Raw genomic sequence first — 71,240 nt, 5'->3', positions numbered from 1 at the left:
TTAATCTGACTTGTCTGAAATCTGAGTCTTCCGAGTCAGACTTCTTTTAGTGAGGAGCACCATAGTTACTTTAGATTGTTTCAGACAATAGATTTTTTTTGTTGTTGAAACATTCGAACAATAGATTCTTGATTTAGACCTATACTATGTTTGAACCAATCAACTGCACGAGTCAGTAAAACAACTCCAGCCAAACAATTCAGACAAGTCAGATCTGATCTAATAAAATCACTACCTTGGTAAACCTACCTTCGAAGTCCGGAATGCACCAAAAAATCCATAACAAGTTATATTTTCGAAAGGAAAAACTGTTAGAAGAAGAGTAGAAGACAGCAATATTCATACAACAAAGAAAATGACATTGACTTATAATTGATCAAACAAATTCATACAACAAGTTCCGAAGATGGGAAATTATATAAAGGAGATGAAGTAGCCCTTACTTGAAGATGATCAACAACCATGGATGACCTAATCTCTCTTAACTCCAACCCAACCTCGTCGGACCGACTTATATCATAATCGACGTTTTCGGTGGAAACCATGTCTTTCTTCTTAGAACTAGCACTAGTTCTACATATTGGACAAATAGGTGTCTTCAAAAGCCATGAATCAACACAATGAGCATGAAAACTATGTTTACAAATAGGTAATAATCTACACTTTTCACCAACCATAAAATTCTCTAAACAAACAACACAATCAATAGGACTAGTTCCTTTCTCTACTGCCTTAAACTCAAAACTAGGAAGCTTTTCTAAATCTTCTTTAGACATGATATAATTCCTATTATTTCCAATTCCACCCCTTTCAGTTCTGTTTTCTGAATTCAATCCTCTTCTAAAAGCTCTTCCAACAATACAAACATGAATTAGAACTAAAATTCCAATACCCACAAACAATAAAATCACAGAGATTACAATTGCAATTGCCATAATCTTAATAACTCCCAAAAACACACTTCTAATGAGAATTTTTCACTTCATTGATTGATTAGTTCTTGTTCAAGAATCAGAAGTACCCATTCTTCAATCTAATCAGATTTGAAGAACCCATGTTTTGAATCAAACCCAAGATTTATTTTGCACAATTTACTAAACAGAATCTCAAGAAACCACCAAAAAAAATGAAGAAATGAAAACTGAAACTTACAGAGAAACTGAAGGTTTGTGAGGTTCACAAGTGGAGTGGTTCTTCTGAATTTTAAGTTCTTGAGAATTGCTGACAATATCAGTTAGAAGTAATTTTAATCTTTTTTTTTTTTTCTTGTGATGGAGTGGGTGGGGAAGAAACCAAAAGTTATAGGTCAGGACTCAGTCAGGACAAGATAGTACAACCCCCCCTAAAGAAACTGATTAATTAAGAGTATCCTCCCTTTACTTTGTCAGATTAGGAATAACACCATTTTTTTTTTTCATTATTGTTTGGGTTTAAAAGAAATATTGTGATCGAAAATGGCTATTTTCATCCCATTCACGAAAACAATTCTTGAAATACAATAGAGAAAGTTATTCTATGGAAGTATAGTAATATCGAAAATTTTGTCCCACTTATTAAAGTAAATAGAGTTTTTCAATACATTTTTATGTTTGAAAATCATATACTAGGGTATAGAGTGTCAAAGGTGCTAAAGAAGACGTTTCACCTTAAAAGATCAATTTCATATCAGTAAAGAGTCTACTTCGACAATCATATATCTTACTCAAGATTTAGATTCAACAACTTTTTTGTAAGATAGACTTTCATTTTAAGAAGCTTTTTATGTATATCCATTGATCGTGATATATCTTCATTTAGGGATTTCTACGTGCTTATTACTCATAACATTTATATATATATGTGTGTGTGTGTGTGGAGAGGGAGAGGGAGGGAGAGGAGGATGAGCTTTCAACAAAGAAAAAAAGAATGGAGGATGAGAATTCAAAATCATCTTGATGGGTTCATTAATTTGTTTTAAACTTGTCTTTTAAACTACATTCCTAATGAAAATGATTAAAGCATGCAAGCTTTTGTAAAACAAAGTCAATTTGTTATAGTGGAGATGGGGAGTACAAATAGTAGATCTAATCCATCCAATTTTTGCTCTCCTTAGATTGGAATCATTGGATTCATCCATGGCTGTTGTTTAATCTAATATTTTAAGATGTTGATAGATGGGACAAAATAATGGCTTCTAAGCTCTTCAAGGAGGAGATAGTACTTTTTAGGCAAATTCTATTGGTTCTCATAATTAAAGTGGGCAATTGAAGTGTCCCACCAATAGGTACATTTCAAGATTCCTTGGATTAACTTAAATAATGTTTTTTGTCCTAGAGTAGAGATTGCCACACTACTTTCCCCTTCATCTAGATTTAGAAGAGGGTTATTTTTTCAAATGACCTCCTAATTTATGTCAGTCGGGCATCAGACGTTAAGGATAAAAAAGAATTATCTAAATATTTTCGATAAATTAGAAGACTAGACGGAAACTAGTCAAAAACTAAGGGCTCATATGAAAAATAACCCGTTTTAAAACATGAATAAAATTCAAGAACAAAGAAACAACAAATTAATATTCTGACTCTAATAGAAAATTATTGTTATTTTTACCAAGTTACTTCTTAAACCCCATTTTTTTCTTCTTTCAGACAATTAGAAGAGTCTATTCTTTTCTATTTTAATTACAACAAAAAGTCATAGCATTATAGGATTCTTTGCACAATTACGTCAAGATTGGAGAATGGAATTTTCGTAGTAATAGAATAAAATAATACTAAAGCAGCGTTAGTGTCACCGATGAGCTCCCACGCTAGGAGACAATAAAAAATTGAAAAGAGATTAACACAAACGAGTTTAAAAACAAGAAAATGGTGGTTAACAAGTCATATTTGGCTCTTATACGACGTAACCATTTCCTTATGAATAGCCAAGTGGAGTACCAAGAAGACTAATCATAAAAACAAATATTCATTATATCTATTATCAAATTACACAATAAAATGAGGATAAGGAGTGATGATTTCCATCAAACTTTTGCCCTAATTTAAGGAAGAAAAACGAATCACTAGTTGATTTCAAAGTTCAATCACTCAATGACATGCTTTAATAAGTTTCTCCAAGAAAAACATCTCACTTAGAATTTACAAAGTAAAAGAAACAAATCAAACCAACAAAAGAATTGACTAAAAATTGGAAAAACTTAACCTCACATAGCTATATGCTCAGAAATTTGCACCTTATGAAAATGTTATGAGCTCACAAGAACAGGACTTTGTTTACCAGTATTGGTGACACGAAGAACGGCTTGAGCACTCAAACGAGTGAGTTTCGATAAGCAAAATTGTTCCCATGATTCCACTTCCTGAGGCTCGGACTCTGGTTTTGATTCGTTCTGATTTTGTTCGCGGGTTAGTTGGGAATTCTCGTATACAGTTCGAAGTTCCAAAAGGAGGATTCGAGCTGCTACTCTTGATTCCGGAAGTTGATCAGTGAGTTGTGGTGCAGTTACTTGGATCAATTTATCAATTCCAAAAGCCTTAATTCCTTCTATGCCCTGCGAAAATCACACACCAAATTAGAAACTTGTGGTGTTTGTTTTCTTTTACGATCTACTCGACTGAATCTGACTTATCTGATCTGAGTACTCTAAGTCTGACTTGTTTTTTGTCAGGGGCTTATTAGTCATTTCAGGTTATTTCGACAATGGGGCAGGATACGCTCAATATGAATCCAAACACATCGGCCATTCAGACAAATTATACACATTAGTTGAAAAAAAATTGAATTCCAACTCGATATGAATCCAGATCTTTCCTCACATTCCGGTTCTGAATCCGGATGGTCTAAGTCTGACTTGTTTTTGTCAGGAGCACATTAGACATTTCGTGTTATTTCGACAGTGGGCTCAGATAGACTAAAAATTGATCCAAAATTAGCCCAAGTTAGTTATTCAAATGAGTTATACATAGTTACATACGAGTCAAAACATTACAAGCAGTTCAAGGATATAGCTAAAAAAGAAGTAGCACAAAGAAATGATGATCTTACCAGCTGAGGTACACTCCGACAAAAACACATTGAGGCCTTTGCTCGTATACGAGGATTTCTGTGCTTAAGCTGGGGTACCAACTTTGGTAACAATAAAGTAGGGGAGATCCAAGTAGTCATTGCCACTAAAGCTTTTTCAGCAGCTTCACAAACAAACCGTTTATCTTGTGAAGATTTCAGAAGAAGCTGTACAAGCTATATAAAACAAAGAGACCATTGGAGGCGTTAAAGTTGATTGGAATATAACAGAGCAGATAAAGCGGGTACATAAAAGAGTAAGACAAGAGCTTACCAGAGGGTCCAATGAATCAATTATCTCATCACCATATGCTTTGAAGATGTCTTCAGATGTCATTATTGCAGTTTTACAGACGGCACTTCGCGGATTTTTCAAGGATTTACCGACCAGATTAATCACATTCCCCCTGGTCATATAGATATATCAGTAGGATTACAAAAGAGAAATTGCAAAAGCAATTAAGAGATGTAAATGACATATGAAAACTGTCAGGAAAAGCACAAAAAGGAATCCGACTCCTACAATTTATCAAGTATTGCTTCTTTGTGAAATATTGATAATCTTCGCACATTATTAAGTGCCTCACACAACATTACCCAATCCTTATTGTCCAATCCTGCTAGCAATGTCTGAAAACAGCAAAGCAAACACATCAAATAGTGATAGCTATTAACATTTCAAACTCTACTCGTCAGAGAGGAAGATTTTATTAGGAAAAAAGCATAATTCTTACACTGACGATAGTATCGACATTTTCTAGATCAGTCAGGTGCCCAGACTCAATATATTCTACTTCCACAACACCAACTTCTACTTCACTACTCCCAGCGTTTTCTTCTTTGACAGGAGACACCACAGAGGCAAGTTGTTTACTTTGTTTCTTTTCAAGATTTTCATTACTATTATCGGTGTAAGACTTTGGTAAACTATCTTTATTTGAACTTCCATTTATCCTTTCAGATCCCGGTAGTGTGTTGTGATCTCTGAGAGCCTCAGTTGCCATCTCTCTGAAGCTAACTAGAATAGAGAAACAATTCATTCATAAATAAGGAGGAATTAGTATGACCATGCAAAATCAGAAGCAATCAGTAGTAACTACAGGAAACAACATTTTACATTCTCCCAGCCTTGTACGGGGAATTGAATGTTAAACCCACTTCGCTGACAGTTTCTCGTACTTTTTCCAGCTCAATACTTGTTCAAGATACATTATCTAGACCTCTAAATGTCAAATAGGACTTATTATTACCGAGTCATGTCTATCATCAAACAGTTTTCCATAGTCCAAACACCAATCGGCTGAACTGAACTAGATGTGAACTAACCACTAATTAAAATTGCTAGTTTCTGCATCCGGAGAGCATAATTCTCCGTAAAAATGATTCTAGAAAAGGATTGCACTAATCCTTTAACTTCAAATTTACTGTACAATAACGTTTCTAAATCTATATGATAACTATTTATGGGACTAAAATTGATTTGTGCACTTAGAGTGAAAAAAACCCCAGTTGACTTTAGGAGTGAGGATCATAAACAGAGAATGGATCTATACTGTAGTAAGTTTCCGAAAAAAAAAATCTCTTGCTCTTAATATAGATAGGTACAATCATATCATAGTTTCCCATTAATTGGAATTTCACTACTAAACTAAAAAGTTCATATAACAGCACCATTTAGATCTTTATGTATTTCTTCTCCACCAACAGCTCATTTCATTACACAAACCCTAGTTCTTTCATTAGTTTTGGACTCTTGTATAAGGCTATTCTTCTATGATCTAAAACTAAACCCACCATTTAATCTCAATCTTTTACCACAATTCTAGGTCTTATTAATCAATACACTCTTCCAAAATTTAACAACTAATTAAACCCATTTTAATCAGATCCAATCAAAATCCAACAATTTCTACAAGTAACATATGAACCTACCCAACAGATAAAAAGGTAAAATCATAAGAAGATAGAATAATTCCAACTCTAACTATTGTTATCCAATTAAAATGACTGAAAGTTAGATCAATCTGAAACAGTAGAAAGAGAAAAACCTCAAGGGCCAGGGCAATACTACTAACTAGTAACTAACCAACAAAAACATAATCAAGTAATCAATACAAACTAAAGATCTACAGATTAATAAAAGTGAATTTTCATCAAATGATTGATTCAGATTATCAAGTTTTAGTTATGAATGAATGGATTTGAAGATGTAAACCTCAAACAGTGTGAGTTCGATTAGGGTAAAATGAAGTAGATTGAGAGAGATCGAAGAAGTTACCAGAGAATAGAGAGAGAGAGAGAGAGAGTTGTGTTTGATTCTGTGTTTGTGAGATTGAAGAGAGAGATCGGCAATGATTTAGGAAGTGATGAAGATGACGGAAATCTCGAAGATAACAAAAATGGAGCGGTTTAGACGGTCTTATGATCTGATTCTCTCTCTCTCTTCTCTTTCTAAATATAAGCTCTATAGAGAGAGAAAGAGAGAGAGTAACCGGCGAGGAAATGGCGCGGTAACGGTAAAAGTGTGATACGACACATTTAAGTATCCCCGATCTAGACAACCGCGCCGTGGAGATTTTGGACATGGTGGCCGGTGGGGAGTTTTTAATGCGCCTCCCAATAGTTTTTTTTTTTTTTGGACATGGTGGCCGGTGGGGAGTTCTACGTTAGTCGTTACAAGACATTGATACATCATGAGATGTGATAAACACAATGATCGTTTAAGTTAAACGAAGAAATGAAACATGAAAGAAGTCTAAAACCTGACAAATTTATTACATAATTTATACTTTAGTAACACAAGTTCAATATTCTAAGATTTGCACTTCCAGTGGATCGAACTTGGGACATTTGCATTGAAGGTAGAATTAGTTTGATAGTATTTGATTAGTGACGTCTAAAAATAGCTGAACTTGGACTGAATTTTGTGATAATTTTAGTTTGAAATCGGAAGTCCACTGAGTTCACTTTTAATGTTCGAAGTTGAAATTGGTGGACTTAGACCTAATGTTATTAAGATATCCCACTCCAGATCTAATGAATTTGATTTCAATATTACAAAGCTGAAATCGGTGGACTTAAGCTAAAATTCGTAATGAAATTTGACTCGAGTCCATCGATTTGAGTTGTATACAGTAGCAGCGGTAGAGTTCAACTACAAAATCAATTTAAACCCACCAAATTTAGAATATGTGGAGTTCAACCAATTTTGTAATCAAATTGGCACGAATGACCGATTTTCTAATCAAATTAAAACTTCCTTAAAAGGATGATGTCGTACAAACCCTAGTGGTCTGTCTTGAAAATGGTCGAACCGAGAAGATGAATATGTCTTCTCGATTGGAAGAAAACGTTGGATTTTTTTTAAATGAATAAAGAAAGAAAAGTTAATAATAATGAATACAAAAGTAGAAGTAAAACTGATCTTTGTGGGTGGAGATGTGTGAGAATGATAATAAGAAGAGAAAGAATCTTGAAGCTCTTGATGGAAATAATCGTGCGAAGGAGATTAAAAAACATAATGCTATAATACCGTGTCAAATAGTGAAGAAACTAATGCAGACCCAAAATTATGAAATTTAAGAAAGGTATTTCATTGATGACTGACGAGACATGAAAATATGTCATCTGATTCTTTTAACTTAACCAAGTTAGTCTTTTTCGAGATATTATTTTACTAAATTGATTGTCTCTCTAACCCAGGTGTCTTCTACGGACTTGAATGCGAAAACAGATAAAGTTAATAGAAGACCAATATTGATACTCATATGAAAAATAGAGTCCGAGACGAACTCATAGGCGAAAACAAAAATTAAATCAGAATCCGGATTAGCAAAATGGACCAAGTCCCTACGTTGTATGTTGCTCCCTAATCTTCATAGAGGTGGGTTTAATGAAATTCTTCGCGGAGAAGTAGGTTCCTTTCTCCGGAGAAGCTATGCTCATCGAATCTCTCTTCTGATGTTTGTCTTTTGATTTCTCAACTTTCTTTCACTTTATCAATTTATTTGAATTCCGAATACTCTTGCCCTGAACCCATATCTATTAATGTAATTTAATTTAGGGTTTTTAACTAAACTATACAGTTCATAGTTTAATCTGAAATTCCGAATACTCTTGCTCTAAACCCAATCCGTTTTTTTAATTGTTTGGTATATTTGAATTCAGAAAGGTTTACTTTGCATTTGCTTGTGAGGAGAGAAGTTATGTCTGATTGATTCTTTATTAATGGAGTTCTTGGAAAATTATAGAGAAAAGAGATTGACCGATTTTAGAATTTGTCAAATAGTTTTGTTGGCTGTGTTCATCTTTATTTGTCAATTTAGGGTTTGAAGGAATTAAACATATGTTAACCCACAAAAAGAGATCATTTTCTTTGTGTGAAGATTCAATCCCCAAAAGACCAGTATATTTCTTAATCCACATTGTTCATCAAAATTGTTTTTCTCAATCAATCATCTTAAAGTGGGTTTAATCAGTAGGAGCCCCTTCGTCTTCTTAGAGGTCTTCAACTCTGAAAGAAGAATTTTTAGAGAGAGAAAGAGAGGAACAGAGAAGAAGATGAAAGAAAAGAGAGTTGGAGAAAGACGAAGATAAAAGTGGTGATGGTGACAGTGGCCGGAAGTTTGGGATGGTCCGAACTCTGAAGTTGTGGTGGTCGGATCTATGAATTGTAGGGTTGAATGAAGATGAACAGTAAGGAGCAAGATACAACAAAGTAAATTATTGAGCTAAAACATAAATATGTCCCTCAAGTCACTGTTTATCGACCAAGTCTTTATTCCCCGGAGATTTTACTTTATTCCCCAAAGCCGCGGCCTTTTAAAATTAGGGAGTGCCTATAGCCTGTTGGTGAGATCTATAAAATAGCCCACGAGAAGTTCAATGGGCGACCCCACAATGTATTTAGAGGCGCCCCTTTTCATCCCACTCCCTAAAATTCACTTTAAGAGGGCACCCTTAACACTTCATAGGCCGTCAATAAAACTACACTTACATAAAAGTTAGAGTTAATTCCTATATGGCCCCCTACTTTGTGACCAGCTTCCTTTATGGCCCCCAAATTTCTGTAAATTCAAATATGGCCCCCTATTTTCATGGAAATGTCATACCTACCCTTCACATTAATATATTTTCAAAATAAAATTAAAAACAAAAACCTAAATTCCACCTCACTTCCCTCTCCACCACTCATCTCTCTCCACGTCACCTCTCTCCAACTCACCTCTCTCTCTCTCCAAGTCAGCACTCAAAATTAAAAAAAAAAAAAAAAAAAATTTCACTCACCTCTCTCTCTCTCTCTCCAATCAGCACTCTCATGAAGGTCGCCGGCCGGAAAATTTTCCGGCCGGCGACCTTCAAACTTAAAAAAAAAAAAAAAATTTTTTTTTTTTCACTCACCTCTCTCTCTCTCCAATCAGCACTCTCATGAAGGTCGCCGGCCGGAAAATTTTCCGGCCGGCGACCTTCATACTTAAAAAAAAAAAAAAAAAATTTTTTTTTTTTTTCACTAATCTCTCTCTCTCTCTCAACATTCCGGCGAAGGGGGTTTCCCTTCGCCGACCAGATCTGGTCTGTTCTTCAACAGACCTATTCTGGTCTGTTGAAGAACAGACCAGATCGGCCTGTTCTTCAACAGACCAGTTCGGTCTGTTCTGTTGAAGAACAGACCGTCTGTTCTTCAACAGAACAGACCAGGTCTGTTGAAGAACAGACCAAATCGGTCTGTTCTTCAACAGACCGAACTGGTCTGTTGAAGAACAGGCCGATCTGGTCTGTTCTGTTCTTCAACAGACCAGAATAGGTCTGTTGAAGAACAGACCAGATTCCGGCGAAGGGAAACCCCCTTCGCCGGAATTTTTAGAGAGAGAGAGAGAGATTAGTGAAAAAAAAAAATTTTTTTTTTTTTTTTTTTTAAGTATGAAGGTCGCCGGCCGGAAATAAGAGTGCTGATTGGAGAGAGAGAGAGAGAGAGAGAGGTGAGTGAAAAAATTTTTTTTTTTTTTTTTTTTTTTTAAGTTTGAAGGTCGCCGGCCGGAAAATTTTCCGGCCGGCGACCTTCATGAGAGTGCTGATTGGAGAGAGAGAGAGAGAGGTGAGTGAAAAAAAATTTTTTTTTTTATTTTTTTTTAAGTTTGAGTGCTGACTTGGAGAGAGAGAGAGAGAGGTGACGTGGAGAGAGATGAGTGGTGGAGAGGGAAGTGAGGTGGAATTTAGGTTTTTGTTTTTAATTTTATTTTGAAAATATATTAATGTGAAGGGTAGTTATGACATTTCCATGAAAATAGGGGGCCATATTTGAATTTACAGAAATTTGGGGGCCATAAAGGAAGCTGGTCACAAAGTAGGGGGCCATATAGGAATTAACTCTAAAAGTTAATGGGTATTTACTTAAAAGTCCAGGTATTGGAACTATTTTTTGGTTCAGACGCTAGATAATTCAACAGAGAGCAAATAAGAGAAATGCTAGAGAGGGTTAATTTCTAAACCTAAGCCTATGTATAAAGACTCCGGTGTTATGCAACCAATTTGGTGCTTGTTTTCATCAACTTTAAGATTTTTGTGTTTTAAATTGTTGTCCCTTGATTTGTTTTTTATCTGAATCGTTAAGCGAGATTGACGTTTCAGGTCAAAACGTCATCTTCAGATCTCCCAAACCCTGCTTCAATTAAAAAAATATTTTTTCTCTAAAACTCCCAAAAATGAGAGTGAAGTCCCAAAACTTGACAATAATTTCGATATTTCATTTTGATTGAGCTTAGATGTTTATCCTAGCGAGTTGTTTTGAGTTATTTGATTGAAAACTACTATCAAACAAAAACCGAGGCAACCGTGTGAAGAGATTCATTTTTTCATTTTGATATTTGAAATTTCAAACTCAACAAATAAAAGGCAAAATGACAGACACAACAATTCGTTCTCTCTAATGTATTCTTATGTTGTTTTTCTTCACGTTCTGATTGTGTAGTAATTTCGAATTTGAGATTCAATTTCGTAACCCTGAATTGAGTAAGCTGCACATATTATTGAGTAAGCTGCACATATTATTTGTAAACGTTTCTTTGTATGAGTTTTTTGTGGGACAAAAAATTTGATGATTGTAAGTGTGTTGTACAGTGAAGAAAATCATTGAGATTCTTTGCTACTTGTGATTCTTTAGGAAGTTATTCGAAAACCATCATCAACCTCTACGTCAAAATAGCGGATTCTTTTTTATTCTCATGCCCGCGACCAGACCATCCACATCCGCCAAAGACTGAACGGGCCTCGGCAGAACAAGGTTGCGGGCACTCTGATTCCCAAATTAGTCCGACCCGAAGTGTCCGATAGACCCTAACGGACACTCAAGCTTCAAACCCGACTGTCTGAGTCCGTAATAGAGTTGCCCAAGCCCGACCAGACCCGCCCGATTCCCATCACTAGTTTTGACCGAGTGAAGGTTTGGTAGGGTCTGAGATCACGTTTTCATCTGAAACGTAGATCTCGTTCATTGGTTGAGATTAAAACAAAACAAGGACTGCGATGAAAAGACTGTGGTTTAAAGGACTAAAACAGAAACTCATTAAAGTTGATGAGAACAAGGGCCAACTTGGAGAAGTATCATACCTGTCGACTGTTGTAACACATAGGCCAAATAAATCCTAACACAATTTTAGAAAGAAATCCCAAATTTAGTTATAAGTAGAGTTGTTCTTAGTTTAGGATTAGAAATTCTCTCACTATATTAACATGAACATACTCACATTCACTTCACTTCACATAACAAAGCTCTAGTTTCCTTTTATCCTTGCGATAATCTCCTACTAGCAAGATCAAATTTTTAGGACAGCCATGAGCGACGAAATAGACATCTTCGACTTTGATGAAATCGAAATACAATGGAAGAGGTACGATGAAGAACTAGAAGCAGAAAGAAAGCGATCTCTAGATCAATACTATATTTGGTATAGACTAAAAGTACAATATGACATAGAACGAAACCTACTACGACAACAATATGATCAAGATTCTGATCTACCTTGTGTAGATACTTGGTCAAGTGTTCTTCAAGATGGGCCTGGAGATGATTATTTTACAAATAAGTGTAGAATTAGTGACTGTATTCGAGATGTTGGATTACAACACCATATTTCCATTGATTATCGAGGATCGTCACCCAACGTTACTTCTAATGATTCTACCAACACCATGGACATGAATATTGTGAAAGATGTGTTATCATCCATAGCTAGTAACGAACCGGAATCAGAACCCGCGCCAGAGTCAAAGTCAGAACCAACGCGAGTACATACAATACCAGTATATGCAAATTTTAGGCCGGGGGGTTCTTTTTTCGTTCATGAGGTGTTGGATATGAAACCTGACCCATCAAGAGTGTCTTCATGAATGTTATTACACTTCTTTTATATATGAGAAATTCTATTCATCCCTCCATTTTGGTCCCTCCACCAACCCTCCGCCGATGTGGCAACATATCACTTGCGTGTGGAGCAATTAGAGAGAGAATTGTGAGAAAATATACTCCATTAATATGTTGCCACATCGACGGAGGGCTGGCGGAGGGACCAAAATGGAGGGATGAATAGAATTTTTCATATACTAGGGTATATCCCGTGCCCTAGGACACGGACATTGTATCAATCAAATGTTACGAAATTTATTTTTATATTTTATTGAGAGAGAGAGAGAGAGATTTTTATTAGTTATTATTTTTTGTTTCTTTTTTCTTAAATTAGTTATTATTTTATTGAGAGAGAGATATTTTAATTTCTTTTTTTAACCCTTGAAATTTATTTTGTTTATTTTTTTTTTTTAATTAGAATTTTTATTTCTAAGAATGAAAAGATTATTATTTTTTAAATAGGTAACTTTATGTCTACGAAGGACTATGTCTTAAATTTTGAGAAGGGCTTCTAGACAATATCTTTTATAAAAAAAAAGATTTTTATTTCTAAGACGGAAATGATTATTGTTTAGACAATATCCTTTATTAAAAAAAGATTTTTATTTCTAAGAAGGATACAGTTATTATTTTTTAAATAGGTAACTTTATCTCTACAAAGGACTATATTTTAAATTTTGAGAAGGGCCTCTAGACAATATGCATAATTAAAAAAGGGTGTTTGTCCCAGTCATCGTTTTCCCTTCTGTTTTATATAATAGATATTTTTTTTATCGTTATTGTTTTGTCAAACGGAAAAAAAGCGGAAATAATAATGTGACTATGGACCATAATAAACCAAAGAATAATATAGTTCATTATCTATTATATAAAACAGGAGGGAAAACGATGACTGGGACAAACATCATTTTTTAATAAAGGATATTGTCTAGAAGCCTTTCTCGAAATTTAAAATATAGTCCTTCGTAGAGATAAAGTAACCTATTTAGAAAACAATATTTTTTCCTTCTTAGAAATAAAAATTCTAATTTAAGAAAAAAAGAAACAAAATAAATTCCAAGAGTTAAAAAATAAAATAAAAATCTCTCTCTCAATAAAATAATAACTAATTAAAATCTCTCTCAAGTGTCCGTACCCTAGGACACGGAATATACCCTAGTAAGATAATAAAAGAGTAATATTTCAGTCTTCATTAATGTCTTTTGGATTTAGTATTAATTAGAAATTAGATGATTTTTTTGTGAACAAAAAAAATCCCTTTATGAAATCTATTATACAAATCACATCCTTGTGACTAGGACATAATTAATACAAACACAATATGACTAGGACAAATCTTGACCGCCCAAATAGCTAACTCTAGCGAAATCCAAAAATCACATCCTTGTGACTAGGACATAATTAATACAAACACAATATGACTAGGACAAATCTTGACCGCCCAAATAGCTAACTCTAGCGAAATCCAACAACATTCAATTCTATTATACAGACACAATCTGACTAGGACAAATCTTGACCTCCCGAATAGCCAACTCTACCGAAATCCAACGACATTCAATATATCAAACCCTTCGTGACCCTCTCTCTCTCTCTCTTTGCCTGAAACGGATTCATTCCCCTCATCTTCCTACTCTTCCATTACTGAACATTTACCCATATCGCAAAGGTTAGTTTTACCTCTCTCTCTCTCTCTCTCTCTCTCTCTCTCTCACAGTATCGATTTCTATCTAATCTCTCTCTAAAGTGTTCTATCTCTCAAAGGTTTGTTTTATCTCTCACCATCTCTCTCAATATCGATTTTTATTTTCTGTCTGTATCTCTCTCTAAAGCTCTAAAGTTCTATCTAATCACTCTCCAACTACAGTCGCACCAAATGATGAAAAGAGGTTCACCAAGGTTTGTAACCAATTCTTCATGCCACAAATGAAAAGAGGTTCTTTGGTTTTTATAGGGGTTTTATGGGTTGTTGGGTTCTCTGGTTTTAAGTAGGGGATTTTATAAATATGTTTCATATAGTTTCCCCCAATTAGAGTGAGAAGGCTAGAGGTACCCTTCTGGTTCTCTCTTTTTCATTATTTCGTAATCAATTTAGCTACAATCTTTTGTTTTTGGTTAGATAGATGGTTTATTAACTACTTTTTGCACCGAATATGATTTATGAGGAAGCATTTAGATGTTCATATACGGTTAGACGAAAACAGATTTTTAGTCAATCCTCTACTTCTTTTCGACCAGAACTGATTACATTTTTAACATTGATTAATTTATTGATCTGTTGTTTGGGTAATAGGAATTGAGGGATCCAAGGATCCAGGTTGCTGCTGAATTTGCTTATAATCTCTCATTTAAATTAAGGAATTCTGGGCTCCAGTTGTTCGATTAAAACTCTTCAAAGTTAGTTTCAAAGTTAGTTTCTTTAATGTGTAGTATGTTTACTTTTTTCTCAACAAAGTTGTTTGGTTGTTCTCCGATTTTGATCTTCTTAGTTCAATTTTGTGAATTTGATACAGTTTGATCTTCTGGTTGGTTGATATTCAGTTTTCAATTATTTCAATTTGACTTGTGTTCTATTCTTGATGGAAAAGAGGAAATCATTCTCTTTATTATATATTTATTTGATTGTTATTGAAGTATTCCTCTCAATGAAAAACTCTTGCATTGGCATCAAACAAATTGATACCTCTTCTATATCAATAAGCCTCTAGCAACCACCTTGAGATTCAAAGAATATCCGGCCCAGAACCAGGATCATTTCTAGAAAGCAAACAGCCAGTAACGATTACGCCTTCGATCTTGACCAAGAACTCTGGTATTTATCTGAAGATAGGAACAAATGCGTAAAGATATGGAAGACATGACTGTGAAAGACGTAAGGAAGAAGAAACATTGATGCGTGAAAAGCAGTGAGAGGAGGAGAGGTTCGTATGAGAACAGAGACGTGAACTTAAGAGAAGGGAGAAGTTTTTGCAGAAAGAAAATTTGAGAGTAAGTCAGCTTTTCAGACTCTCATGATGAGAGTTGTGTGTTATGTTAGTAGAAGCTCTTTTAAAACGATTAGGATGATATATCCTATTTGAAACATTATGTGGATATCCTCCTTGATTCAGGCTGAGAAAATGAAGCAGAAAGAAGAACTCCGTAGAGAGAAGGAAGCAGCAAGACTAAAAGCTGCTAATGAGAGTGCCACTGCTCGTCGAATTGCTAAAGAATCTATGGAGCTCATTGGAGATGAACGCTTGGAACTTATGGAGCTGGCTACTTCAAGCAAAGGGTTGCCTTTTACAATTACTCTTGACAGTGAAACTTTTCAAAATCTGGAGCTTTGCAGAGGTAGGCATCGGCAAAATAGTTAATGTTGGCTCACATATTTAATATTTCTAAGCAGTACCTCGTGGTTGCATATGTTAAGTGCTTATAATGGACTTTCATACCCTTGGTTTTTCTTATTCATGGTAGAATTATTCATTTTCGTCCAATTTATTCACATCTCGAACTAACTGAAGTGCTTGTCTGAACAAAAACTCCTCGTTGTTTTTTTTTATTAGTAATATAGTTCTAAATATAAAGGCGTATGCTAGGACTCTAAGACTGCTGAACTCTGTAATTAAGTATCAGTGTTGTCACCAGCATTTAGTAAGATATACAACTTTAGGGCTTTAGGCAATACCTTAAGTGGACTTTAGGAAGATTGAGGCGCTTGTATTCGAGCCTTGATGTGTTGACATTTCAAATTTTGTAGGTCAGAAAATTTGTTTAGCTTTGGCATTGCTCACAGTATATGTTCTCAAGCCTTGTAAAGACATTGTATAGCAACTACAATTGTTATACTTTAAAGTGACATGCCGAGATTTTTTTGCAATCAATATATAACGTGATTGTTTGTGCTTCAGATATGTTGTGTAGATTCCCTCTAGAGGGTGTGCAACTAAGACAATTCAATTATGGGCAGATTCAGAGGAGAATATTGGGAACCTTCTCATGGTATGTTCAACATATCGTTGCTTTGCACTTTCTGTACATTTTTTTTTCCAAAATGTGTTGTTTGTTTGTATTTTTTATACTAAGAGGGCATTTGTATGCCCATTTCTGTACAACATCAATATCTATACAACCATTTCTAGCAGAAGATGATACTTCTAACCTTAGTTATGTTATTGATGTATAAGAGCGCGTAGGAGTATATAAATCTTGACTACTGGTTTATAATTACATCAATGAGTTCACATTTCGTAAATTTGAAATTACGTCGATAAGATTCAGAGCATCTCACTCACTTCAAATTCAAATTATATTTACTTGCCTTGGTAAGAGATAAAGTTTCGTTGAGTTTATGCATGAACATTATATCTTCAAGGTTGTGAGGGTTATGTGCAGGTTTGGAGATATTTAAATACTTTCATTTATGCTCTTCAGCTTTGGCCTTTTACTCTTAATGGGCTTGTTCAAGCTTTTCATGATTATGTAAATTCTCGGTGAGATGCCCATGTTTTACCAATATTTCTACAATTATGCTCACAAACAGAAACCAACCCATATATATCTATGATCAAATCAAATGATATTATTTATTTATATATTCTAGAAAGTACTCGGGAACAAAATTAATTAGAAATTTTTCCTTGCAAGTGTTTCAGGAACAGGCCCTTTCAAATCAGAGGAATATAAGAGCCTCGCTAGAAATGCTACGACATCTGGTAGTGGGGTTGCTTATGAAGAAGAGGATGAGAGGTTAATAGTAAGCGCTACTCAATTAAAATTTTGCTCATATTTGATTGAAATGTTCCCTATCCTTTATTGATTCTATGTTCATTGTTACTTATATTTTGAGATTTAGTATTTTGAGATTTAGTTATGAACAATAATGAATCCATTACTATAAAATCATTTGAAGTTGAATCCGTTTCCAGCATCCTCGATTTCCCAATAAATAAAACTCCCGATGAAAATTCTTATCACATCTTTCTTTCCTTGCCTACCTGAACCAATTATTATTTTTTTATAATTTTAAATTTATAAGTATTAGACGAGATTGACTCGGTACAGGTACTTTTATCCTCTACTAATCTAGGTATATTTCTATTTATCACACATCATGTTCGGGAAAATGACTCAACCAACTCATTTTTTATTTTCACAATTTTTGCTTCTGGATTACCTTTGCTCTTATACTATTATGTGTTCTATTTGGCATGCCCCATCATTTTCACCATTTTAATAATCTCCACAATACCTACTCGGTCAAATTCCTCCATGGAACAACTTTGTTTGAATACATACCTAATACACACATGCACTTACAACAAAGCTTTTGTTCATAAGTGAAGAAAGCTTATGCCTGTTCAGTTTTTCTAGACCGTTTAATTGTGTTTGAACTGTACGATTATTAAAACTGTATTTTCATGACATAAAAACCCTTAAACAAAACTTTGTCGTCCATTTAAAAAGGTAAACGAAGAACTTGGCATCTTGATATAATATATATGATATTACTTATAAGTACTACAATATATTGTTGTCTAACTGTCTTTTGTTCCCGTTATATCAATTGCTGATGAGATTATTTGTTCTTATGTGAAGTCATTGGTGGTGTAACATGACAACTGCCTAAACAAAACGCCAACGTCTTCAATCAAAATTCAATTCATATAATATATTGCAATGGACAACAATCATTTTACGTTCTCATCTGATATAACCTTCTTTTGTTTAACTTTCATCAGTTGTTTATCGTTGATTCTTTTCCTTCATATCAGGCTTCCATTGTAGCAGCAGCAGCAGATGAATTACGTTCTCCATCAAGTGCAGACAACACCAAAACCATCAGGACAAGAAGAAGAATTACTTGTAGGAGGGACCCTTTTAGTTCGGCATCTCCCATAGGCAGTACCTCTCTAAACACTCTCTCGACTCTTTTCTCATTGCGGTGCTTCCTCTGCCTATCCTTGTTTCGGTGGAAGGTACTGCTCTATTCAGTAACAACCTCATAATTCCAATTGGCATATTGATGTTTCAGTAAGTTTTTTTTTCATCAATTAAATTGTTCTTTTAAACCGTTCTTTGAGTAAATCATGTTAAAATGTTATATTTTTTCACATAGGTGTGTTCGGTTTTTCTTCTAACTGATATTGGTGTTGTCATTTTTAATACCCATGTCCTAATTATTGTACAAAACGGCTACCATATAATGCAGGGGGGATACGAAAAATATGAAAAGTTATATCTTACTTTCATTCCTTTAGGATCCATGAACTATAAATTGGCAATCTTTCATACATGCGTGTAATTTATATTTTTGGTGGTTCGTTTTTTTAGGCGGTACTTACTGTGGTTAAGAAAGACGACTAAGGAGAGCAGTGTAGGTAATCTCTAACTTATAACATTTCTTTATATGTGCATGTGAATGTAAAGATATAATAACTACTCTATGCCTTTTCTGACTGCTAATGAGTTTTTTAATACATTCCTCTTTAATTTTGCAAGCTAAAGAACATGAGATATGTCCTTAACAAAAAAAAAAAAAAACATGAGATATGAAATCATACATATCTGTTCAAATACGTGTCACTAAAAGATGTCCTTGTCTAAATACAATTGGAAGTATTTTTTTGATGTGGATTTTTTTAATGATAAAATTCTATTTCATTATTACCATTTCATTTCCCAGTTTCTTAGTCTCGAGTTATAGGAGAAAAAGGTTATTCGGAGAATTTTTCAACCATATGGAAGTTGGATTCCACATAGACATACCGTAATATTCATGTGTTTCTATGTGATTGTTGTTTCTTTTCACTCCAAACCTAAACAAATTTCTTCCGCAACATTTTATCAACGAAACTAAAAAGTAATTGGGTCACTTGAGTAATCGTTCTCAACCCATATATGATATAATCCGTTGCATCCATAGTTAGATGGATGCATTACATACGTATAAATTATAGACAATTGTTCCAGTCTCAATTTTATTATCCCGTTATTCGCATATCGTAAGGGCATTTCCCCCGCCCACCGGGCGGGGGTTATGCCTAGTATAACCACAAAACAGCTAGAATTTTTTGTCTCTCTAAAATCATAATAAGAAAATCTTAACATGATTTACTGTTGGAAGCAAAACACTTAACAAGATTGAGTACAGAAATTTAGGGTTGCGAAATCTTCATTAACCTCGTGCATGTGGGCTTCCAAAATAATCTCTGCCAGTCCAAGATATAAGTGGAATTTTTTTTGGATTCCCCAACCCCCTCTTCTCTTCATGCTCGTCGTCTGTAAAGAGTCGTCAACAGACTGTCGCTGGCCAGCCGTCTCTTCATTATTAAAAAAAGAAACCTTTTTTGACCTTTCATACCACCACCATCTCTCTCTCCTCCCTTCTCTTGGTTCAATCTCCGCAAAACCGAGAATCACCTCCACCGAAACAAATATGTTGGTTTGGCAGTCGACCAACTTCTTTATGGCTCATGCCCAAAGATTATTTTTGGAAGGTCATCTTCTTAATTAGGGGGGGTAGTGGTTCAGGACATTGGAGGACACTCAGAGACAAAATGTTCCAGAGACATTTCAAGACATTTCGGGACATTTGTCCGTAGACAAAATGTCTTTATGGACATTTCAGGACATTTGATTCATAGACAAAATGTCTCAGAGACATTTCAAGACATTTGGTTCATGGACAAAATGTCCTGGGGACATTTCAACATATTGAATCCATGGACAAAATGTGTAGTAGATATTATTATTATTATTATTATTATTATTATTATTATTATTATCATTATTATTATTACTATTATTATTATCTCATCATTGAAGGATAATTGGTAGACATTTATTATTTTAATATTATCAATATTGTCAAACCATATGAAATAATATATTTGTACTCATATTTCAATAATATATTTTTCGACTTTTGTGGACATCTGTGGATATCTGAGGACATTGATGGCAGTTGGTAGACATTTGTTATTTTAATGTAATCATTATTGTCTAATCATACGAAATAAATTTGCCCTACTACTTTTTTTTTTTGATGAAATTTGCCCTACTACTTTGAAAATATATTTTTCGACTTTCGTAGACATCCGTGAATATCTGTGGACATTGATAGATATTTAGTTGATATTTATTATTTTAATATTATTACTGTCTTACCATATGAAATAAAAAAAATTAATTAATATTTCTAAATATATATTTTTCGACTTTCGTAGACATCTGTAGATATCTGTGGACATTGATGGACAATTGGTAAATATTTATTATTTAATATAGTTAAATATTAATATAATAATAATATAATATAATATAATACAATATAATATAATAATAATAATACAATAGTAATATAATATAATATAATATAATATAATATAATATAATATAATATAATATAATAATAAGATAATATTATAATAATATGATTTGATAATAATAAAATTTTATTACCTTCCTCAAATATATAATATAATAATAATAATAATAATAATAATTGTTATTATTATTATAATAATAATTATAATAATATAATAATAATAATAATATAATAATATAATAATGTAGTAATATAATAATAAGATAATATTATTATAATATGATTGGATAATAATAATTATTTTTATTACCTTCTTTACTCAAATATATAATAATAATATAATAATAATAGTAATAATAATAATAAGGGTCCGTGGGTATATAGACCAAAATAATATTCAAAAAAGGTTTATGATCCAATCTTCCCAAAACATGGATATTTAGTCCTTTTATATTATGGACATAATAACCCATTCTTTATGAGAGAATTACCGTCCATGTCCCTCCTACAAAAATCACGGGATTTTTAATTTTCCAGGGTGAATTTGGAATGTTTCTAATGTGGGTGTGATTTAGGGGATTTAAAGCAATTAACGTATAAATCCGAAATTGATTTATCTCTATCTTCTAACCGTTTAGGAAAGCAAATCTGTTTCCAAATCAATTCACAACAAATCGTAACCAAATCAATTTTCTCTCTCTTTACAGATTTGGAAACCAAATCAATTTTCTCTCTCTTACTATGTAAATTTTTTTCGATTCAAATCAATTTTCTCTCACTTAACTTTCAGATTTGGAAATAGTATATTTTCTAGGATCAATTTAGCGTGATTTTGGGGTTAATATACAAAACATATATATCACTTTCTCTCACTTAACTTTCAGTTTTGGAAATAGTATATTTTTCTGGGAACATTAAAGCAACATATGTTTTCGTTTTTACTCATGCATAAATACACATAGAATACAAATTATGAAACAAATACGTAAATTATGTATTATTTATGACGAGAAACCGTCATTTGTCAAGTATACAACATAATTTATCAAATGTATGTGGGTCTTGTTCAATAAATTACACATAATTTCTTTTACATTCATCCTTTACATTCTGTTACAAAAAAAAGTACAAAATCTTCTTTGGTTCAAAAATGGTGCCCATCCATGTACTCTTCATAATTTCGTTTACATTCATCCTTTACATTCTGTTACAAAAAAAAGTACAAAATCTTCTTTGGTTCAAAAATGGTGCCCATCCATTTACTCTCCATTAATTTCGTTGACTCACTTTGATTTGATGATTCTCTTTGAAATTTCATCTGGTATATCAAATCTACACACATAAATACATATACATTAAAGAAAAAAAAAAAATCATATATTGTATTATAAACTACATGTACAGTTTCGTAAATTATATACAATGTTTGTCAAATTTTGACAACATTTGAAGGTTTTGAGTAGTTTGGTAAACTTATCAAGGCTACTGTTGTGGGTGAAAAGTACACGTAATGGTAAATAAATAATACATAATTTATGTGCAATTATACATAAATTATATACATAATGGTAAGAACATGAAGATATACGTAAATTATATATACTTTATTGCAAAATACACGAGATTTGATAGTAAAGCGAAGTATTTCTACTAATGAAATGAGTACTGTTTTGGTGTTAAAGTACGAATAATGTTCTATAAATTACCCATAATTTACTATGAATTGTGGTAATTTACGATACAATACATGTACTGTAAATTCTGTTATGAGTAACCGTACGAAAGACCAAATGTTTCATAAATCCGTACGGATTGAAAACCAGATCTGAAGAAAAAAAATGAGAATATCATTAAGCTTAAACTACAAATCTAAAGATATCTGCTATGATGATTGATTGCAATAATGTCAAACTCGAGTTGAAGGATTAAACATCAAGATAAAAAACATAAATGAAATTTTAAGAGAGAGAAAGAAAATAAACATCAAACATTCGATTGATGATTGATAATCTGATCTCACGAAATATTAGAAACAACAGAAGATTAAACATAGATCTAAAGAAATATGATATTATCACTGGATGCAAACATAACATACTAACTTTGAAAGAAATCATTGAATAAGGAATAAACATAAAGATCTTAAGCAGTTATGAAAATTTTAGAGAGAGAAAATAAACATCATACATTCGAAGTTAATGAATTAGTAAACAGATCTTATAGATATGTATCATAAATCTGATACGTTTTATAATAGAGCGAAATAATTAGGGTTTTAGTTATAAGAAGAAATATTAGATATTAACAATGGTGTTTATAAAGATTTCGAAAGTATTAAACCTGATAAATGATGAATTTGAACAACAATATAATGTAGAAGAAGAAGATTTTCTGAGTTTAATGGAGGTTTGTGAACTAAATCGGTTTTAGAGAGATCAAATAAAGAGTTTCCGTTACTGAAAATAATGAAGATATCCTTACTTTGAATAGAAACATGATTGGAGAGAAATATGGGAGATAATAATGAAGATATCCTTACTTTGAATAGAAACATGATTGGAGAAAAATATGGTAGATAAATATGAAAAAAGATATGCATATATTTCGAAGATAAATCAGTTATAAAATATGGAAAGGTTAGATTAGGGATTATGAAATAATATTTATTCTAGAGATTTGTGTTTTCTCTCTAGATGAGACCAAATGGACTAGATATCCATTTATATTATTTTTTTGGTTTTAAAACCCTTTATAGGATTAGAGAGGATTATATCTACTATTAGGACCCGTTTTTTGGACTATAAACCCAAAAATTCTAATAATAATAATATAATAATAATAATATAATAATAATAATAATATAATAATGTAGTAATATAATAATAAGATAATATTATTATAATATGATTTGATAATAATAATTATTTTTATTATCTTCCTTACTCAAATGTCCCCAAGTGTCTTTCATATTTTGAGAGACATTTCTCTCCAAAAGCTCTCCAAATTTACACTAAAATGTCTCCAAATGTCCCCAAAACCAATTTGTCTTGAAATGTCCCTAATTTCGTGTCCCGAACGAATAACATAGACATTTGGGGACATTTGAAATGTCCCTAACCAATAACACGGACATTTGGGGACATTTGAAATGTCCCCAACCAATAACACGGACATTTGGGGACATTTCAAATGTCCCCAACCAATAACACGGACATTGGGGGACATGAAAATGTCCCCCAAAGTCCCCAACCACCACCCCCCCCCCCCCCCCCCCCCCCCCCCCGCCCCCTTAGTCATTTCTTTTTTCGTTGAAACCTAGAAACTTATATATGTAGTTGACTAATTAACTGTTAAGGTTTTTTAGTTTTTAGGCAATATAGAATATCCTCCAATAGTATACTTATTATATCATAACAAGTATATGATGTCAAAAAAAATAGTACTCCATATAAAACATATCGTAAGGACATCCCTTTTAGTCCCATAAGGTCTGCGGATCGAGTCTCGGTGGAAGCAATTTATCACCAAAATTTATCCCATGTAATTTAGACGTTAGATAAAGTAGATGTTGTCGAACTTTAAACCTCTTTAATTATTGATTTAACTTAAGCGGTTATCGTGCTTATCACATCTTAATGATGTATCAATGTCACGTATCATCGCAAACATAAACTTTTTTTTTTGAGAAATCGACTACGTTCTATGTTAGTCTTTACAAGGCATTGATACACGAACATGTGATAAGCACGATAACCGCCTAAGTTAAACCAAGAAATGAAAGAGGCCTATAGCCTAACAAAATGAAAGAGGCCTAAAGCCCAACAAATTTATTACATAATATATACTTATAATAACCCAAGTTCAATATTCATGGATTTATACTTCCAGTAGATCGAACCTGGGACCTTTGCGTTGCAGAGAAATGCATTAACCAACTGGGATACCAGTGGTTGGCAGTAATAATGAACCTTCTTATAAAAGTGTAAATCTTAAAAAACGATCTATGATACATTCTGAAGAGTTATTAAATGTCTGAATCCTATTTTGCCATATAATGTTTGATTCTTGGTGAGCATAAAGACTTAGTTCAACTGTGTAATATTAACATGACAACAATCCAACAGGCGGATGTAGATCTGAAACTCTAAAGCAGTTTAATTTTGAATCACATTTCTTTTGGTCATTCTTCAAGAGCAAAGACCAACTGACTTGATGAACTCACATTGCATGACCTATATTTATGCTACTACTGATATCTAGGCCAGAATCAGTCTTTAGGACCTACATATCATCATCAAAGTCTGACGACTCAACGTCTTGAGTTACCAAAGGACTCCGACGACGGTTACCTCCTTACCTTTTATTTCAATTTTATCTTTGGTCGAGTATATGACTTGACTGTTGGAGCCCCCTTCGGTCGACACCATCCTCGTGTCCAGAGGTTTTACGATAGTTTGTCTTTTTTTTTTTTTTGCAGGTCCTTTCACCACGTAGCTAGTGCTCGTAGTATTTCACCCAACTCGTCAAGACTTTTGACCCGTTTATTATGAGATTGACCCATAATTTTTTTACCGTTTACAAATAGCCAAGCAGAAGACGATACGTCTTATCTCACGAAGTGAGAGTTAGGTTTTTTTCATATGTGGAGAGATTATTTGGGATGGACTTACTGATAAGTGATTACCCTAGATCCCAAATCAATTCTTCACAACTGCTCTTGTAGATTTTTCTAGATTATATTACTAGTAAATATGAAAAATAAAGATCATTGTAAGTCTTGTTAGCTGAATACAAACACCATACAATGCTAAGAAGATTTAATTTTTAAGATATACAAGTGAATACACAAATAAATTTGATACATTGATACATAATTCAATATGAATGTATTTGAATGAGATTGCAGGACACTAACAAAAGATAGACGATAAGTGATTACCTTAGAGGCCTAGATCCTAAATGAATTCTTCACAACTGCTCTTGTAGATTTTTCTAGATTATATTACTAGTCTTCTGGGATATCAATAAAGGTAATCATATTAATATCTGGCACGACTACTGGCCCCATCATCCTCCCTCCATTATCAATCAGAGCGGTTCGAATCTGGAATGGGTGGTGCAACTCATTACTAATAATAACTGGGATATGAGTGTTATAAATAATTGTTTTGATAAGATATTTGCAGATCAATAGCAAGCATAAACTTACAGGCAGACCAAGAAGACAAACCTATATGGACGTTGACCAAATCAGGTAACTTCTCGATTAAATCTATGTATAACTTTCTCAGGACAGGAAGCGCAGAGCCACTGCACGATCAAAACGATTGGTTATTTATTTGGAACACAAATACGATACCTCGTATAAAATTATTTTTATGGAAGTGTTGTACGAACAGTTTACCAATAAAAGACAAGATTGGAAAATTTATTGGTAACTCTTTCGCCTGCATTAATTGTAATGAATATGAAACTCTTGACCATGCGTTGTTACATTGCACTTTTGCGAAAGCAATCTGGTTTCATTTTCAGGTCAGAACGGATCAATTAACTACAGTCAATCTATGGATAAAACAATGGAAAAGACTCGATGAGGAGACTATCAATTTATATGCAAAAATTCTATGGTTTATTTGGAAAGCCAGGTGCGAAAATTGCTTTTCAACAAATAAACAAAATCCTTTACAAATGATCTCTCGGAGCAACAATGCTTCTACCAACCCACTCAAAATTGAGTTTATTATCACTAACAAATGCAGGGTAAAACCAAAGAATCAAAAATGAAAACCTCCATCGACACCATTTCTAAAGTTAAATGTCGATGCTTCCTTTTCCACAATCACTGAACCAGCATGTATTGGTTGCATCATTCATGATGCAGAAGCGAACTTTATCATAGTAGCAGCTGACGCAGTACGATGTCAGAACGCGAAAGAATGTGAAAGCTTGGCAATTCACTCTAGTATGTTATGGGCAATACAACTGGGTTTAAATCATGTACACATAGAGAGTGACAATCTAGCAGTGATCCAGTTCATCAATGGCAACAGTAATGGACTTCATTGGCAATCTCAGAAGATCTTGAAACAAGTTACAGCTCTCAAAGACAAGTTCTCAGGCATCATCTTTACCTATTCTCCGAGGGAAAACAACATCCAGGCAGATGCGCTAGCAAAATGGGGTAGACGCTGCGGGAAAAGATAAATTTGGAATGTTGTATCTTCTTTTGTTCCTAAACTACTCTAAAGACTTTATATATTTGGTGGTTTAATGCTATTTCTTTCATAAAAAAAAAGATAGACTACAATGAGGGAAACTAAATATGAAAGAGGAACCTTTGTTAAGGGAAATTAAATATGAAAGAGGAACCTTTGTTAAGGGAAATCAAATATCACAGAGGAACCTTTGTTAAGGGAAATTAAATATGAAAGATAGACTATAATGAATAAATGTCACATTACCGGGGAAAGTATGTAAATAGAAAACAGAAAAACTTAAACTAAAGCTCTGTATATACTGGAAAAATGTAAGCATCATTGCAAAAAAGACTTAAGAAAAAAAAAATTGATACAAAAACAAGTAGCCAATGTCGAAGGATAATTTTGAGGGCGCCATTGCCCTCTAAGTGATATTGGCGTCTCATCACAGCAAATGGTAGAAGAGTATGATAAAAATGGGCACCGATAGAAGAGGCGTTTTTAAAATTAGGGAGTGCCTATAGCCCATTGGTGGGTTATAGAATATCGCGCGAGAAGTTCAATGGGCGACCCTATAAAGTGTTTAGATGGGCTCCTTTTCATCCTACAGCCCAAAATTTTCTTTGAGCGGGCACTCTTAGCATTTTATGGGTGGGGCGTCAATAAAAACTACCCTTTTCCTAAAGATTAATGGGTATCTACTTAACTATTTTTTGGTGCAAACGCTGGATAATTCAACAGAACAACAAAAAGAAAGATTCTCCTAATAAGAGAAATGTTAAAGAGAACGAATTTCTTAAACCTACACCAGACCTAAGCCTATATGTCACGACTCGGGTGCTATGCAACCAATTTGGTGCCTGTTTTCATCCACTTTTAGATTTTTATGTTTTACTCTTGTAAAGTATCGTCTTTTCACCATAGTCGTTTGATTTGTTTTTTATCTGAACCGTTGAATGAGATTGATGTGTTGGGTAAAAAGTAATCTTCAAATCTCCCAAACCCTCATTCGATAAAAAAAAATCATTCTCTCTCCTAAAACTCTCAAATTCGAGAGTGAAGCCTCAAAACTTGGCAAAAAATTTGCCTTTTCATTTTGATTGAGCTTCGAAATTTATCCTAGTGAGTTGTTTTAAGTTGTTTGGTTGAAATCTACTTTCAAACAAAAATCAAGGCAACCATGTGAAGAGATTCGTTTTTCGTTGTGATATTTGAAATTTCAAACTCGACAAATAAAAGGCAAAATGACATAGACAACAATTCATTCTCTCTAATGTGTTCTTATGTTGTTTTTGTTCATATTCTAATTATGTTCTTGTGTAGTAATTTCGAATTTAAGATTCAATTTTGTAACCTTGAATTGAGTAAGTTGAACATATTATTTGTACATGTGTTTCTTTACATGAGCTTTTTGTTTGAGATTTTTGTGGGACATGAAATTTGATGGTTGTAAGTGTGTTGTACAGTGAAGAAAGTCATTGAGATTCTCGCTACTTATGATTCTTTAGAAAATTATTCGAAAACCACCATCAACCTCTACGTCAAAATGGCGGAAATGTTTGAAGTCTCAAGGCCTGCGACCCGACCGCCGAAGTCCGGCAAAGCCCGAGTGGGCCTGCGGGTGGAACCGAGCCGCGGGCACTCCGACTCCCAAATTGGTCCAGTCCGAAGTGTCCGCTAGACACTAACGGACACTCAAGCTTCAAGCCCGACCTCCCAGAGTTCGTGAAGGAGTTGCCCAAGCCCGACCGGAGTCGTCTGATTCTCATACTTGGTTTTGACCGAGTGAAGGTTTGGTAGGGTTGGAGTTCACGTTTTCAGATGGGAACCCTTTAGCCAAAGGTCTGGTTTAGACCTTTAACAGACCTTCAAAGGTTTGTTGATGACCTTCGAAGGTCTGGTTAGATCTGCGAACAAGACCTTCGCAAACTAGAGTTGTCGGTTGTTACAAGCAATATCAGAGTCGATGACGCACATGGCTGAAGTGAAGGATTTATAGTCTCACATTATTTAGAAAAACATCTAGAACTAATATTTTAATGAAGCAAGCTCCGTTAAAGTGTGAAGAGAAACAAAAGCTTACTTGTGAAGAACAAAAGTTCTACTTCCCTTTAACTTAAGCATGGTCTCAAAAGTAGGGAGAATATCAGTAACCACCGAGCTTAGATCCTTATAAGCTCTATAACACAAAGTCTATAATACAAAGTTGTAGCAGCAGGTATATCCCAGCAATTTGAAGTTATATCATTTTTGTATCGTCATTATCATGACAACAAGTTTTCAAGAGAAAAAAGCATTTAGTGTTCGTCAATATAACCTTCAAGATCGAATCCAATGTTATCATTCACTAATTGGAGAACACTGAAGTACCCATAGTAAAGTGCTCGGAGCACTACTTGATTTTTTTTTCTTCTTCTGCTTCCATATTCATTTCGTTTTTTCTTTGCAAATTTTTCATCAAAACCCTTAAATTTATTCTCATTTTTTTTGTATGGGTATCATTTTTTTGTATGGGTATCATCTGTAAGTAGTAACCAGTTCCCTCAAATCTGAAAATTTCGAATAGTCTCAGACTCGAACCAGTCCGAGAGCCTAAGTCAGGCCTTGGACTGGAACTACTCCGAGAATATACATACTTTTTTGGACTGTCCAGTTCCGGAGAAGTGCAGATGCTTTATTGATTGACCAACCTGTAAAAGGTCAACATCCCCAAGACAGTTTATACATAGGATGTTACTGTGGCTTATTTTACCTTCTTACAACTGCATACATATTACATAAACACTCCAAATCTAGAGAGAGAGAGTTTGTGACATATCAAGCTACTAGTGGGACCAAGTAGCAGAAAATATAAGATGATTAAACCAGTAGCTCTCCAAATTCAGCTATTTTAAGGCCAAATCCACCAATTCAGTGTCTCAGTTTCCTCCTGATGGTGTTCCACAACCCAATACCTCTCGTTATCATCGCTGCCACCATCATCTTCATAATGCACTATATCATTTATTGGTCCCACGTTATACCCATTGTACACATCATCCTCGGGGAAGTAGGAATCACCACTATCCACAAGTTGTGGACCATCTTCATCTACCACAACACTCCCAATTGTGGCAGAGCTCAGGTGGTTCTCAGCCTTGACATTGAATTCTGCTGCTGCAACAACACTATTAATGGTGGTTTCGTCTGAAGAAAGTTGTGGGTTAAATTTCTGACCCACAACAACCATCCCAGCAAGCTCCTTGACCTGCAGCTTCTCAGTGAGAGACTCGACCTAAATAACATTAAGGAACAACTGAGAAGTTCACACTAATTGCTTATATTCGTTTACAACAAAAAAAAAATCTCAAGTGGTGAGATTTTACCAACAACAAGATGTGAGAATAGTCTCACATGAACGAAGGGGACTCTCGAAGCCAAGAATAAAATATTGACAAATTGCCAATTGGTTTTGAGTTGGATGTCCACAAATTTAACAAGGTACTAGAGCTAGGCACGCACGCAATTGCCCCGACGTCACACGTGCTACACGTCACCCAAAAAAAAGAATATGTATCAGGCTTAAAAGAACGCCACACGTGAGAGGCCGTATAAGAATGGTCCCACATGTATTGTCATAACGAAAAGAATAATGTCCTCTCCACTCATTGCCAATTGGTTTTAACTTGGATATCCACAAGCCTAGCCCTAACACAAGAAAATGTTATAAGAACAAACTGCTGTTTTAAATGGACGGTAAAAAATATGGTTCTAATGGAAGATTCTAAACATCTTTTGAAAGGTATGTGTCTTTGGCCATTCAAAGATGCACTTCTACATAGTGGGTAAGCAGTGTTCACTAGTCATTCGAGTTACTTTTCATGATCTTCTATCCAACAGATGCTACCATGGCCATAGATCGGGGCCGCTTCATAATTAAATGGAGAAAGACGTAGAATATTATATTCCATCACTGCAATTCAACACCACCTCCCACTTCACTTCTTAATTGTCTGGTCTACTAAAACGAATAAACTTTCCCCTCAAAAAATCTAATGGTCACGAGACTCTTCTACTATCCACTTCAACAGTAGCTAAATAGGAAATTCAAGGATTACCACATACTCTAGAGGTCTTTATTTACTTATTTCTCCGACATAAGTCAAAACGGGCATCATAGAGATGATTCGTGGATTTATATCTGTGTGGATGATCTCTTTCCCGTACAAAAATTCGTAAAAGGAATAAGAATGTAAATATCACGTATTTGTCGTATTGATTATTCGAATTGAAGATGAAACAAGTAAATGGATTTTTGTGTAATTATCAAGGACCCTAAGCAAGTTCTTAATTAAAACTAACAAACTTACACGACTAAGTGGAGTATGAAAATTGGCAAATTAAACTTTAGTTCTGTACCTCAGATTTGAGCTTCTCATTCTCCTTAACAGCTAAATCGATATCGGAAAGAAGGGAATTGTAGGATGCTTTAAGGAGATCAAATTCCCTCTCAAGCTGCTTAGTCTTCCAACGAGCTCGCCGATTTTGGAACCAAACAGCGACTTGCCTCGGTTGCAGACCGAGATTTCTAGCCAGCTGGGTCTTTCGGTCAGGCTCCAGCTTGTTTTCTGCCTCAAAGCTCTTCTCCAACAACATAATCTATAGAAACCCATTAATACATATTACATATACACATCAAGAAAAGAAACAAAGTTAAAGGTAACTTAGGGATCTATCTATTTAGGAATTTATCGTCTATTTAGGAATTTATTCAAGATATGGATGAACTAATATCACTTTAGATTAAATAGTATTTATACCTTTTCGATAAGAAAGAAAAACGAAGCATATGATGCCAATACATTCAGGGTTAAAAGTAATCGGATGAATATGTTATGTACATGTATGCTAAGGGATCAAGAAGCATCTGATACGATACTTTGACCATGATATTATTGGAGTATTAACCTGGTCAGAGGTGAGGCGGCGTTTCTTTTCCGGCAACTGTTCGTCGTAAAATTCATCGTCGTAAAGTTCATCTTGAGAGCTAAAGAAAATCCTCCTCTTTGAAGGTTCTTCTACGTTGAATACTGATCTTATTGGCCCTGCACCCAAAGTTCTCTTATCTATTAAAGGAGGACACAATCTTTCCATCATAACATGAAAGAAATAAAGAATTTCAAAGATTTTTGCCGAAAATGCATAATGGGTGTCTTCATATTCGACTTTCGACTAAATTAAATCTCGGAGATATCGTTTTATTTAACCAATCCAAGACTATATACTTGTACTCAAGAAGAATCAGATTTTTTTAAGTATCAAAATATTAGAACAAAAACACAAACAGGTTCTAGGGTTTCATCCTTTTCTATCCAATAACTAACATCATCAAATTTAATAGAACTGTCAAGTTAATACTAGTAAGATTATTATAAACAACTAAAAAAGAGCAATATCAGGAGAAAAATTTAAAGACTTCACCTTGATAAACCTGATCTCCATTCCCAAGAACTAAGATGTTTCCATGGCCGGATGAATCAAATAAAAAATGACCGGAATTCATTCCCAGAACGTCCGTTTGTGCGTCAGATTACCGACTTTATCCCGTTAATAATATTTTTAGATCAAGCTTAGAAACCCAAGTTTGTTCAGAGAAATTAAAACCCTAAACCCCTCAAAACTATCCCTTTAGAAATTCTTCTAGTAATCACAAGATCATGATCTTGTGACGGAAAAAACTGGAACTCCACAGTAATCTAGTCGGAATCTGTAACGGACATATAAAAAATCCCATCACGCGAAACAAATTACCCTCTTCCGGCAATTTTCCCCCCAAATTGCAAAATCAAGTTTCAGTTAAGACACCAATCATAACATTTTGAGATTATATGATAGTAATAACAGAACAAGCGAACAAGACTGAGTGACAATAAAGCTATTTAAATGGCATTTTCACCGGAATCTTACTTCCAACGGCAACTAAAACCTCTGATTCCGGCGATTATTACTGTATTTTTCTCTGTTCCGGTATTGTTTTTTGCGGCTAAAATTTGGGGGAATAGAATTGGGCGCCTTTTATAGTGAAATGAAAGTGGATGGAGAATCCCTCTTAAGAGTTAAGCCCATCTAGGGGTGAGAATCGGGCGGGTTCGGACGGGCTCGGGCAATACATAGCCGGACTCGGGCGAATCGGGCAAGAGCAAGCCTAGCCCGCGTGGAGTTGGCGGGCGGATCGGGCCGGACAGAACTCTCCCTAACAGAGCCCGTAGCCCGTCCGAGCCCGGCTGCCCGAGCGGGTTCCAACGGGCTCGGGTCGGACGGGCTCGGGTAATTTGATGAGTTAAAATATATTTTTTTAAAAAATTCATATAAAGACAAATAATTACTTAAATAACGTTTTATATCTGATTATTTTTTTGAACAAAATTAAGATCTGTTTAGGAAAGAATAAAAAAAAATCGCTATATCATCATCCATCTTACATTCTTACATTCTTACATCATGATCACACCTCATCAGATCAGATAAAATTTTCATCAATATTTCTGAAACAGATCATAAATCTGTTTGATCAGACAGATCGATGGTTGATTTCGATCTGTCTGATCAAACAGATCTGACTCATAAATGAGTTCAGATCTGTTTCAGAAACTAACAATCTACGACAAAAATGAAAAAGAAAAACATAATACATGACTTTTTTAATTGTTTCTGAAACAGATCTGAAAGTTCTTTATCTGTTTCAGAAACTAAAAATCATATACAAAATAAAAAAAATAAAAAACAGTAACAATTAAAGTGTACAAACAAAATATAATAAAACTCATGGTTGATTTGGAACTTCGAAGGCTTAACCTGGACAGTTATACGAACATGATCGATTTTTTGTTGCTTCATGGTTGATTTTTGGTTGCTTCATGATTGATTTTAGGTTGTTGTTTGAGTTAGAGAGAAAGAGGCGGAGAGAGAGAGAGAGAGAGTCGGAGAGAGATGAGAGGGAGGCGGAGAGAGAGGAGGGAGAGAGAGTCGGAGAGAGATGAGAGGGAGGCGGAGAGAGAGGAGGGAGAAGAGTTAGGTTTAGTCTAAAGTATTAGGGTTTCTGTTTTGTGGAATGTGGACACTTTTATAAGAGGTAAAAGGCCCATGGTTTAGATCCAACGGGCTCGGGCAATATCGGGCTCGGGCAATATCGGGCTCGGGTATCGGGCGGGTTTATCGGGCTGGGACTCGGATTTGAGTCCCTGTTCCCGACCCTATATGTCCGAGCCATCGGGTCGGATAAGCCCGGCTCGGGTAGCACGCGGGCAGCGGGTCCAAACCGTCCGGGGGGATCGGGCCGGATCCCGGGTTCCCGGACCGTTTTCCCACCCCTAAGCCCATCAGGTGTGGGATAGAGGGTGGAAGTAGTTTATGCATATATAATGGTGGTGATGAGGTTTCTGACCCTCTAGTCATAAAAATCTTTATATGGTCTGTAAGACCTAAAATGTCTTAATTGGCGGTTATAGTGTTGAGGGTTATTTTCCCAATACCCCCAATTTTGTGACCAGCTTCCTGCCTAGCCTCCTACTTTGTCAAAATTATCCATATGCCTCCTTTTTGAGTTATCGTTATAACGCCGCTAACCAGTCATCATCTCTCTCCTCCATCTCATCACCTCTCTCTGTCACCTCATCTTCTCGCCACCTCATCGTCTTCACCAGCAAGGTCGCCGGTGAGACGAATCAAACGAGACATCTTGCTCGAGATTTTAATGAATATAGGTACATCAAATTAACCAAAAACCGGTCCAGTTGCTTTTGAGCTAGGTACCGGTTCCAACATGAACTGCAATGATCGGTGTTTTTGTGATTTCGTTTTATGAATGAAATGAGTAGCAGTTTTAAAAAGGACGTTCAAAATCATTGATGAAGATGAATTATATCTATCTAGTTTGTGAGGACGAAAGATGTTTTTGTAAAATTTGCAAACCCTGGTTGCATAAACAAAAAAGAAGAATAAAAGGACTTTATTTCTGTGTTTTTTTAAGAAAAAAAATATTGAAAGTGGAATTTGTTGGATAAATCATCAAAAATTGTTTCTAAATATATACAAGTTTTACCGAAATCAGTGATGAAGATGAATTATTGTAGTGGTCAAAAATCGTGTTGGGCCCACTTCGTCTAAAGGTCGCCTAGACCGAGCCTACTTCGAACAAATATCACTTGGGCCCGACCCACTTGCCTACTAGTTGGACACTCTCCAACATGGAATTCGGCCAACTAAAGGTCCAAACGGCTCTCAGCCCTTGTGAACGTCCATCTAGACGAACAATAACCTATTAAAAGTTACAATGCTCCAAGCACCCCTTGGTCGCCCTCAACCGAGCCTGCCGGATACCGAGTAACCCTCTAGCTCGATTTTTTGCAGGTTAGAGCATCTTACCCAGACAAACAGACGTCTCGCCAGAGGTGTATCTCTAACCTTCTAAAATTCCACCTCAAAAGTTTACACTGTCTTAGAAACTCTACTGAGTAACTTTTGTACTGGAGGATCAATGGTTCCACCATCAACCTCCCCTCTTACCCAATCGCAGAGCGACTACAAATGACAGGGGGACAAGCATGGCTGGAAAACAAAACCTCCATCATTCACCAGCTCCAGTCGACTCGAAAGATAACAGTCTGGAAAAGTTGATTCAACTTCTAGACCAAAAGGCGTGAAACATTCCCCACCTTCAATCAGGGACACAAAAATTATCAATGATCCCTCGGAAGCACGAACGAACCAAACCATTCTCAAGTCTTGCACAATCCAAGACTCCATATAAGGTCAAACAGTGTTCATCTCAACTTCCGTGAAGTACTGAATGTATTCACTACTTACTTCTATCTTTCCCTCTATTGGTAGAATATTACTAACTTGAGCGTCAGAGGGTCGATGGCGCTGCCGTCGACCATCGTTTTTGTGTGCGTACAGGTCGGCTCAGGGACAAGCAGGAGAAGCACAACCTTCACTCATCCACTGACGCTAACCGACCGGTAAACAACCTAAGTCCAGAAAAACTATTTTTCTACACTTAGGCTGGGGGATAAACGGTGCCTCGGATTCCCTCAGAGCCAAAGCAAGACTAGAGCTTCGATCTTACACTTCAAACGAAGAACACAAGACTTCTACGGAAATCAGTACTTCCTAGAAGCTTATTGTCACTTCAACGAGGCAACAAGGTCCACGCTCGAACTCTAATTGGCGTAACAGGGACAACGTCACACCAAAATGCAAGCTGAACTTCCTGCATAGCCGTGTTAGAGAACAGAGCAATCAACCTCAAACTTCTAGACGAAGAAAATAAGACCTCGACGAAAGCACAATTATTTCTAGAGTCTTACTGTCACTTCAACGAAGTGACGTGGTTCACACTCGATCTCCAGGTTGCCTAACGGGAAGTACTACTACATCATACACCTTCTTACACACCCCCATTTCAGCCACACAATACACAAGACGCCACTTATCTCACTTCCTCTATTAATTGCTTTTATTTAACTCTCTTTACACATTGCAGTTCATGTGGGCCGAGACGTCTCCCAGACTCCACCCTACCTAAGGAAGGTTCGAGATAAACACAACCCGAGGAATGTTAATGCCTCGGATGTTACCTAAAAACAACAAAAGAGCTCAGACCATCGAAATCATCAAAGCAATAGAACGACTTGAAAATTTCACCTTCTTCCTAAAAGAACACGACCTCGAGCTCTACATGACAGAATTACGCCTCAAGGCTCGACTCCAACTACAAAGTCTCAGAATTCTACCATTCCAGCAGAACGTACTCAAAAATGCTATCCCAGGGACAGCTCTGTAGACAACAACACAATCCCGAAGGTCAGGCTCAAAAAGAGCACCCTAAAATTTCATCAACTAGGCTCGGGATTACAAACCTCAAGTCTAAATTACTTTGTAATACTTCTTACTCAACTCATTTTTGTTACATTTTCTTATGAGTACCTTTTTTTTGAGTGTTTGATTGAAGTGACTTGAGTCATAAAACTCATTGAAGAGATCATCAACCTTACAAATATTTGAATGGTCAAGACTACAATTCTACTGATAAAAACCAAGTAAAGGAAAGTTAGAACAACAACAAGGCATCACAAAAAGCCCCATGGGCGTCTAAAGTTGCATATGCCTTGAGTGCGTTTAATACAGGTCTAGAACACAAAAACAACATATAAGCCCCATGGGCACCGAGACGACGCAACTTGCCTCAAGGGCATCGAAGATGCGTCTGAACAAAAACCTACCCAACATCAAAGACCCGATCAAGCATCTGGTCCATCTATAGTATCGTCATGAGACTCGTAACCGTTCTCCCTTCGCCTGTCCCTCCAGTTCTCCAACTTGTCTCTTACATCCCAGGTTGTGTGGACGCCCCTCTGGCATATCCTCTACCTCGGCACTACGCGAGTCTGAGGCACCCTCGCCGTTATCATCAGTAATACACATGCTCGGATCCTCCATCCTACAAGTCATCGACGGAAAAGGGCAAATAATTGTTTCCCACCTAATATCCGGGCCTACAAACTTTTGTCTGGAAAATGTTTGCACGTATGACTCACGGGCGAACCAATACTTAGTCTAACTAGACTATATTTGGTCTCTCTAGGACAAATAAGTCCCGCTAGTTCGAATGGATTGAGCCAACACTTAGTCCAGCTAGACTATATTTGGTCTCTCTAGGGCAACTAAAGTCCCGCTAAATGGATTAAGCCATGCAACACTTAGTCCAGCTAGACTATGTTTGGTCTCTCTAGGGAACTAAAGTCCCGCTAAATGGATTGAGCCAACACTTAGTCCAGCTAGACTATATTTGGTCTCTCTAGGGCAACTAAAGTCCCGCTAAATGGATTGAGCCAACACTTAGCCCAGCTAGACTATATTTGGTCTTTCTAGGATAACTAAAGTCCCGCTAAACTTGAAATGTCTAGGCATCTAATACTACCATAACACCTAAGGAACGAGCCGACACTTAGTCCATCTAGACTACTTCAAGCAAATTCAAGGCCAATATTCCATAAATAGCAAAACACGGATTTCGACAAGTGTACTACCCAGAAAAAAGGTATGTGTTTCACACATTGGTCGAGTCCTTTGAAAATAAATGTGTCATATAGTTGTTGAGACCCCCCACAAAAATCATTTATTGTCTATTTAATTATATGTCACTTGAGCACATTTGTTTACACACATGTATATAAATGTTCGCACACACTTGTATGTAAATGTTTACACACACATCTATATATATACACACACACATATATATATATATACACAAATTTTTCAAAAAATAATCAATTTTGATTTAAAAGGAAAAAAAAAAGTTAATACCGACCTCCAGGCTGCTTAACGACAGTCTGGAGGAATGCCTCCAAGCTACCCACGGTAGTTCGGAGGAAAAACCTTCAAACTGCCGAAAGGCAGCCTGGAGGAATTCCTCCAAACTACCTCACGGTAGCTTGGAGGGAATCTTCCCCTAGGTAGTTTGGAGGAATTAATTCCCCCAAACTACCACCAGGTAGTTTGGAGGGAATTCCCCCAAACTAACTTATGATAGTTTGGGGGAAACCTCCAAACCACCTTGTGGTAGTTTGGAGGAAACCCTCCCCATACTACCTAGGGGTGGTTCGGAGGAAACCTCCTCACCCACTAACCGTGGGCAATTTGGAGGTCCTCCCGAACTGCTTTTCGGTAGTGTAGACCGGATCTGTCCGACCAATTTTGCTACATATTCGTGGTGACAACCCGATGTTTTTTTTTAGATCCGTAAATATTTGCGTATTTTTAGAATCACTATAAGATCGAAGACCAATTTCGACACTAAGTCGTATTTCACTCGAAGTGGTCAGACAATCAATATGTTTGACGAGAGAACATATTTCGGACACGTCATACAATTTTCAAGAATACCGGAACTTCCCCGATCGAACGCTAAACACCGACACCTCCTCGGAAATACGAAATCTACTCTCTAAGTGAGCAAATCACTAACTTAGAGAGTGGGGGACAAACTGTAGTGGTCAAAAATCGTGTTGGGCCCACTTCGTCTAAAGGTCGCCTAAGCCGAGCCTACTTCGAACAAATATCACTTGGGCCCGACCCACTTGCCTACTAGTAGGACACTCTCCAACGTGGAATTCGGCCAACTAAAGGTCCAAACGGCTCTAAGCCCTTGTGAACGTCCATCTTGACGAACAATAACCTATTAAAAGTTACAATGCTCCAAGCACCCCTTGGTCGCCCTCAACCGAGCCTGCCGGATACCGAGTCAACCTCAACTCCGGAGACCCCGCCACGTACTCATTTGACGAAGTCGCTCTAGAACCCCACGTCGCCTTAAGTACCGTTAGGCGATCTCAGACTACAAAGGGTTTAAAGTCGAGGCGGCGTAATCGTATGATCGAGTTACTCCAAGCGACAGATCGACGGTCAAGAACGAGTCTCCCTTAGGGTTTGGGGTCACCCTCGATCCCAATTATCTCGGATCTAACAGACTCCACGAGTCCATCAGTCGCCTATAAATAGAAGGAGACTCAGACTCCAAAGGCATCGAATACCGACTAGAAAACTACAGAACATTCTTCTCTCTCTCTCACATTTAATATCTTCTGATCAGTGCTCTAGACGACGATAATCGACCTTCGAATTCCAGAAGACTTGAAGGGTAATCTTCTAGGGGATCACTCTAGACGACGATATTACATCTTCAAGCTCCATCACCCTCGAAGTCCTTCTCAAGTTCCTGTTACATCCCACTTCTTCCTTATCCAGAATCTCCGATCGAGACGACCTCTCGACCTGCTCCAGGAGATCAATCCGACCAACTATCCCGTAGAGTCGAAGCTCCGACCACTCTACGAGTCTAGCCACCCTCCGACGATACAACACGGTGACACCCTCAGCATTCAATCGTTTAAATACTTATCTTTTATAGTTTGCTGACTTGACCGTCGGAGTGCCCTTGGCAAGACACCATCCCGGTGTCCCCAAGACTTCACGGTTTTACTTGTTTTTGTCTGTCTACAGGTCCAACCAGAACTTCATCCGTCTCGAGGTCTAGAGCCCAAGTTGTCGGTGGCCCACCAATCGACGATCTATCAATTGTGTGATTTTCTACCGTCCACAATTATATCTTTCTCTCTCTCTAATCCACAACCTTATCTATCTTTCTTTCTAGAACCTTAACCAAAACTCTAAATCATCCTCAAAATTTATCCAATGACAGCTCTTCTATCCTGCCATTATTCTACTTCTCATCCTTCCTCTGCCCTAGCTCTCCCTAAAACAACAACCAAACCTACCCGTCTCACTAACCATCAAATATTGTACATAAAAAATGGTCAGCGCTTTGGGGAAAGCAAAATAGTTTCCGGGGTGTGAAGACTTGGTCAAAAATTGGTCAATTTTGTTTGACAATTTTATTTTGTAAGTTGTTATAGGGAAATAAAAAACCTCCACCTCACCTCTCTCTCTCCTACATCTTATCACCTCTCTCTGCCACCTCATCGTCTTCTCCGGCAAAGGTCGTCGGCCGAAAAATTTTCCGTCCGGCGACCTTCAAACATTAAACATTTTTTTATCTCTCTCTAAAAAAAAAAATTAAAAAATAAACAATATATATTTTTATGTTGAAATATATATTTTTTTATGTTGAAGGTCGCCGGCCGAAAAATTTTCCGGCCGGCGAACTGGTAGGAGAAGACAGAGAGAGAGGTGAGGTGGAGAGAGAGGGAGGTGAGGTGGAGGGTTTTTTTTTTTATTTCCCCTTAAAATTTATTTCGTCGGAAATTTTTTAAAATTTCACATATTCTGTTTAAAATTTCTCACCCCGAAAAATATTTACCTTTCCCCAAAGCGCTGGCCTAAAAAAATAAGTGCATTCTTTACCGTTTGGGCTTAATCATGATTTATTCATCCAATTATCGGAAAAACACTTCATGAGTGATAGAAACTAAAAACCACAAATTTTGCATGTCCACTTCTCCTTTAAATTGATTGGGCAGAACTTTATTAAATATCAGGCAGGTTTCTTTTCAACTTAATTTTAAGGTTTGGTTTCTAATATATTAATTATTCCTAAAATTCTTGCCAATGCTAACATTTTCTTCTTAAGTTTGTAATATTAAATCAGTTATTTAGAATGTTCTTTCATGAATTATTGAATATCCCATTATTGAGATTTTGGAGTAAACTTCATATAAAGGAGAGATGTTGTTCTTTAGTTTCATATCATCACACAATATCACCAGTAGCTATCATAGCCCCTACAATGATAATGAACCGATGGTATTTTTATATCCTCGCATAAAGATGATCTTCCTCCTTAAGTTGGGTTATCAAATGGAAGCAAGGGCGGAGCTATGTGGAGGCATCCCCTGACTGTAGCCAGGGGCCGAACCCATCACACCTCTACTTGGCAATGCAAAATTAAGACAAAATTAATGGTCGCCAGGGTGGTGTAGCTATGGCTCACCACACTCCACATCACGGATTCAAGTCCCCTTACCCTTAACTTTTGAGTTCTTTTTTTTCTTGAGTTAATTTCATGTTGGTCCCTCATATTAGTACTTTTCACTTTTGGTCTCAATTTATGACCCCTATTTCTGAACTACATTGTATTTTGATACTTCTTTTTTGGGTAAGTCAAATTACACCCATTTCTTTAGGTTCCATCGTATGTTCTAATAATTTATTTGTCTCCAAATTACCAATGATCACATACATAATAAACTCTTGATGATTAATTTTTTGTTGTTTAAACTATTAACAAAATTTTCACGTAAATCTTATTTCTTCGAATGTGAAGTTTTGGAATCACTTGTTTTTTTTTTATTGAAAAGTTACATATATATATATATATATATGAGAATAATAGTCGAAGAAAATATTATGTGGTAAATTTTTTGCTTTTGAAATCGGAAATGAAAATTTTGCTCTCTTAGTTATTTTAGGCTAGTCCTGGTTAACATAAAATCCTAGCTCCGCCCTTGAATAGAAGAATCTTTTTGACAAAGGGGTGGTGTAACTAACAGGGCCACATATAAGTAATGTTTTTGAACATCTTGTTTTTGCACATCATTTCCATGTTTTTGATAATTTGAGTAGTTTTCAAAGAATGTTTAACAACGGTTTCGCAGTGCATCTATATTGTTTTATGAAAATATTTCATCCTTTCACTATTTCATTAGGAATAATCAAAATTATGGTGAGTGATTTGTGTAAGTTGAATTGATGGATGGTTTAGTATTTCTAGTAGTCCAAAATAATGATTTGACATAAAATTGTGTGACCCTAATTAGCCAAGTTATAGTTAGGTAGTTATTACTTTTATCAAAAAAAAAAAAAAAAATTAGTTAGGTAGTTATTATGAAATAGCAATCTTTTTATTTCATAATTATTTTTATAGCAATTTCAAGACATTATATACGCGATCAATCAGAAAAAATATTGAAAGAGATTATCCCTTAATAACATTCACAAATTGTGACGCCCCAAACTTAAGCATTTGATGATAGTGTTCCTGTTTGTAACATCCCACGTCTAAGTCCATATGTATGAGATTTTATTCGAAAACTCCATTAGACCACCCAAAAGGCTTAAATACATACCTATGCCCGTTTGGTGTAATAACCGTGCCACACTGCATATTGCAAATAATTCAGTTTTTCATGAGCGAACCAAGCACATTAAAATTGATTGTTACTTGGTTTGTGAGAAAATTCAATCAAAACTTATTGCTCCCTATTCATGTACTATAAATACACCTTGTATTTTACAATTCAATACACAACAATAATAGTCAACAGTTGGTAGCCCAAGTGGTTTCAAGGTGTTGACATAAACTCCAGAAAGCCTTAGAGGCCCCTTCTTCGAATCCCAGAGAAGCTGGAATCTTTGGTTATTTGAATTGAGATTATTAAGGTATTAGTTTACATTCATTCAAATTTAAATTTTTACAAATATTATACATCAAAAAAAAAAAGAAATCCAAATATAGAAACACCTCAAGAGCGATGGAACTAAAATTCACAAATTTTGCACGTCCACATTTACTATAAATTGATTGAGCAAAATACTATCAAATTTCAACCATTTCATTTTCAACTCAATTTTCAGGTTTTGTTTCTAAACTATTAAGTAACCTTAGTTCTAGACAATTCTAACATTTTTTTAACGATGTGGAATTAAATCATTTAGTTGTACAATGTCCTTTCATAAATTGTTGAATGTCTCAGTATTGAGATGTTGGAGTAAACTACAGATAAAAGGGACATTTTGTTCATTATTTCAATATCAACAAATCAAATTCCATCACCCAAAATTTTTTGCTAGCAAAATAAACCAAAGAGTTCTAAGAGAACAGCCCATTTTTGTGTTGATGGGGAGCTAAACATCAATGGTCTTTCTGCCCAATGCCCCTGCAAATCTACTTCACCCACCTATTAATAATGTTTTCAACATTTCATCACACACAACCATAAACTTTGGTGAGTGATTTGTGTAACTAGTGAATTAAATTGATAGATTATTTAGTATTTTCTTTTATTATTAGTTGAAAATTATTTAATCCTTCAATTATTCCATGTATAGTGTTTCTAGCTATTATTTCATAACTTCTTCTTTTCTTCTTAGCAATTTCAAGGCATAATATATCCTTTTCTTTTTGTTGAAGAGGACATAATATACTTACTTAATCAACCATAGTAAGAGAAAAAACATACTGAATGAGATTATACCTTAAACAAACATTCTAGAAGTTGGGAATGAACTGTGACACCTCAAATTAGTTAATGCTAGTGTTCTCCCATTTACATCCCGTACTAAAGTTTACAGGTACATGATTTTGTTCTTAGCAAAGACTCTACGAGTCTACCAAAAAAAAGCATCGACACTTACTAAGTTTGAGCGTGCATATGTAGACTGTATTCCAGTCATTCTTGCGAGCGATATGAGACCATCACAATCCCGCAATATCGGCAAAGAGACACCTTCGTGTCAAATACCACCTGTGACGCCCCTAGGCTTTACTTTTTAACAATATTTTTGCCGCTTTAAACACCCCAAAAGCCACAACTACGAGCTTTTGTTTCGATTCTCTATTACAAATTAACATTAACAATAATTATACAACATGAAACACTGTTCTCCTAACAAACATCGACTGTTGGTTCTGCAGTTAGAAAACTGTAACCCAAGTTAGTTTCCACCCTCTAAGAGCATCTCCAATTAATGCTCAAAAATTCTAAGTGGCTCCTAAAATGTTAAAAATTATCCCTAATGCAAAATTTAATTTGGGTTTTAATATGATGTGACAACATTTAATTCTAAGATGTCTTAAGAAGATATTTGAGATTCGTGAGGACCTCAATTGTTAACATAATATTAAAAAAAACTATCTATCTAGGAAACGAGACCTAAACAATTTTAAGTTTCTAGAGTGTTGCATTGGAGATATCTATTGAGTAAATGATCTCAATAATTTCATCTAGAAAAGAACATCTCCTGGAAACTTGACCAATAGGACAATTTTTTTTTTAGTTTAACGTTGGAGATGTTCAATTGACTAAACAATCATTTTGAATTGCTACAGATTTTTCAGTCGGTTCTCAAATACTTATGAAAACTACCCCTAATTTATTTCGAATTTGGGAGCGGCTAAAGGCATCAACGGAAATGTTATTCGCGCCGGGTGCTTATTAGCACCCAGTATGGATTGGGTGCCTACTGGAGAGGCATCAGTCCGCCTCTTACCAATATTTTTTTCTTCTTCTTCTCCTTATTCTTCGTCTCTTCTTCATCTCTTTCTTCGTATCGTCATCATCATCATAACATTATCATTGAAGACAATCTTGTTTCAATGAATCTACAATGAGGAATTAGAGAGAGAAAAACCTTGTTCGAGAGAGCGAAATAGACTAAAACCATCATGGAAAGAACCTTGATTCTAAATCAACCATGATCAAGAGTCAGACAAAGAACCTTGATTCCAAAATCTTGATCCAAAACCTCCATTAAAAATCTTCTCGGACTGGTCAGTTCAAGACCTAAAGACCAAAGGAAGGGCTCGGCCTGGGCCAATCCGAGATCTCTCGCATAGGTCAGTTTGAAACCTTTCAGACTGGTCCGAGTTTGAAACTTTACTTTAAGCTTCGAATAGATCTATCTGAAACCTTTTATACTCGGGTGTCAATAGATGTTTGGGGTCAAAAGAGATTGATTGGTGTCAACAACAGTTTTCGGGTGCCTTTGACCTCTCCCTTCAAATTTAAGCAATTACCTAGATATTAAGGGAAGGCTAAGGGCGCCCAACCTACTTTCTGTAGGCGTCCATTTAAACCAAATTTTGAGGAGGTGATGGTGGGAATCGATTCATGTTGGTCGATACCGGACTCTAACTTCAACGGATCGGTCGACTCAGACATAAAATGTTGGTGACCACCTATTTATTTGGGCGGTCACTTTCAAAAAATGTTTATCCATTGACCATCCAAGACCATTTATTTTATCGAGCCAATCGGACACCGGAAGGTCTTGGTTCGGGCTTTCCAATAACAATTTATAGAAACATATAACTTCATTTTCATCTGCATGAAGCAACCCTTAAACAACAAATATGAATCGAACCAGTAAGTATGAATAAAATCAGTAAGTAAATATGTATGAACCGAACCAGTAAGGACTAAAGATTCAGAGAAAAACATAACACAAAGTTTTACATACCTTGATAATATGATGCTCCATACAAAACTTCGAGTGATTCAGACATAGAACACATAAATGGAGAGGGAAAAGAACTAAGATTATAAGAGATTTTGTTCTAGAGAGAGATAGTCTCAAGACTTGTAGCCCGTTCAGGTTAGAAATTTAGGGTTACTTACTTACTTACGTAATTGGACATTGGAAGAAAAGAGAGGAAAAGATAATTAAGGTTACTTATGTGTATTTATAAAGAGTTGGGTTTTGGGGGTCAGTTTGGTCTTCTATGTCCAACGACCATCATAAATCTATAAAATCCGACGGTCTATAACCTCTGCAAATGAGGACGGGTTTATTCGGTCACTAGTACCCTTCGGTATTTGGACGGGCCATATTGGTCGGTCGGTTAGCGGGCGGTCAGCCAACATAAAATTTTGACCGTGACCATCTGCCAATTCTTTCGGACGGGTCATGCACTGACCGTTATGACCATCGGTTGCCCATGGACACTTTTTGTCTCGTTCGAACGGATAGTGCAGCGGTCTTCCGGATTTTTTTTCCAACACTAGATGAGGTGATGGCTTGATGTAGGGGTGGGATTTTGATCCGGAAACCCGGAACCCGCCCACGACCGTCCGAGTCCGAAGAGTCCGTGACCGTCCGATGTCTGAATTGGTCCATACCCGCCCGACCGAAATAGCTTAAGCGGACTAACGCGGGCATAGGTCCTTACCCGGTGATCTGACCAAGTCTGCCCGCTTATATAGTCCCCTAGCCTGATGGGTGTAAATGGGGCGCGTACAACAAATATGTTGAGCGTCTTTAGCTCCATCCAGATATCACACGATCACAATAATTGATGTAATGGTTCATTGTGATTTAATCACTTTTGAATGTAATGGTTCGCATGGTTTTAAAAAAAAAATAATAATTGATGAAGATGAATTATATCTTATCCAGTTTGTGAGGACGAACGATCACGATTAACTCTCTCTATCTCTCTCTCTCTCTAGAATCCACAACCTTATCTATCTCTCTCTCTCTAGAACCCTAACCAAAATTCTCACTCAATCTTCAAAACTTGTCCAATTATCCAATGGCAGCTCTTCTATCCTGCCATTACTCTACTTCTCTTCCTTCCTCTGACCTAACTCTCCCCAAAATAACAACCAAACCTACCCGTTTCATTAACCATCAAAGATCTTCTTCAATTCATCGATTTCTTCTTAATTGTTCTTCCCCAAATCTCAAACAACTCTCCCCTCACCTTAAACAGGTACTAATTCTCTTAAATTTTCTCAATTTTTACTTTAATTTCTTCCCATTTTGATCAATTTGATGTCAAATTAGCAGAAAAGGAGCTCTTTTTCTCTGAAAGAATGTGCAATTTCTTTAGCATTGGCAATTGGGTTAGTTACAAGTGTTCCTGCCATGGATTCTTCTGCTTATGCTTCTGTAAATGGTCCAGTAATACCAAATCTCTCTGTTTTGATCTCTGGACCTCCAATTAAAGATCCTGAAGCATTGCTTCGATACGCATTGCCGATTAACAATAAAGCTATTAGAGAAGTACAGAAACCTCTTGAAGATATTACAGAAAGTCTCAAGATTTCTGGTACCAAGGCATTGGATTCTGCAGAGAGAGTAAGAACTTCAAGTTTGATGAAATCTTTCTTAGTATTCTTAACTTAGTTTATATTGATAGAATTTGATCTGGGTATGAAAGATTTTATGTATTTATACTTGATTGAATGCTGAATTTGAGAACTGTGATTGCTTATGAGTTATGATTGTTATATTAAGAGTTAGAGCATAAGAGAAAGTAATCTTTTTGTGTTTTGTTTTTGTGAATGTTAGAATTTGAGGCAGGCATCTAAAGCCCTAAAGCAAGGGAAAGCTTTGATTCTTTCGAGTGTTGCCGATTCGAAGAAAGAACATGGGAAGGAATTGCTTGATAAGCTAGAACTTGGTATGGAAGATTTCGAAAAGATAATCGTGGATAGGAAAAGGGATGGAATAGCACCTAAACAGAAGGAGCTTCTCCAATATGTTGGAGGGTGAGTAATAATCTTATCAGAGTTATCATCTTGACTTTGTTGTTTTTGCACATAGACGTTAGTTCCATACTTCATGCACAAATCTAGACAAGAAAGATCGACATATTGAGATAACACTAACAATTACTTGTGATAGTCCCACATGCTTGGGAGTGCGTTCAGAGTCTAGGTTATAGGCGTCGCTCAAGCTTTGGAAGTTGCGTGGCCTTTTGTGTAGGCTCGTGGAGCCTTCGTTGAGAACAAAACCCTGGACTCATGGGTGTGGTTTGGGTGTCAAAGGCAGGGAGAATATAAATAACTGCTAAGGTTGGGGTGTTACAGAGATAGAGTGATGTGATATGAATATCACCCAAAACACATAAATATACCTCTCGGAAAAACAAAATATATGAAATAAGAAGCCCATATTTGAAGAAGCTTGTTTTGATGATAAGTTTCGGAAATATGTAGAAGGAAAACCGTAAGAAGTAACTCATTTATACCCTTGGCATTGACTGCAGCTGAGATCTTCCTGGGGCATTGGCTTTCTGCAGTGTTGAAGAGGACATGGTTGATGGTTTCCCTTACGAAGTTCCCGAAGAATACAGAAACATGCCTCTATTGAAGGGGAGGGCAACTGTGAATATGAAAGTCAAGGTGAAGGAGAACCCAAATTTAGATGAATGTGTATTTCGTATTGTGCTAGATGGGTATAATGCTCCTGTAACTGCTGGTAACTTCATTGATTTGGTGGAAAGGCACTTTTACGACGGAATGGAAATCCAAAGAGGTAATAGAGCATCAACCAGTTATCTTTAGTAACATAATATTGAAACATTCAGACTTCTATTAACTAATCTGAGTCTTAATATTGTTGCAGCTGATGGCTTTGTTGTTCAAACTGGAGACCCTGAGGGTCCGGCAGAAGATTTCATCGATCCTAGCACAGAAAAGCCTCGAACAATTCCATTAGAAATCATGATTGAAGGAGAAAAAGTTCCTGTTTACGGTGCAACATTGGAGGTAAGCTTCTCTAGGAAACTTCTAATGAAGATTAGTCGATATATTGCATTTTCACGTGATGAATGTTATTTAGTCTTTAAGAAACGTTAGATCAACAAAGCCATTCTATTTACTACTACCCGTGTTGATATTTTTGTTTTTTATCCCAGGAACTTGGCGAATATAAAGCTCAAACGAAACTTCCTTTTAACGCATTTGGGACAATGGCTATGGCCAGAGAAGTAAGACACGATTTCATACGATTTCTGCAGTAATCTTTTACTTCTCGGACTGCTGACTAGTTTTCTTTTTCTGTGTTTTCGTGTTCTATATGCGAATAGGAGTTTGAAGATAATTCTGGTTCGAGTCAAATATTTTGGTTGTTGAAAGAAAGTGAACTAACACCAAGTAACGCGAATATTTTGGATGGAAGGTACGCAGTTTTTGGATATGTAGTAGAGAATGAAGATTATTTAGCAGATCTTAAAGTTGGAGATGTTATAGAATCCATACAAGTTGTATCAGGTCTTGATAATCTAGCCAATCCTAGCTACAAAATTGCAGGCTAAACTTCGATGTAATCTTGTGTAATATCTGTAATCTTGATGAACTTTTCATTCTTTTTCACTTCTAAACCGAATAATTTTGTAATCGGTGTATTGCAGAATCTTCAATTTATAATCTTTTAATCCCAAAGTTTGTTTTCTTACTACAAAAGGCATGGTAATTAGGGACGGTTGAAGTCGTCTCTGAAAACCTAAAAACCATCTCAAATAGTCATTCAGGACAGTTTCATATATGCGGTGGGCTCTGGGTGTCTGAAAAAGTATTTGGGGTGATTTATGTCGGACACGAATAAGTTCTTTATTTCTTAAAAATGCCAACATTATTATAGTTGGAATACAATCTTAATACACATGAAGCACCATCAATCCTAAGACCTGGCTCTTCAATGGAAAATACACAATATTACATTGAAAGATCGAAAGCGAAAACCTATACACCAACCATACCAAGGAGAGATAAAGATGCAGAGCTCTCCTCAAGCATATATCCACAAAACTTTCTCTCACTAAAACCCCAATTACATTTAAAATAAAATCCTCCTTGAGCTTTCTGCTGCCCTAAATCTCAATTTTGCTCTTTTTATGGACCTCGTTTTGTCCGAAAGCATAAACAACCCTGAGCTTGATCAGCTGGTATCATTCCTCCACCCTTTGATGTATCTATAGCTTCCAACATTGTTACAACTTCATCCATCTCCGGCCGCTTATCGGGATTCGCATCCCAACATCGTTTCATCACATTAGCCAAAGCATTTGGACAACACCGAGGTATTTCAGGCCTTAGATTCTGTGAAGTCAAAATAATTTCGTTAATAGTTCATCATTATAGAGTTGATAAAATAGTTTGTGGTTGAAGAGGAGATCCCATACCTGGCGAACAACGGCTGATGTCACTTCGGTGAAACTTAAATCAGGGTAAGGCATATCACAACAATATATCTCCCATAAACATATACCGAAACTATAAACATCACATTTCCTGTTATATGCGTTCCCATTTAGGACCTGTATCAAAATCGATAACCAAATTCACTTATGGTTGTCCGCAAAACAATTGAAGAAGAAAAGCATGAAGGTGAAAAAGCGTACAAGATGTTTCTTAGCTTAGGTTACGACATCTTGACATTATCGATTCTTAGGTTAGTAGTTACGAACAAATTTTACTTGATTTATTTGATTATATACCTCAGGAGCCATATAACCTAAAGTTCCAGTTTCACCAGTCATGTCATTAGGGTTCTGAGCTTCGACACGAGCAACCCCAAAGTCCGCTATTTTTACAGTTCTTGATTTTTCCAAAAGCATGTTTTCTGTTTTTACGTCTCTATGCACAATCTTCTGTGAATGAAGGTAACTCAACCTACAAAAAGAACAAAGTTCGTTAAGTTCTCAACTGGAACGAACTGCTAAAATGTATTGACGAACGAAACTAACTACAGTTTAATGAAATAAAGAAATAAGTCGAGAGCTTTACCCTCGTGCAAGATCTAGGGCGAGTTGATGAACGACTTTAAAAGCTAGTTTCCTTCTCCGATTTTTTATGAGGTAGGATTTTAGTGTTCCCCCAGGAAGATATTCGACAACAACACAACAAATGTTACTTGGCATTCCAATGAAACCGCTTTCGGTTTGTATGCTCATCCCTGAACTACCCATTGTAGCACCTATAAACTGAAAACAAGATTCGACATGAACTTAGTGACACATTCAATTTTGACCTTATAATATAAAGGTAGTATCAAATAAACTTGAGTTAATTATGTTTCTCAACCTTTAAAAGTCGACCCGGACTCTAGGTTTAATGATAAAAATCAACTTCGAATTGACTTGGTGGTATAACGAAAAATACGTGAAATGATTTTATAGATATTTGAAGGTTACCTTTGTAACATTAGGATGATCAAGTTTATGCCACACAATGACTTCTTGAGTAAAAGCAGATCTAAGTAAAGTAATTTCAGCTTCTGTTCTATGACCTTCTTCCCCCCAATCAAGCATTTTAACTGAAAACATATAACATACATGGGAGTCAATTCAGAGTAGAGATCCACGATCGAACTATCAACGAACTCAATACGATCTCATGAATAATGAGTATGTAGGATTTAGAATCACAAGCCTCAAATTTGATCATGACATAGATATCAATAAATAGTTAAGAACCCAAATTCATTTGCTACAAATAAGGAAATGTGGAAGATAGTTCATTTTAACAAGGCCATGTTTGGGCATTTGGCGCATGAGAGTAGAACGGGAATTCCAGGAATCACATTCCATAATAGTATTTGGTACACGGGAATGCATCAGGAGTCACATTCCCAGCGGTTTGTGAATCCCTTTTCCATAAAATCAATCACTACAAATGCTATTTCTAAGTTCCAACCAAACCAGACATTATAGCAAGGTATTGTGATTCTTGGAATTGCTATTCCTGGTAATCACATTTCTTGCCCGAGCGCCAATGTGTGACCTAAGAGTTACTAGTTTCAAGAAAACAAGAAGGAATGGGGTTTATGCCAAAATTTAACTAATGAAGTACAACCAAAGCTTCATGTTCTTCCCTACCCATAAAACAAATTGGGTACTCAAAGGAAGATATGAAGACAAATGAAGGAATCAACAAACCTAAAAAACCCAAAACTAGAAATTGGGTATCTTATTGTAGAAGTACAGGAACCAAAAAAAGGGTAAAATTGAAATCAAAGAGTAAGATTATGAAATCAAGAAAGATGAAATGAAGAAATTAAGATGAAAGGGTAAGTAGAAAACAAAATGGATTTAGAAGAAATGTTAGATTATACCAGCAACATCAAGTCCATCATAAATTCCTCTATGAACAGTACCAAAAGTACCACGAGCTATAACAGTTTTGACAATGAGTTTAGTTGGATCGATCTCCCATTCTTCTCTACTAATTCTCTCTCTAGTTGTTGTTGTTGTTGTTGCTCCACTCTGGGTACTACTAGTAGTACCCAGAGCCTCCTCTCTCTTCTTTTCCATTGTCCATGCTCGACTTAGATGTTTCTGTAATTGTTCATCTATACTTTTCAGATCTATTTGATCTGCTCTAACAAACCCATCATTGTTCTCCATTTCTTCTTCTTCTCTCTCTAAAAGTATGCTAAAAATCACTCACTATCTCTATTTAACAACATCAGTAAGAAAGAGAGACAAATGGGGAGCAAATTTTGGTGTTTTTTTTTTGTTGAAAGCAGCAAATTTTGGTGTTAATAGAAGAAGGTTGATAATGAGTGAGCAAACTGAGGGTTGTTTTCATTTTTTTCTTCATCTACTCTCTTCTCCCTCTCTATCATCTTACATGTGGGCACATGGATAACTTGAACCCAAGTTGTATTTCAGACCCACCTCTTTTTTTTTTTTTTTTTGAGTTAATTCCTATATGGCCCCCTACTTTGTGACCAGCTTCAAATATGGCCCCTTGTAAATTCAAATATGACCCCCTTTTTTTATGTAATTGTCTTAACTACCCTTCCTTTAAATCCTTTTTCAAAATTAAAAATAAAAATAAAATCTTAATTGCACCTCATTTCCCTCTCCACCACACATTTCTCTCCATGTCAACTCTCTCTCTCCACATCACCTCTCTTTCCAACTCACCTCTCTCTTTCTCTCTCCAACTCACCTTCATCTTCTCCGATTGAAGCTGTCGGGTGGAAAATTTTCCGGCCGGCGACCTCCAAAAAAAAAAATTTCTCTCATCTCCCTCTCTAAAAACTCCGGCGAAGGGGGTTTCCCTTCGCCGGAGCCGTGAACACACCAGATCGGTTTGTTCAGAGATGAGAGAAATTTTTTTTTTTTGGAGGTCGTCGGTCGGAAAATTTTCCGGCCGACGACTTCAATCGGAGAAGATGAAGGTGAGTTGGAGAGAGAGAGGCAAGTTGGAAAGAGAGGTGATGTGGAGAGAGAGAGAGAGAGAGAGTTGACATGGAGAGAGGTGTGTGGTGGAGAGGGAAATGAGGTGGAATTAAGATTTTATTTTTAATTTTGAAAAAGGATTTATATGAAGGTAGTTAAGGCATTAACTTAAAAATAGGGGGCCATATTTGAATTTATAGAAATTTGGGAGCCATATTTGAAGCTGGTCACAAGTAGGGGGCCATATAGGAATTAACTCTTTTTTTTTTAACTGCAGACCCACCTCTCTCTCTCAATTTTAACTCATCTTAGTCCTATATTTGCTTTTTATTGTTGAGAGGGGAGGATAATTTTAAGAATCTTGATATTTGGAAAACTATGTCTAATTTGAAATAATATTTGAAAAAAATTTATATCGTAAAAAGTACAATTTTATTCCTGAAATCAACCTAAAAAATATTTTTAAAAATTTATGAACAAATCTTAATTTGCTCGCAATAATTTTGTAAATTTCTGAACAAATTCGTTTTTGCTCAAAAATTATTTTGCAAAAATATTGTGCATTTTGTCTTTTGTATTTGACAAACACAAATTGACATTAACATTATGAGTAAAGCATTATTCGATTTGTCTTACGAAAAAAAGAAACGGTTTCCGCATTTTTTTTTTTTGCTTTCAACAGAAACATTTAAACCAGTGCATTTTTTAATTTTTTTTTGCAAAAACTAAATGTTATGCATATTATCTTATGTGTTTTGATTTATGCATTATATATGTTGTCCACATTTTATAACAAGTTGTGACATTATTACATATATTGTCAACAGTTTATAATAACACAATTATATATGTTGTCAACATAAAAATGTAAAAAAATATCTATATAACAAAACAAAACTTTTTTTTGATGACTGGGACAAAATTAATGCAGCTGACTGGATCAAAATAACTCATTCTCATGCTTACTAGGACAAGCTCTATGTTTACATGAAAAAAAATTAGTGATGACTAAAGGGTAATATTAATTAGAAACAATGAGTTAAGAGTAATAATATGAAATTGGTGCTTTAAGCACATCCCAATTTAGTATTTGGACTAAGACAACCCCCTTGGATTTCTAAAAACTAACAAGGCAACCCAATTTAGTATTTGTAATTCTGATGGTTTCTTAGATCTCTTCAACTCTTTGAACCTCCAACAATAGATTCATCTCATTCTTCATACAGTAAATTGGCTATGGTTCTTCATTACAAACAAATTACGTTAGATTAATTTAGTACCCTTTATCTATTTCCTTCTCATTAAATAGGCCATACAAATAATCTCACTCTAAATTGCCATCACCTAAAATGTAACGGCTGCATTCTTCTGATCGGCTTCAGCTCCTCTACAACTTTTCTTCTCCCAAAATAGAACTCTTATCGCTCTTTTCCCTCATTAATCTACTCCGGCTCTCTGTTTAATTTTCAACTTGTGAGTTGTGTCACAATTTTATGAACATTCATTTTTGTAACTAACATACGAGAATTCTGTGCAGGAATTAGATTCCGGTGAGATAATTAGGTTCAACCTCATTTGCAGGTTCTTTCCTGAATCTTCTACCCTTCTTATTCATAATATATTTCATCTTCATCTCTTTATTTGCAGGTATGAATGTTTCCTCTCAACCAGTTCAGTCTGATTTCGGATATGTAGTTTTTCGTCTCATTATATGTTCGTCTAATTTATGTTAATGCAGTTTTGCATCTCAATCTCTTATTGTCCCATTTTTGTTAGCATTTAATCAATATAAATTTTTTTTTTTTTATGCAGAAGTTGTCACTTAATTGTTCAATCAATTGTATGTGAAAAATGAAGCATATTGGAATACTGTGATATCAGGTTGTGTTGGGTTTGATTTATATCTAGCACCTTTTGGATTGTCTAAGAAAATGGTTTCCAATTAAGAGGTGTTGGAAAATGTTTCCAATTTGTATAAATGGAATAAGTTTTTGGAAATGATCAAATGGGTTTATTACTTCATACTTTTAGATTTCATACAATTGATGAAACCTAATAACCCACTTTCTAAAAAAAATTTGGTAGTATTTTCGAAGCAAGAGCTATTGGTGAATTTGATTTGAACGCGTATGAAACTATGGAATCTTCCATGTAAGTTTTCTTAATCTAATTGATCAATTTCTTTTCGTTCTAGATTTGTTGATTTCTGCGATTTTCTTTTTCAGAAAGTCTAACCATAAATTTTATAAATCTTCACCACTTTGAAACCCAAATTCATAAGGTTGAATTTACTTGATCATACTCCGTGAGGTTTTCTTTTATGCATTTTACTATTCATCTAATCCAATCATCCATTGTTTTTTATTTCTTGTAACAAGTTTCAGCTTCATGTATTGAAAATAAATTTTCAAATCGTAATTTTAGTGTTGTTTTCAAGAGCAAATAACTATGAAAAAGTTATAGAGGCAAGGGCAAAAGCAACCTCTGGATTTTATTTAAACATATATATCACATATTTATGTGTTGATGCCATTTTCTTCATAGATTTAGCATCAAAGACTCAATGTGAAGCAGCAAAACAAACTGAAAAGAAAAAGAACAAAAGAAATGAGTTTATCACTTTGTCCATTGATGGTCGATGCTGACTAACAATTCAAGTCTTTCTATTCAGAAAGTTATGATTATCTGGTGTCACGTTTGCTCCAATAGTCGGCATTGGTTTGCTCACTAACACGTACTGGTTTGATAAATAAGAGTTTTGTTTTTCATATGTTTCCATAACAATAGGTTATTATTTGTAAAGATTTGAATGTAGATATACTAACCTAACCTATGTGTATTGTATTTCTTGGAATCTAACAGGATTTCCAAAAAGAAGTCTTGCCCTATTGGGAGTGCTCCTCCCATGATTCGATTAAGGTTAGTTTTTTTTGTTAATACTTGGTACTCTGCTGGTATCTATGGTACAAAAACTAAGAGTAGATGTCTATTCAGGACAATGAAACACACAGTTGAACTTTCTGATAGAGCCAATAGTTCCTGAGTCCTGACATTGCTGTTACGCTCTTGGAACCAATCAAGGGACAATTCCCCACCTTGACATATGTTGATTTCTACCAGATATCCATCTTTGTTATTCTGTTATTTTAATCTTATGCTTCTATTGCTAAAAAATATACATATTTTGATTGATGTTTCGTGAATTTTATCGTATAGTAAGGTTATATTTGAACCCTCTCATTTCTTCTTTGGTTCCAGCATCAAATCAAGGTTAGTTTTGTTAAACACTGCAATTTTCAGATTAACAGTTCAGAGATGTCCAGTACACCCACCTTTTGGGAACTTCTCCAAGATCTCGACTTTGTTATTTTCGACTACCGGTCAATTATTTGAACAGAAATTACAGGGAGAATAGACATTATCAAGGTAGTTACAAGATTCAGTTATTAACCCTTTATCTGTTTCTTGATTCAAATCAAGTTATTATTACACTTAGGATCCACAAATGTTTTCTCCAAAAAGCTGAATCGATTTAGAAGCATTTGACAATTTTGTTTTTGAAGCATTCGGTTGTTTACTTAAAATTATCATTTTTCACGTCTGTTAATAGTTTACTTAAAATTCCCTAAACTAATTGAGTTATTGTAAATTTACGGGATTTAAGTTTTTTTTTTTTTTTTTATGAGAAAACATCGCATTAAAACCAACAAAACATACAAATCGAAGTCTCTAATGTAACGCAAGAATAAAAGAGGGAGCTACATTCCAAACATGTCTCTGACCATTACGTCTACCCCATTTAGCTAGTGCATCCGCTTTGACATTACATTCCCTCGTGACATGGGTGAAGAGAATTTGAGAGAAGTGTTTTGTCAGGGTCATTGAGTGATTGAGAATCTTCTTGGACTGCCAACATATAGTATCATTTGTGCCTGTGATGCACTGTATTAGCGCCGCGTTATCACTTTCTATCTGTATGTGATTGATCTGCAATTGAATGGCCCATAATGTTCCACGGTGAATCGCCATACTCTCACATTCTTCCGCATTTTGGCATCGAACTGAATCTGCTGCTGCTATGATGAAATTTTCTTTGTTATCATGTATAATCCATCCTACTCCTGCAGGTTAGGTGAGTTTGGTAAATGATGCATTAACATTTAGTTTAAGGAACGGCATCGAAGGAGGTCTCCATCTTTGTATTTCTTGTTTGTCCCTACATTTGTTAGTTTTGGAAACATTTATTCTGAGTGGAGTAGTCGAGCAGTTGTTAATCCTTGCGATCATTTGTATTGGTGTTTGTTTGTTTATGGTGAAACAGTTCTCACATCTGGCTTTCCAAATAAACCATAATATTTTCTCATAAAGATTGATGATGTCATCATCTAATGGTTTCCATGTATTGATCCACTCATTAACAGAGTCAATAGTTTCCGTTCGTACCTGAAAATGAAACCAAATTGCCCTAGCAAAAGGACAATGTAACATTACATGGTCCAAGGTTTCGTATTCGTTGCAATTAATACATTCATAGGAATTACCGATGAATTGCCCAATTTTGGCCTTCACTGGTAGACTATTGGTTTTGCATTTCCAAAGGAATAATTTAATCCGAGGAATTATATTCATATTCCAAATAAAGTACAAGTCATTCTGTACGTTCATTGGTTCCACATTACCTGTTCTGAGAAACTATACATCGACTTAATAGAGAAATTTCCTGATTTGGTCAGAGACCATCTCGGTATGTCATCTCGGTCGGCCCGTAAGTTGATGCTAATGATTGCGCTGCAAATATCACTATCTAAACAATTGTCAATAATATTCATATTCCAGGTGTTATTAGTAATAAGTTGAGCCACTCATTTAAGGTTAGAGTCATACAGGTTATTGAGAAGAGGAGGATGATTTGTGATCCAGTAATCCTGCCAGATGTTGACCTGACTACTGGTGGGCCTAAAAGGTTACCCTAATTAGGTCTACACCCGCAAGTGCACGGGTGTCAAGTTGTAATAAATTCCGGTAAGACCGGTTCGTTCCTCAGAGACTAGTTGAATCTATTCTAAAACTAGGAAGTAATAGGATTTTGAAATTGATTTTAGTTTTGGTTTTAAAATGAATAAAATATTAAAAATAAATTTACGAAAAGAAAATAATTACAAATGATACAAGGAACTCAAATGGGGGAGAGCCTAGGGTTTTCTGAATCCGTCCCTCTAACAATTCTAACGACAATTTATTTTGGTCTGATTAGATAGTTCTTTATATAACTCAGGTTTTCAGTCCATGAATGGTCTAAAAACCCGGAAGATATTATCGTTAAAATAATAAAAACTGTAATAAATTTATCATTAGAACAATTATTAAAACTTCATCTAAAACCTAGATAGGAAAGTTAGTTACTCATGGATAATATATAAAATAAATTAGAAAATTAAATAAAGAGAGGAAGAAGAAAACTAAACTTTTTCTCGCTGGAAATTGTTTCCTGTTGCAGCCAAACAGAACCTTAGGGAAAGGATTTCCTTCTGATTTTCCGAGATTCTGCCAAACGTACCCTCCGGGAAAACGATTTTCTCGTCTTCCCGGAAATATTTTCCCTGCGAGAAAATAATTTTCTCACCTTCTTCAACCTCCTGTTTCTCTCTTCAACCTTTCTGTTTTCTCTCTCTTTTCTTAATCTCTCTCTGTTAAGTCTCTCTCTCTATCTCTCTCTCACTAAGAAGTAGAAGAAACAAAAAGAAAATCCAAAAATTAAGAAGAAAACTCCATTAAACAAGCTCTCGGTTTTCTCTCTCTCTCTACAATCTCTCTGTCTTCCTCTCTAATTCTCTCTCTTCCACTGTAATCTCTCTCTCTTTCTCACTAAGAACTTGAGATTACAATTAAAAGAATCAAAAATCAGAAAATAAGCTTCTCGGTTCTTTCTCTCTCTAGCTCCTTCGTTTCTGTCCAAAACCAGAGTATCTCTACATCACTCTCTCTCTTCTCTAATACATTCGATTTTAGTTGAGCTACTAGAGGAAGGCCCCACAGTCGAGAGATTTTTATATCACTCTCTCTCTCTAATATAGTCGGTTTTGGTTGAGCTACCGGAGGAAAACTCTCCAGTCGAGATGGTGATTTTTTTTCGACCCCAAAACCCGAGATGATCACCTTGTTCCTCTTTCTCTGTTTTATAGAATAAGAAGAGAAATTGCCAGCTCTGCCTTTCTAAAAATCTCACAAATTCAATCTCTCTCTCTCTACTGTCAAGATCGACCATAAGAGAAAGAAAAAGATGTCAATCGTCTCCACATTCCTTCTCCATAAAATATCCTTCTTGATTTCTCTTTCTAAAATATTTCTTCTCAAGAATAAAATCTTGGATGGTGATTTCTCTCCAAGAAAATATTTTGATCACAGAAAATTCTTCTTTATCTCCCTGTCTTTCCATAGCAAACAGCAACCGAATCCCTCTAAAATCCATATTTCAATCAATCCCTCTATTTTCAGTAAGTATCAACAAGTTATTTCTTTCTCTAATAAAATTATCCAGCCATCCCTCTTGAAAGTCTTGGCTCATCATGACCAGGGAATATATTCTCTCTCCTATCAAATTGGTTATTAGGAGTAGTTAATTTAAAAACAACAATTTGAGGGGAGAGAATAAAGGAAAGACCGTGCATTGGCTGCCCACGTGTTATCACAAAACGTGTTGGCTTATAGGGGTTGATACCATGTATTGCGGTTGAGTATAATAAGTTGCATCACAATCTCAAGTGCAGCCATTTGTTGATTCATTGACGGAGACCGTTCGATGCGCTTTGGTTACGGTGACACCACGAGATCAGATGTATTGAATCGGGACCCAAAAGAATTCCCAAAGCACACCAGTCTATGACCGAGAATAGCCCACCTAATCTTGCAGCCATCTGATCTGATTCACTCCTGGACGCCACGTGTCACAGAGATATCCGTGTTGACCTTTGGTCAACTAATTTTTGACCCAAACTTTGACTAGCTATAATTCTCCCATCCAAACTCCGATTGGACTTCCGTTTTCACCCACGAGTTCGTCTTGAACTCTAGTTTAATCCGAGTATCACTATTTGCCAAAATCTTCATAATCAATAAATGACCAAAATGTCCTTCATGTGTCCATTTTTGTCGATTTTTCGCACTGAACTCCGTAATAGACACCTGAGTAAAAGAAACAAACAAATCATCAGAGTAACTGCTCGAATTAGACTAACTAGCCTTAGTTAAGAGATTCAAATGGGACATTTTCATGTCTCATCAACTACCTTTTTTAATGTCCCAAAAGACAAGGCCCGCAACCTGATTGTATTGTTTGCTGATCGATTTCCAAGACCAAAAGTGATTAGATTTAGCGGAGGTCGGTTTTGAAGATTTAGGGAAATACTTCCCTTTAAGAATTTGAATCCATATGGCTTGGGGGTTATTGAGCATACGCCAGATGATCTTGTTAAGGAAGACTTGATTATCCAGAAGGGGGAGACAAAACCCTAGTCCGCCAAGTTTGCGAGGTTTGCAAATGGCGGACCAGTTGATCGTATGAAAGGTTTTGGATTTTCCCCACCCGAAAGTCCTTTGGAGGGACTCAATGCTAGTACATATGCCTTTTGGAATAGCAAAGAACTGCATTTGGTATCAGGGAACCGCCGCAGCAATAGTCGATAAGACTATCGAACGACCAGCTTGGGAGAGGAGATTTGTTTGCCATTTGACAAGTTTATTCTTAATCTGGGATATAATGGGTTGGAAAGCCTGCTTCTTATTCTTGGCGATAAACAGATTAGTGCCGAGATATTTATCACCCGTCGAAGATTGGTGAACTTTGAGGTTCCGAATGATCATCCGTTTGAATTTAGGGTGGGAATTCTTAGAGAAGAAAATAGTAAATTTAGAGTAATTAATCATTTGCCCTGAAGCAGCTCCGAACTCCTCTAAGATAAGTTTCAGATGATGAATGTTCTCCAGAGAGTTCTGACCAAAGATGATGCAGTCGTCAGCAAACAGGAGATGATTGATGACTATGTCAGAGTTGGGAATGGGAAAGCCAATAAACGACTGCTGGTTGTTTCTCTTCTCAAGAAGACGGCTAAGACCTTCCATGGCAATGGCGAATAGGAAGGGGGAGAGCGGGTCACCCTGACGAATACCTCTGCTGACGTTGAACGTCATACCAGGCCGGCCATTGATAAGAACCGCCATCGAGCTGGTAGAGAGGCAAATGTTAATTAGGTTTATCCATGTAGTGGAAAAACCCATTAACCGCATGATCTCTACCGGGAAGCTCCATTCAACTCGATCAAAAGCTTTGGACATGTCTAGTTTAAGACCAAAATAACTTTTAGACCCCTTAACTTTCTTAAAAGAGTGAATCAATTCTTGGCTACTAATGACATTGTCAATGATTTGTCTGCCCGGGACCACTACAAAAAATATGGACATTAGGGACGGTAGAAAACTGTCCCAGAAATGCGAAAACCGTCCCCATTAGTTTATTGGGGACAGATTTTGTCCGTCCCAGCAAGAGGCGTCCCAAATAGTATTCGGGACACATGTACCGACGGATAGGATCTGTCCCCAATAATTCTTTGGGGACGATGTAAATCTGTCCCTATAGCTACAATTATTCGGGACAGAGATGACCTGTCCCTACAAATGTGATTGAAATTTTCTCTCATTTACAGTGGGGACAATGAACATGTGTCCCTGAAAATTTGGTGGGTCCTTCTCTTGCTTTTTTTTGGGACAGTTCATAGGCATCACTTAATATATACAGATTCTTTATTTGAAGGTAATTCACATCCTGCTTAAAACAAACTTTTAAAAGTAAATTTCCATACATTGATTACGTAATTAATAATGTTTAACAAAAGATTCTTTCTTGTTACAACATCAACTAATTAAAGCATATAAACAAAATACATTCACAACCATGCCACATGTTGAATCGCTACCAGAAAACACTATTGCCATTAGCGCATCAAAGATTTTATACTCCCTGAAACGAAACAAAACGAATCCTGTCAAATCACATACACTACATATATGCATAAAGAAAACAAACCCAAAATTTATGTGTATGAAATCAGCTTTAGCAAAGAAAAACTAATAAGACAATTGAAGTTGTAAATTAAATGGTTGAATAAGTATTAACAAAAGATAAATGTTCTTAAACAAGCCCAATCGGTTTGATCTTACGAATATCAACATGTATAATATCTGGGTATCAACTATCAAGTACAAACAAGTTAGACTTAAAGGGTGAGTAAAACTGAAAAACTTTTGTTGTAACAGTTTGGAGTCATAAATACCAAGAGATTAAACTATCTAAATAACTCAACTTAAGAAGTAAATTAGACAAAAATAATCGGGATTATGATTTTGGGATTGTTAAAAATAAGTTGGCACCTAAATTTTCTTTATTGTCATGTTCAAATTAGAACTACTGCTAACATCCATACCTATTGGAAATGACAAATTCACCTAAAATTAAAATATTTTGACATTCAGTATTCTAATGTAATGGTGATATTATACGATATTAAATAGGATAAATAATGACCATGATTTTCATATTAACCTTTATCAACCTTCAAAAAGTCGAACAGAAAAGATGAATCAAAAGTGTACCATATTTAGCAAACAAATAGCAAGGTTCTCAATATCTTCCGTCGATGCCATCTCTTGGCATTGTTGATTTTAGATGATGCGGTGCTGCTTTCAGCTGTTTTGAACAGAAGAAAATTATGAGTAAGTAACATATATAAGTAAAGCAACCACTAATAAGCTAGATAGGTGAATAGATGTTTCCTCTTCACTAGAAATCCTTGATGTTGTATAGATAGTTGATAATGATATCTATAAGTCGAGAAACCTCAGTCTGGAACTCTAACTTCTCTGAATTGATGTGGATAGATCTCCTTGACATTGACTCTATCCCCCTGAATCAATAGATTCACATTTCCAAAAATCTGGTTCAATATTTCATTCATTAGAATGCAAGAGGTAATTTTTAGCTGAGCAAAAATAAGAATCTTTTAGCAACATCAGAATTTGTAAACAACCGATGAGGAAAAGGATCAATCTTATCTTCAACCTTTGGTGGATTTACTGGCTCGTCTGATTCACTTTCATCGACATTAGCTTGTATCTTATGGCCTGCAATAACAATTATCAAGATCTATAAACACTAAATGCATATACTAGCTAGACTAAGAGGACTAAGGAAGATTGTGGATTCTTGATTGAGCGGATAAAGATTAACAAAGCCATCAAAGTGTTAATAATAAGAAATAGATTTAAGTTTCAGGAAGAACAAAAAGAAGAAAAATTTCATCTGACCTGTAAGATTGTCACAACATAATAATGTTAGAACCATTAATCTAGATCTAAACGAATCTTAGAAGCAAAATCCTTATTGGGTCTAAATTACTAATCATCTTCTTTGATCTCAAACAAACCATGCTCTTTTTTCAACGAAAAAAACAAAGATGCGGTCATTACTGCTAGTCATTGATATTGGTATTGTGATGGAGCTAAAAATCAGGAATTCTCACCACAGTAACAACTAGTTTCTCTTCTAGAAGATCTTCTATAAGAACTGGGCCTTTTCCAGAGCTTCCACGATTTAGTCCGTAGTTCCCATCATCATTAGCTTTTGACCTGGTGTAACCCAAGAATTTTAAGCACCGGCTTGCGCAGTTGCACTAAAAAATCAAAATCACGGATATACCAGAATAAGGTTCAGAAAGTTTCATTGAGAAACTACCTCTTTTACTCCTATATAAAGTCGCCCAATCAGCATCATCCTGCACAGGTGAGGTTCATGAGAAATAAATTAAATGAAATCGAGTGATATAACAACCAGCTTAAAACAACAAAAAATTTGTTACTAAATGCCTTAGAATATTGTAAAGAACTCTCTTGTTACCTTTAGTAAGCCACCTTAAACCATAATCTTCTACCTTTAGGAGGCATTTCAGTTAGATCATACAACTGAAATTTAAATGATAAATGGGGCAAACTTGTGTCGATTTCAACTCCTTTAAACAACTGCTTTTGGCATTTCACACACTGAAAAAGAAAGAGACGACGCAACCAAGGTGATTTTTGAAATAGGTAAGAGAACATTAGCATCTAAAACAAGTCAAGGCGAATGCTACTTATATAATACTGAGCCACAAAGATATATGCAACTTCATGGTGATTTTCTTTATCAAGTTAAAACGGTCTACTAGCTTATATATCCTAACATCGAGCTTTTTAATGTTTAATACAACCTCTAATGCCCAAATTTAGGATTTTATTTCTTCCAGAAAGAATAAGAATCAGACTCTAGTATCTCTAGTTGAGACACAAACATGTTACTACTTACTACTTAATCAAATCGAGCTCCATAACCAAATATAGGATCTTTATAACAAAAAAACAACTGAAATTAGTTGCACATGACATGTTTGCCAATATACTAGACCAATTCAAGTAAGAACCTTCTGCCTAACAAAAACCTAAGTAACCCAACTCTTGTATGAACCTTTAATCCATCACGACTTAATGAAGATGGTTCACACACACACACACACATAAGACTTAGTAGATGAAGTTAACTTAGCTCTATATAGAAAATAGGAAAAGGGAAAAAAGGAACAACCTTTATCACTTTTTAAAGTAAATTCAAACAAGTAGCAGCTAATTGAAACCTACCCATTAGCTACCCATAAGCAAAAACATCAAAATTATGGTGTTAAAATGAATCTAATACTCAATCAGAGAAAAAGAAACAAGAAAAGGTTACCTCTCTATCTCTGTCTACTTTTTCTCTTTGCTCGAACCTACCCAAAATCAACATACATCAGCTATTTAGATGGGTCAAAAATCATAATAAAACAAACGTCCTGAAATTGGAACAGTCAGAGTTATATAAACTCTTAATTGGAAGAAGAAGAAGAAGAAGAAGAGGATGAACACAACAAACCTGGTAACAATTGAGTTATGTAAAATCTGAAACTGAATAGATTTGCTTCCAAAGCAAATTAGGGTTTCATGTTATAAAGCTTTATCTAAAGAAGAAAAAGAAGAGAAGGAGAAGAACAACAAACCTGGTGGCAGGAGATGCAAACGAACTGGTATGCCGCCAGAAAAAAGCCAAGAAGAAGAAGACGAACCAATTGCAGAGGAGAGAGAGATAGAGATATCGAAGAAGATGAAATCGAGGACGAGCACGAGAACAACAAGAAGAAGAAGATGATGAAATCGAGCACTAAAACGAGAAGAAGATGAAATCGAGCTCTAGTACGAGAAGAAGATGAAATCCAACCCTAGACTGAAAAGAAGAAGATGGAATCGTGCCCTAGAGCAAGAAAAAGTGAATCGTGTACAGAAGAGGAAAAAGAGGAGAGAGGGAAGAAAAGAAAATAAGGGATATTGGCGTACTAATTTGCGCCATTTTTTTTGTCCAAAACTTTTCGCGCTAAATTATTTTTTAAAAGCCGTCTCCAAAACCAATTTATTTAGTCCCTATTCTAAATTATATAGGGACAAATGTTACAAAATTGTCCCTATTTTGAATATATTTGGGACATACGCAAAAACCTTTGTCCCTATTGACCGTTTTTTTTGTAGTGGACATAGGCATCCTGAAACGGAGAGATGATATCAGGTAGAATAACTTTAAGGCGGTTGGCTAAGATTTTGGTTATGATCTTATAGGTGGTATTCAGCAGGCTAATCGGTCTGTAGTCAGCCGGAGATTGGGGAGTCTTGGCTTTGGGAAGAAGGCAGATATGAGTGTGATTTGAGAGGGGGGAAGAATGGTTGACGTAAAGAATTGGGTAACCATGAGATTAATATCATCCTGCACCGTATCCCAATTGGCTTGGTAAAAGAAATGAGGAAAGCCATCACGACCCGGGGCAGCCCCGGGCTTGAGAGAGAAAACGGCCTTGCGGATCTCCTCCAGAGGAGGGATCATAGTAAGAGAGTCGTTCTGGACAGAGGAGATTTGAGGGGGGAAGCAATCTATGATATTGTTAGAGAGGTTAGAGCCTGTAGTCGTCGAAATAGAACTAATATAATTAGCAAAGATGGTAGAAATCTCCAAATCATCATCAGTCCAAGAGTTGTCCTCTCGCTTAATAGAGTGGATTTGATTTTTACGATTACGAGTGATGGCCTTAGCGTGAAAGAATTTCGTATTACGATCCCCCAGATTGACGTTTGCGACACGCGATTTCTCTTTCCATAAGCCTTCTTGTTGAAGCAGCAGAGTCTCAATCTGCATGAAGATCTCCTTGAAACTATTAGGGTCTCTAGTGGACTGAAGCTGAGTAGTGAGAAGCTTGATGTTATTATCAAGATGACCGAATACCTCTTTATTCCATTTCGAAATTCTGATGGCAAGGAAGTTCAGTTTGGTTTGGATATGATGAGAAGGGTTGATCCAGTTATTTTTAATAAAAGGTGCACAGTCTGGGTGTGACATCCAAGTTCGAATAAACTTGAAAGGCCTACGACCCAAAGAAGAGTAATTCTTTGTGGTGAGAATGATGGGATTGTGATCCGAGCCTAATGTGGGGAGATGGGTGAGTTTAGACTGCGGGAATAAAGTCAGCCAGGTGTGGTTAACCAGAGCACGATCAAGCCTCTCCTGGATAAGATTACCTTTGAATTGCTTATTAGACCAAGTGTATGGGCTTCCAGAATAACCAATATCATGGAGGCCCACCTCGTTAATGGCTTGCTTACAGCTCGAGATATGATGGCTATTGGCTTCTTTACCACCTGATTTTTCAGCCGGATGAAGAATGCAGTTAAGATCACCTATAACTAGCCAAGAGAAATTATGGTCAGGAGTGTGTTTGGAAAGGATCTTCCAGGATTTCATTTTATTGTTGTTATAAGGGCACCCATAAAAGCCCGTGATGAAGATATGTCTATTATTATTAACCTGGGTACCCTTAACATGAATCATATTGTTATCAGCATAGAGAATGTCGATACTAAAACTGGGAGACCAATAGAGGGCAAGCCCACCCGCTTTGTGAATGGGATCCACCACATACCTATTATAAATATGAGTGAGGTTGAGAAGTTTATCAAGATTCGAGTTAATGCATTTAGTCTCCGAAAGGAAGATAAAATCAGGGTTGTTCTCGTTAATGAGACGAAGCAGATGTTTCTGGTTCACAAAGTTGCCACATCCTCTGACATTCCAGGCTAGCATGGGCAGATCCATGAGAAAAGAGACAGGACAAGTGAAAGTCAAAACTAACCCTAGAAGGTAATCACTGGGATCGTATACTGCAGGCACCTCGGAAGCCCTAGACTGGCCAAAGAGAAGGCCCCTACTGCCAAGCCCAAGAAAAAAAAAAACCCAGAAGCCCACGACTAGAAGAATCTAACCTCAGGCACTCGAATGGCCCAATAGAAGGCCCCTACTGCCTGACCCCAGGAAAGAAAGCACCACAGAGGCCCACGACCAGAAAAAAAAAACGTTCCAACAAATCATAAAAGGATGCAGAGTATGATAATGTCAAAGTATTCATATTTTTTCTTTTAGACTTTTTCTTATGTTTGGAATAGTTACTACTATTTTATTTTTTGGTGAAATTTTGATGCTTACATTTTTGTTCTTATATGATTCGAAAATTTTTACTCTTTGGTAAATTTCTGTTATTTTTTTGTTACTTTACTCTTTGCTTACATTTTCTCAAGTGAGTTTTTTTCCTTATATGTGCCCAACGTTTCATACATTGTTATTGAGAGAGATAGTGGATTATAATTGTTGGATTTTTGTAATTTGAGTTTTTTGAGTTTACTTCCTCCATACTAATGTGTAATTGAGTTACCCTTCGATAATTGGGAATTGAGTTTACCCCTTTAGACATACTGTTTTGGTTAAAAATACTAAGACAATGTTTAACATGTGGAGGAAGAATATGACTACCAAAAATAATGGTCAGATAATGTGATTTTAATAATTGTAATACATTACCTTAGTGTTAGGTTTAGTCAAGAATATGATTCTTAAGAATTTATTTTATCGTACATTATTTGATTTACAATTCGAATTCCTTTACGCCAAAGATGACTTTAGTATTTCTCCAAAAATAATAAGTCCAATGAGGTAAACGCAGTTACTAATTATTGAAAAGGGTAAACTCTATTACCAATCAGGTTTAAGGGGGCAAAATAAAAAAAATCTTTGTTTTTTTTTTTTTGATGCAAAAAAATCTTTGTTATTTCAAACAAAAAATGGACCTCCTTCCCAAGACATATTGAAGTCCTTTTTCAATCACACTTACTACCCAATGAGAAGTGAATGACCCTATTTAGCAACCACATGGCGAACCGTATGTTTCTCTTTACATGAGTTGACTAATTAAAGCTAGCTACATCACCATCTGTAGTTACTAGTCGACTCCAAAATTTAGGCGAAGTAGCATTTTCCATAAGTATTTTCCTACATGCCCACCACCACTAATGCAACTGAGAATACTTTATCTAGAATTCAAATATCACATAAAAAGAAAAATAAATAGAATTCAAATAGGTATATCTGGTTTCATATGCCCCTTTTAACCTGGAACTATTTTATAAAAATTAAAATTAAAATAGAAGACTTTTACAATAGAGATAATGTCTTCAAGTCAGAGATACTGACAGTTGTAATTGACTTTTTATATTGGATCTTTTTTGATGCTACATGACTGTTTTATTAGATACATTTCTATAAAAAAAAATCTTTTTTGTTGTAGTAGAGACTAGAGAGTAACCCAAAATCCGAAAATAGTTGTGTAGTTCTTTTTTATTTGGATGGTCATTAGATTCTTTTTTGTTGAGAGGAATCGTCATTAGATATTAAGGGACATAAACATACTCACACGACATAACTAGTCATTAGATATTAAGGGACATAAACATACTCACACGACATAACTGTATGATATATATATTTTTTTTTTTAAAGAACTGTATGATATATACTTGAGATTTATTTAAGACATGTGTCTAAAAGATAAAACTTAATTTGTTACTCCTAAATTCTTTTTGGACTTTAAACGCGTGAACATCTAGGAAGCTACCTGCGCAGTCTTACCTGCACAAAAATGACCTAGAGTGTGAGTTTTTTTTTATGATGAGAAACCTAGAGTGTGAGTTAGAGTGTGAGAAATACTCCAAAATTTTGTTTTAGGTTTTATTAGACATTAATTGAACCCATGATTGGTTAAATTGTGCCACCAATATTTGCCCTTATTCTACAATTATGATTTTAAATTACTAAATTAAAACCCTTATAAATGATTAGTTACACTATTATGTATTTGTTAATTTAAGAAATAATTGAAAAATATAATAGATGTATTTCTAAAAATACATTTAGTCTTAAAATATTCTGTTTTTCTTTTTGTTAAATCAAAATATTCTATTGAAAATCTAACTTAAAATACGATCATCCCACTTTGATATATGATAAGAAATTATGTCAAATGTCCTGTATCGTTGAACTTTTCCGAAGTCTCTTAGTTCAATATGATAATTATGTATACAGATATAATCGTTATTATTTAAATATGATAATCATATCTATATATGAAGTTATTATTATCGTCAGAGGACAACAATCTCAAACATTTATCACTTATGAAATGATTTCTCTCATTGCATTTTTGTCCACCCCATAATTGTTCTATAGTTTTGTCTTTCTAACCTTTGGTATTGGCAGGAGTTATTTTGGGTTTTCCTTGATTTCAACTACCACAAAAAAAAATCGAAGCAAAAATATCAAAGGACATTATTCCAATTTTAACATAAAAAATAAAAATTGGTTATGATCAATAGACTAGGAACATAAGCAAACTGCAAAAAATCAATAAAGATGACCTACAATATTTTTGTAAGAGTATGTCTCTATATCTATACCATGAACTTTTTTTTTTTTTGATGAGATATACCATGAACTTGCATACCATGATTACAACATCAATTTGTGGATGGTGGTCAAATAAAATTGAATCCTTTATTATGTTCATAGCACTAAAATTTAGGGTTAATTTTACCCTTTTTTCTGTTGAGAGGGGTTAATTTTACTTTTTTTTTTTTTTTTTCTGTTGAGAGGGGTTAATTTTACTTCGGCACCCACTTATTGTTATAAGCACGCCTCGTACCCATAATAAACCCCCCTCACAAATTTTGTATGGAGGAGAGTACCAATAACAATAGACTAGGGCTCTTTTAGAATTTTCTTGGTTTAATTAGTCAAACTTAATCATCAAATTTTTTTGACCTTTTATTTTTTTAGTATTTAGATTTGTCCCTCAGGACATGTGATTCGTTAAGTTGTTTCTACCACAACTTCAGAGTCATGAAACTTCAAAACTCTCAAAAATTTGAAAGATGAAATTTCTGAAACTTCAAAGTTCTATAACTTAACAAAAATCTAGAAAGCATTTTAACTAGAACTTCAAAGTCCTGAACTTTTGTTAAAGATCCCATATGAAACAATTCATTGAAGGTTTGCAAGATCTAATTTTGTGAAGGTATGGTTTCCACGCAAAACCGAACTTTTCGACCGAAAGGGCTAGTCCCTTTCACGGGAGAGGGAAGAGAAGAAGAAGAGAGAGAAAAAAAAAAGAGAAGAAGAAGACTGACAAAAGAGGATAAGAAGAAAAAGAAAAGAGATAAAAGTAAATTTGAAACAAAATTAAAGTTGAAGATCGTCGCTCGGAAGTTAGCGACCCGTCTGCCGGAGAAGAAGGGTGAGATGGAGAAAGGGAGAGATTAGATGGAGGGGAGATGGATGAAGTGGAGGAGAGAAAGGGAAATGATTTGGCAATTAATGTTTTTAAATTGTTTAGGATTAATTCCATTTTGGCTCCAAAGGATATTTCCACAAAAAAAATCTTTTTGACTCTAGGAGACCGAATCGAGTTGCCAGACACTCACCTGACCAAAACGGCAAGTTGTATCACATATTGGGACCAAAATAAGATTAACGTTATCTTTTATGTGCACCTTTGGTAGTTTGAACTTCAAAGATCCTCCTAAACAGATGGAACTGTGAACTTAACAAATTTACGA

The 71,240-nt window shown here is 35.6% G+C and overlaps 6 protein-coding genes and 1 long non-coding RNA gene across 8 annotated transcripts; 2 read left to right on the top strand and 5 right to left on the bottom strand.

Annotated features, from left to right (window-relative positions):
* Positions 1 to 2,927: 2,927 nt before the first annotated feature.
* On the bottom strand, positions 2,928 to 6,675 carry LOC147547694 (uncharacterized). The gene is made up of 6 exons (XM_086670634.1): positions 6,323 to 6,675; positions 4,779 to 5,062; positions 4,568 to 4,674; positions 4,319 to 4,451; positions 4,027 to 4,221; positions 2,928 to 3,532 (listed from the first exon to the last, which is right to left on the bottom strand). The coding sequence occupies exons 1-6, from the start codon at positions 6,627 to 6,629 to the stop codon at positions 3,227 to 3,229; spliced, it is 1,332 nt and encodes a 443-aa protein (XP_086526760.1). The 5' UTR covers positions 6,630 to 6,675; the 3' UTR covers positions 2,928 to 3,226.
* An 8,433-nt stretch (positions 6,676 to 15,108) lies between these two features.
* Positions 15,109 to 26,960, top strand: LOC147547693 (uncharacterized). The gene is made up of 7 exons (XM_086665275.1): positions 15,109 to 15,433; positions 15,556 to 15,778; positions 17,083 to 17,183; positions 18,202 to 18,405; positions 18,639 to 18,727; positions 25,943 to 26,010; positions 26,638 to 26,960. The coding sequence occupies exons 2-7, from the start codon at positions 15,565 to 15,567 to the stop codon at positions 26,958 to 26,960; spliced, it is 999 nt and encodes a 332-aa protein (XP_086521401.1). The 5' UTR covers positions 15,109 to 15,433; positions 15,556 to 15,564.
* A 2,646-nt stretch (positions 26,961 to 29,606) lies between these two features.
* On the bottom strand, positions 29,607 to 33,148 carry HB-1 (homeobox 1). 2 transcript variants are annotated; one of them, XM_086671003.1, is made up of 4 exons: positions 32,414 to 33,148; positions 31,901 to 32,037; positions 31,352 to 31,591; positions 29,607 to 30,227 (listed from the first exon to the last, which is right to left on the bottom strand). In XM_086671003.1, the coding sequence occupies exons 1-4, from the start codon at positions 32,493 to 32,495 to the stop codon at positions 29,844 to 29,846; spliced, it is 843 nt and encodes a 280-aa protein (XP_086527129.1). In that variant the 5' UTR covers positions 32,496 to 33,148; the 3' UTR covers positions 29,607 to 29,843. The 2 variants fall into 2 exon arrangements, with proteins under 2 accessions (XP_086527129.1, XP_086527130.1); XM_086671004.1 differs by having other exon boundaries at positions 29,607 to 30,200; positions 32,414 to 33,014.
* Positions 33,149 to 46,548: 13,400 nt separating this feature from the next.
* On the top strand, positions 46,549 to 49,401 carry CYP38 (cyclophilin 38). The gene is made up of 7 exons (XM_086666822.1): positions 46,549 to 46,943; positions 47,021 to 47,311; positions 47,525 to 47,724; positions 48,258 to 48,493; positions 48,584 to 48,726; positions 48,876 to 48,947; positions 49,047 to 49,401. Exons 1-7 carry the CDS (start codon positions 46,764 to 46,766, stop codon positions 49,272 to 49,274), a joined length of 1,350 nt encoding a protein of 449 aa, XP_086522948.1. The 5' UTR covers positions 46,549 to 46,763; the 3' UTR covers positions 49,275 to 49,401.
* A 152-nt stretch (positions 49,402 to 49,553) lies between these two features.
* On the bottom strand, positions 49,554 to 52,638 carry LOC147547690 (serine/threonine-protein kinase 52-like). The gene is made up of 6 exons (XM_086666823.1): positions 52,073 to 52,638; positions 51,153 to 51,274; positions 50,746 to 50,942; positions 50,457 to 50,631; positions 50,142 to 50,276; positions 49,554 to 50,058 (listed from the first exon to the last, which is right to left on the bottom strand). The coding sequence occupies exons 1-6, from the start codon at positions 52,362 to 52,364 to the stop codon at positions 49,852 to 49,854; spliced, it is 1,128 nt and encodes a 375-aa protein (XP_086522949.1). The 5' UTR covers positions 52,365 to 52,638; the 3' UTR covers positions 49,554 to 49,851.
* A 9,342-nt stretch (positions 52,639 to 61,980) lies between these two features.
* LOC147547689 (uncharacterized) lies at positions 61,981 to 65,539 on the bottom strand. The gene is made up of 9 exons (XR_015237710.1): positions 65,261 to 65,539; positions 64,957 to 64,993; positions 64,093 to 64,235; positions 63,931 to 63,970; positions 63,719 to 63,824; positions 63,259 to 63,320; positions 63,037 to 63,133; positions 62,793 to 62,886; positions 61,981 to 62,160 (listed from the first exon to the last, which is right to left on the bottom strand). It is a non-coding gene; the product is annotated as an uncharacterized LOC147547689 (long non-coding RNA).
* Positions 65,540 to 65,877: 338 nt separating this feature from the next.
* LOC147547688 (uncharacterized) lies at positions 65,878 to 67,395 on the bottom strand. The gene has a single exon (XM_086666059.1). It carries the CDS (start codon positions 67,393 to 67,395, stop codon positions 65,878 to 65,880), a length of 1,518 nt encoding a protein of 505 aa, XP_086522185.1.
* Between the last annotated feature and the right edge of the window lie 3,845 nt (positions 67,396 to 71,240).

The sequence above is a fragment of the Eschscholzia californica genome, unplaced genomic scaffold (genome assembly GCF_041429995.1).
Source record: "Eschscholzia californica isolate CP2 unplaced genomic scaffold, dmEscCali1.0.p SCAF_3, whole genome shotgun sequence".
NCBI lineage: Eukaryota > Viridiplantae > Streptophyta > Magnoliopsida > Ranunculales > Papaveraceae > Eschscholzia > Eschscholzia californica.
The sequence above is the reverse complement of the archived record's forward strand: the minus strand, read 5'-3'. Positions and strand labels throughout refer to the sequence as shown.

Excerpts from the sequence above, each read along its gene's own strand:
- LOC147547690 (XM_086666823.1), bottom strand. The coding sequence starts at position 52,364 with ATGGAGAACAATGATGGGTTTGTTAGAGCAGATCAAATAGATCTGAAA. Across the intron at positions 51,275-52,072 it reads TGATGGACTTGATGTTGCTG|TTAAAATGCTTGATTGGGGG; the intron begins GTATAATCTAAC and ends ATATGTTTTCAG. Across the intron at positions 50,059-50,141 it reads CATCAGCCGTTGTTCGCCAG|AATCTAAGGCCTGAAATACC; the intron begins GTATGGGATCTC and ends TTGACTTCACAG.
- CYP38 (XM_086666822.1), top strand. The coding sequence starts at position 46,764 with ATGGCAGCTCTTCTATCCTGCCATTACTCTACTTCTCTTCCTTCCTCT. Across the intron at positions 46,944-47,020 it reads TCTCCCCTCACCTTAAACAG|AAAAGGAGCTCTTTTTCTCT; the intron begins GTACTAATTCTC and ends TCAAATTAGCAG. Across the intron at positions 48,494-48,583 it reads CGGAATGGAAATCCAAAGAG|CTGATGGCTTTGTTGTTCAA; the intron begins GTAATAGAGCAT and ends ATATTGTTGCAG.
- LOC147547693 (XM_086665275.1), top strand. The coding sequence starts at position 15,565 with ATGAAGCAGAAAGAAGAACTCCGTAGAGAGAAGGAAGCAGCAAGACTA. Across the intron at positions 18,406-18,638 it reads TATCCTTGTTTCGGTGGAAG|GGGGGATACGAAAAATATGA; the intron begins GTACTGCTCTAT and ends CATATAATGCAG. Across the intron at positions 26,011-26,637 it reads ATGGACGTTGACCAAATCAG|AAGCGAACTTTATCATAGTA; the intron begins GTAACTTCTCGA and ends TTCATGATGCAG.
- LOC147547688 (XM_086666059.1), bottom strand. The coding sequence starts at position 67,395 with ATGGATCTGCCCATGCTAGCCTGGAATGTCAGAGGATGTGGCAACTTT.
- HB-1 (XM_086671003.1), bottom strand. The coding sequence starts at position 32,495 with ATGAATTCCGGTCATTTTTTATTTGATTCATCCGGCCATGGAAACATC. Across the intron at positions 32,038-32,413 it reads TGGAGATCAGGTTTATCAAG|GGCCAATAAGATCAGTATTC; the intron begins GTGAAGTCTTTA and ends CTTTGGGTGCAG. Across the intron at positions 30,228-31,351 it reads ATGAGAAGCTCAAATCTGAG|GTCGAGTCTCTCACTGAGAA; the intron begins GTACAGAACTAA and ends AATGTTATTTAG.
- LOC147547694 (XM_086670634.1), bottom strand. The coding sequence starts at position 6,629 with ATGTCCAAAATCTCCACGGCGCGGTTGTCTAGATCGGGGATACTTAAA. Across the intron at positions 5,063-6,322 it reads CTCTCTCTCTCTATTCTCTG|TTAGCTTCAGAGAGATGGCA; the intron begins GTAACTTCTTCG and ends TCTCTATTCTAG. Across the intron at positions 3,533-4,026 it reads GTCGGAGTGTACCTCAGCTG|GGCATAGAAGGAATTAAGGC; the intron begins GTAAGATCATCA and ends TGATTTTCGCAG.